Source organism: Lynx canadensis, chromosome B3 (genome assembly GCF_007474595.2).
Source record: "Lynx canadensis isolate LIC74 chromosome B3, mLynCan4.pri.v2, whole genome shotgun sequence".
Taxonomy (NCBI): Eukaryota; Metazoa; Chordata; class Mammalia; order Carnivora; family Felidae; genus Lynx; species Lynx canadensis.
In genome coordinates, this window is record NC_044308.2 from 32,071,536 (window position 1) to 32,138,230 (window position 66,695).

At 52.6% G+C, this 66,695-nt stretch overlaps 2 protein-coding genes across 3 annotated transcripts in view; one reads left to right on the forward strand and one right to left on the reverse strand.

Moving 5' to 3' along the window:
- INSYN1 (inhibitory synaptic factor 1) overlaps window positions 1-5,618 on the forward strand; it is an 11,595-nt gene extending 5,977 nt beyond the window's left edge. The window contains exons 1-2 of one of the 2 annotated variants that reach the window (XM_036064279.1): window positions 4,876-4,943; window positions 5,039-5,618. In XM_036064279.1, coding sequence (XP_035920172.1) covers window positions 5,136-5,591 — 456 coding nt within the window. In that variant the 5' untranslated portion in view covers window positions 4,876-4,943; window positions 5,039-5,135 and the 3' untranslated portion in view covers window positions 5,592-5,618. Of the gene's footprint in view, window positions 1-4,868 lie in introns of those variants that run through there. The other variant, XM_030317749.1, reaches the window with a different exon arrangement.
- Window positions 5,619-27,436: 21,818 nt separating this feature from the next.
- CD276 (CD276 molecule) lies at window positions 27,437-38,226 on the reverse strand. Its single transcript, XM_032593598.1, is given in 13 exon segments — window positions 27,437-27,634; window positions 29,742-29,777; window positions 31,231-31,272; window positions 32,161-32,295; window positions 35,377-35,673; window positions 35,880-35,973; window positions 35,975-36,013; window positions 36,015-36,220; window positions 36,832-37,146; window positions 37,350-37,371; window positions 37,373-37,554; window positions 37,557-37,604; window positions 37,607-38,226. Coding segments are annotated over 13 exon segments (1,665 nt in total). The 5' UTR covers window positions 37,833-38,226; the 3' UTR covers window positions 27,437-27,611.
- Window positions 38,227-66,695: the final 28,469 nt, after the last annotated feature.

The following is a 66,695-nucleotide window of genomic DNA, read 5'->3' on the forward strand; positions in this document are numbered from 1 at the left end:
CTCCCTGGCCAATTAGGCCAAATTGCAGGATGAGAGTCATGAATCACAGTCAACTCTCCCCACCCCCCACTCCACAGCGCCCCCCCCCCCGAAGACAATAAATAACATAATCACAGAATTAAAAAATAATCAGTGGTCATAAATGATGCAGATCCCCAGTTATGTAACCAGCTGCCTGGGGAGCTGGGTGGGAGGGGAGGAGGTAGCAGCTTGTTGAGTGAGGGGAAGGGGCCAGAGGTGAGGGAGATGCTGGTTCTGGGACTCCTGGGTCCTCGGTCCTGGCTCTGGGGCCTTAAGGAACACAGATGTGCTTTCCTTGGAGAGAGGGTTCAGCCAGGGCTGGAGAGAGGGCTGGGGCGGGCAAGATAGGACCATGCAACTCCTTCTCAGAAAAGCAGCCCCAACAGTTTTTATCAGCCTCCTGTCTCAACTCATCCACTCATCCCATGGCTGTATTTGTGAGGAGTGTGCCAACCCCTGTGCCAAGCTAGGGGTGCCATGGCGGGCAAGATGCTCCCAGTCCCACCCCTCATGGGGCTTACTGTCTAGTGGGAAGACATCAATCCTGTAACATACATGTATATGCAATTGCAGCAGTGATAAATATTGGAGAATATTTTAAGGAAAGGTGCGGAGTGCCTTGAGAGCCTATCCTAGGGAACCTGTTCCCCACGGAGGATCAGGGAAAACTCCTGATGGAAGTGAGATGGGGTGAATAGAAAAAGAGGGAGCATTCCAGGTGAGGCCCAGAGGCCGAAGTGGGCTCGGTGGAGTGGGTAGAGCTGGGGAGGCTCGCCTGGCAGGGCGGTGGCTGCCTGCTGGAGAGAAAAGTCCCTGTGGCCAGAGTTGTGGGGTTTGTGTTTGAGACACTCGGGAGTTTGGGGAGCAGGGCGGTGCTGGAAGCAGAGGGGTGACGCGGTCCTGTTGGCTGATTCTGAGATGCCCTGAATGCAGCGCGCAGCAGGAGCTGGGCAGGAAGCTGCCTGCGGATGGGTGCGGCTGTTCAGGTGAGGTTGCTGAGGCTATGAGCAGGACCGAGGTTGGGGGCGCCCTTGGGACGGGGCCTGGAACCCCCAGCCGGTCTGTCACGGCCCTCAGCCCTGCCTTTCTAGTGTTCCTTCTTGCCCGCTCTAGATCAGCTAATTCTTGTTCTTAAGGTGCCAGACCCAGCAGTCAGGACTCCTGACTTGTGGTCTCAGCTCTGCTCCTTCCAGTTTCTGGCCCTCAGTCTCCCCCTCAGCAAGCACAGGGAGAGGGGTGAAGCCGACAGCGACTCCAGTCCTCTGGCTTTGAGGCTCTAGGATTCTGTGATTCTTATGCTGTCATTTCTCTCTCCATTTGCTCTCTCCCCATCTCTTTCCTTCTGTATATATAATTATTTCCCTGTCCTCCAAGACAATCCTAAATTACATGTAGGCAAAATGATTATTGAATCTCAGAGAGAAATCACAGATTTCAAGGCATCCGAAGCAGAGGGGCAGGTAACATGGGGCCTGCCTGTCCTCTGCCCGCCCCACTGGCCCCACGAAATGAGGTATAGGGACAGGTGGTGGGGTTTGTGGACTGACCCAGGCCCTGCATACAGGGTGGGTGCCCTTGGCACATCATTCCTCTTTCTGGTCCTCACTCATGTCATTCATCAAGTGGGTGTGCCTGTCCCTAGTGGTCTGGGCCAGCTTTGCCTTTGAGTTTCATTACCGTTTGGCGTCTAGACCCTCTTCTGCTCCTGCTCTGTCCGGAGACAGAGCAGGGAACATAGGTGCCACCCATGTACTGGGGTTTGGAATACCCAATAGGTCCCATTATTCTGCCACAAGCATTGGAAATGTCCCCATCAGAATGCCATTCTGTGGGTGAAGAAGTGACTCCCATCAGCTCTTGGGCCTGGTGCCAGGGGCCTGGTTCTACCTTTTCACCCACTGGTGCACAGTGGAGATTGATAGTCTTTGTTGTTCTACCTGCTTTCTGGGCATCGTGTCATTAACTACTCCCAACAGCCCTGTCAAGTAGGTACTACTAGAATTCCCTTTTATGACGACACAGGCACAGAGACGCCGGGTCATTTGGCCAAGGTCACACAGCCACTCGGTGGTTGCACCTAGCTAGGTCTGACTCCAGAGTCCAGGTTCGCAAGTGCTTGGCTGTGCTGATTCTACAGTTTAAATCACGTTCCATTAAACCCCCATCACCTTGGTGAGGAGAGGATTGTCCGTCCCATTTTTGTAGAGGAGGAAACAGACATGGGGAGAGAAAATCACCTGCTTCAAGTTCCTTAGCCAAGATGTGGCCGACTTGGGATTTGAACCCAAGCCTCCCTCTGTCCTGTCCCTCCACATCCCAGGATGGAACCAGAGAAGGGCGTTCTAATGGAGAAGGGGAAGGGCCTGAATGCGAAGGCTGCCTGAGCAGGTGGCCAGCCAGAAGTTCTTGGGTGGGAAGGAGTATGTCCAAGCCTGACAGCTTTAGGGCCCCTGCCCTGTGCACCCTGGGTCTTCCTCACAGGCATTAGGAGCCCAGCTTCTGGGTTTGGCCTGGCCTCAGCCAACCCTGTGTGGTCACACCCAGTCATTTAATGGCATTTCTACTAGCTGTGTCCCCATGCTTCCACAGCAGAAGGCTCAGGCTGAACTTGATCAGGAGAGCCTAATTTGCCCCAGACACTCAGGGCCTCCCCTGAGACTGGCAATGCTCCCAGGTGCTATGTCCTTACCAGCTTAAATCCCCAGAGCCCTCGTCCAGTGGTTCTCAAAGTATGCCCCTGGATTAGCAGCACCCAGAAGCGTGTTGGATGTGCACCTTGTCGAGCCCCACCCGGGTCCTACTGAATCAGAAACTCCGGCGTGCATCAACCCACTCCGGTTTGAGGGCCCCTGCTCTGGGCCAGGACTCCCACCCCTCAGGTGGGGCTTGGGTTGAACAGGGGCTTCTGGGGAAGATGAGCTTCTCTGAGGTAGGGGGAGTCACTCGGGGGTGGGGGACACAAGAAGGGACTGCCGGATTGGAGGGTGGGGCCCCACCCTCCCCACATTTCTTGCCCAAGCCCAGACATCACAGTAGCACCTCACGGTGGTGAGCAGTCTTGCAGGGGAGCGGCAGGAGAGGGTGGGAATCTCGGCTCCCCCCTGTTACTGGTGCCTCGGGTGCAATTTCTGGAAGCTCAGGAGGTGATGATCTCATGGGTGGAAAGCCTAACGCTCAGTTGGTGCTCAGAGATGGGAGATGATGTCACTTTTATCACCAGTGCCCCACAGAGCCCCTTTACTGCCCTTCTCACCGTTCCTCAATGAGGGCCCTGGTGAGGATGGCAGCGCTGGAGTCATTGTATTCAAATGGTGGCAAATGAGGTTTGAGATCCAGAGAGGTTGTGTGACTTGCCCAAAGACACACAGAGCAATGTCTAAGCTGAATCTAGAACCCGAGTGTCTTGACTCCCCCAGTTCTGCAGGCTCCAGCCAAACGATCCCACCACCCCTGGGGCCTGGGGCCTGGGGCCATGGGGAGTGGGTACCCCTAGGCATGGACACCCCAAAACAGCTTCTCAGTCATCCCTGTAAACCCAGAGTCGTAGAATCTCAGAGATGGAAGGAACCTTGGAAATAAAGCATTCGCCCAACCTCCCCATTTACAGATCAAGAAACTGAGACCTCAGAGGGAAAATGACTGATCAGGTCACCCACGTAGGACCCTCTGACTCCTAAGCAAGTAAACTTCTCACTGACCCATACACCTCCTGGCCCACTGTTTATGCCCTTGCTTTTGTCTTGCATTTGGGGGCATCCCCCACCCCCACCCCTCACCAGACACCTAGCACATCACTGGACAGCAGTCATCCTCATACAAGTTTGTTGGACTAGGGGCTTCCTTAGTTAATTCATTACCTCACTGCTCTGACCCCAGGGAAAGAACACCAGAGAGGCACCGGGAGCTTGGGGACGCACTGTGTATGTTTTGTCCTTGGGTCTCTTGGTCCCTCTGCTTTGCTATTGTTGTTGTTTTGCTGTTTTTGTTTTTGGTCTGAATCGTTTCCCCCTTCCCTTACTCTGCCCATTCTGGACCCTTTCTGATGGGGTCTCCCTTTTCCCCCTTCACTGTCTTCATCCCTGATTTCTGCACTGACAGGGTCTAGGCGAGGAGTCCTGAGGCAGGGCACCTCTATAGAGGCAGGGTGCTGCTTCATGTGGGATGGGTGGGGTCAGTGGTCTCTGTGACCGAGCTGCCCCCCACCCCCCCCCGAGTGCATGTGATGAGCGGCCCTGGACCCAGGATGAAGGGTTTTCTTATTCTTTCCCCAACGAGCCAGGGTTGATCTCCACTCATCAGGGGCCAGGAAAGGGAAGGAAGGAGGAGGCTCCGGGGTACGTGGGGGTATGGTGATGGAGACTCATGGGGGACAGTCACTGACCCGGCACAGGCTGGTCCAGGATGCTTTGGGAAACCTGGGCAGAGTCTTCCTCATGGTCACCCCGTATCATTTCCTCTCCAACTCATCCATCATGTGGTCTGCTCATCTCTCCACCGAGTGGCCTGGCTGGAGTGTCAGCTTCTGTAAATGGCCGCCTCTCAATCAAAGGAAGATGGAACTCTGAGCACCAGAACAGCAGCTGGCTTGGGGGGAGAGGGGTGTGTGCGTGGATGGGGTGTGTGTCTGGAAGGAGGGACTGAGGACTAGAAAATAGGAGAATGGCCCAGACAGGCTCTCCTCACCCTCGTCCAACGTGGGCCCTCACTGGGGCAAACGAACCTGTGACCTCAAGCCCAGTCACCATCCTCTGGGGTCATCAGCCAGGCATCTAGCAGGGGGGGACAGGGGCACGCTCACACCCGCGTGATGCTAGGCCCCCCTCACTCGTCTCTCCTTCCATGGCCAGGTGGTGAGCCAGATCGATAAGCTAACCTCAGACTTCGACTTTGAACTGGAGCCAGACGACTGGACCACGGCCACTGTGAGCAGCACCTCCAGTAGTGACAAGGCGGGCGTGGGCGGCCCCTTCGACCTGGGTCACCTAGACTTCATGACAGCTGACATCCTTTCGGACAGCTGGGAGTTCTGCTCCTTCCTGGATGTATCTACCCCCTCGGACTCCGTGGACGGCCCAGAGTCGACCCGGCCAGGGGCTGGCCCCGACTACCGGCTCATGAATGGTGGCGTGCCCATCCCCAATGGGCCACGAGTGGAGACCCCGGACTCCTCCAGTGAGGAGGCCTTCAGTGCTGGCCCCACAAAGGGCCAGCTGCCCCAGCGGACCCCAGGCACACGGGAGAGGGTGCGGTTCAGCGACAAAGTACTCTACCACGCTCTGTGCTGTGACGATGAGGAAGGGGACGGTGAGGAGGAGGTGGCAGAGGAGGAGGTGGGCCTGTCCCCAGAGCCTCCCCGTACAGAGGCCCACGTGGGCCCCCTCAAGCCCTCCCCGGCTCCCTACAAGCCAAGACGCTCTCCAGTGACCAGCCGCCGCTCAGGCCCCACCTTGGCCCCTGAGCAGACCCGAAGGGTCACAAGGAACAGCAGCACCCAAACAGTGTCAGACAAAAGCACGCAGACGTTGCTGCCCTACACGGCTGCCAGACAGAAAGCCAAGGGGAAAAACTAGGGGCTGGGGAGGGGGCTGGGGGGCAGTGGGCACATAGAGCTATAAATATATATATATATATACATATATATATATTTAAACAAACGCAGTCATAATAAAATTTTAAAATGCTAAGGATCCAACCCCGAAGGCCCCAGAGCTTTCACGGAGCTCATCTTAGACACAAAGATGCCTACTCACCATCTAGGTCCCAGGAGGTGCGGCCGGAACCACCCTCCCTTCCTTCTCATTGCAGGGCTCCCGAAAGGGGCGTCCAAAAGCATGTAAATTAGGTGGGACTCCTCTTCCAGGCCCCCCGAGCACGGTGGTGGAGTCTGGCTGCTGGCCTGGGCCCTGTCCCAGAGGGGATCCATCGACAGGTGGCAGGCTCACAAGGAGCAGTGTCCAAGGCCAAGGGCTAACCGTAGGTCTGACTGCAGGATGGAGGGCCTCGGGGTGGCATCACTCCACACACACCTCCCCCCATACTTTCCACTCCGAAGCTTGTGCCTCTCCTTCCCAAAGGCAGACTTACCCGGGGAGATACACAACCCCACCCCACTCCCCTTCCATCTCAGGGTTCCCCAGGACACAGAGAAGGAGCAAGCTATTCCCATGGGGCAGGCCTCCCTGCTGGGAAGCTGGGCTTCCCCAGACCCTAGAGGACCACACTAGATTCGGAAGGGGTTTGTTTGGAGGGACTAGACCACCCCCATCCTTCCAACTCCTATCTTCAGCTTTGTCCTCTAGGGCAAAGCCAGCCAGCCCCAGAGTTGGCCCTGTGCAGAAACTGAGGTCCACGTGAGAGGGCAGCCAGTGGCCACTGTGGGGCTGTGAAAGGGCTAAAGGCAGGCTCCTGAGCTCCTTCTCTAGGCAGGCAGACCCAGAGAGGAATCCCATGGCCTTACTCTGCCCCTGCTTCCTCACACAAGGACCCCGAACCCACCCTCGCAGGTCTTGAATGACACCAACAGAGACAAGCTGGGAGCCTGCAGGTAACAAGGCTTCATCTGGGGTGGGGGGCCGACCCAGGCACAGCATCTGGATATCCTGGAGATCATAATCATAATCATTGCTCACACTTATTGGGCAGGCCTCTGGGCCACTCCTATGCTAAGTATGTTTTATAGTATTATCTCATGTAATCTTCGCAACAACCTCATGTGATAGGAACTGTTCCTTAGCCCCATTTTTCAGATGAAAAGGCTGAGGTTCAGGGATGTTAACTCACTGGCCCGAGGTCACAGAGCCCGTGCCGCCCTGCCTCCCATGAGTGTGTGGTTCCCAGGCTATAGCTGGCTTTGCTGTCTAGCAGCCGTGTGACCTTGGGCGAGCCCATTTGCCTCTCTGAGCCTCTCCACCTCATCTACAAAATGGGTCTAATAATCTTCACCTACCTCACCGGCTGCTGTGGGGCCTCAACAAGATGGGAAACGTGAAAGTCCTTGGGAAGCGCCGTGGCCCTGGATAGGCACTGTGGTCAGTGTGACCCCAACCTGGATTCCAGCGTTTTCCAAGGATGAGGAGCTTTGAGGGGGGTGTGGGAAAGAAGTCACAGTCGCGGGAGCTGTCCGTGGGTCACTGCTCTGCTTCGTCCTCCACATCAGCACGATACACCGCCGTGCGCTCAGAACAGGGAGGTGTCGGGGGCGTCACTGTAAGGACATCAGTCCTCGTTGGGGGGGGGGGCGGTCTGCTGCACGTTTCCATTAAAGCAGATTTACAGCCCACCGGGACCCATTGGAAGGGTCTCTGCTCCTCACAGGGGTACCTAGGAGGGCCTGACCAGCAGCCGGGTAGTACCATTGTCTCTGCCCGAGGGGAGACAGAGAGATTGTGCAGGCCACCTGGAGCGGAGGCCAGGGATGCTATCTGGACGGCCCATCCTGATACGGGCCGGGTCGAGGATGTGTGGGCTGCAGTGTGGGGATCGTGGACTGAGGTCAGAGTCCTAAAGAGCTAGCCACGGTGCGGCCTCCGGGGTGGAAATCCGGGGGTAAGGTGGGCCGTGCTACGTCTGCCCCGGGCCAGGCCTGAGAGCCAGGGGTCTGAGCCCTTCTGTCTCCGGCAGTGCGGTGATAGGATGTGGCTGGGAGCACGAATGCCAGGGGCTGCCCTGAGGAAGGGGCCCGCTGGGTTCTGCCCTATGTGACCAGGAGGAGGGGGCAGTGAGGGAGTGCCCGGCACCCCTAGCTCTGAGGGGAGACATTCACTTCTTTTTTTATATATATATGAAACCAACTTTATTGAGGTGTAATTTATCAGCTTTTTTGAGGCACCATAGCTGCATATCTTTAACGTGTACAATTGGATGAATTTGAATGTACGTACGCACCCGTGGACCCATTACCATAACCAAGGTAGTGAACATATTTATCACGGCAGAATTTTTTTTTTTTAGTTTAAATCCAAGTTTGTTAACATTTAGTGTAGTAATGATTTCAGGAATAGGGTTTAGTGGCTCATCGCTTCCATATAACACCCAGTGCTCATCCCAACCAGTGCCCTCCTGAATGCCCCACGCCCCTTTGGCCCGTCCCCCCGCCCAACACCCCGCCAGCAACCTTCGGTTAGTTCTCTGTATTTAAGAGGGAAGACATCCATTTCTACCTCCTAGACTTGTCCTGTCTCTGCAATGGCAAGATTGTTTCTAGACTTACAGCCTCTCATCTTTACAACAGTCAGGGGAAAGAAACCTACAGAATGGTCCCCATTTCACTGAGGAAGAAACTGAGGCCCAGAGCCAGAGATCTCTGAGAGAGCCCTGGGTAAGGCTCTGTCCTCTCCCGGCAGCCCCCCCCACACACACACACACCCACTCTGGCTCTGTGATCACATGTGGTCATGGCTGACATCTGTCGGCTGTTCCCCGGTCCACCACTTGGGCACTTGCCTCAAATGAGCCAAAGGGGCCAGGGGGTCCTGGAAGAGGGAAATGGGTATAGGTTCTGGACCAAAAAAGTAATGGACTCCTCTTGTAATTACACCACACCCAGTGTGGGCCTCCCTGACAGTGGCGCGGGATGCCCGTGGCTTGCTTACGACCTGAAACGCAGAGTGTGGCCACACAGGGAAGGAGCTGGGGCCGTCAGAGCTGTTGAACCATGGAATGCACCACTGCTGAGTAGTGAGCTCCCTGTCCCTCAGGCAGACACAGTCATCCCTGAGACCTTCCTCCAGACCTGCCCGCGCCTCCACGGACAGCCCCTCACTGCCCTTCACCCCCACCTCCAAACCTCTGCTAGGTCCTGGGTATCCTCACCCACCCTGTCTATCAGATCCTCCTGTTTCCAGAAAATCATTTCACTGACCAGCTACTGCGTGCTCAGGCTTGTGCTGAACCTTGCTGGGGCAGAGGGGGAGGGAGGTGGGCACTTGTGGCAGAGAGAGGTCATAACGTAATAAACAGCTCACGTTCACTGAGCATGTACTATGCACCGGGCGGTGTCCTAAGCATACGCCTCCTCTCATTTATTCCCCACAGCAAATACGAGATCAGCAATTTTAGTCATGCCTGTTTTCCAGGTGAGGACAAGGCTCTGAGAAGCTAACTCGCCGAAGGGCACGGGGTGAGTCATGGCACCAGGATTTGACCCCAAATTCAATGAGCTGGCACTCAAACATCTGCTGCAGCCAAAGTCGGTGGTGGAGCCATGGTCTCGTCTCTGAGGGTGAGGGAGGGGCCAGGGGTCTGAGAGTCAGGTGGCCCGGTGGGGAGGGGGAGGTGTTGAGAGCAGGAAACCTGTGCACGACATCCAGTCTTTGGAGAGCTTGGCGGTTGTTGACGCAAATGCCGTGGCCCTTGACAGAGCTTGGCACCCAATGGATTATGAGTCCGATAAATGTTTGTTCATTGAGTGAATGAGCCCCATTTGCAGAGGGGGCATCCATTGTGGCTTCGTTCAATCAACTTTTATTGTAGACCTCGTGTGTGTCAGGTCTCACGCTGCTTATGCACGGTCACACCCAGCTCCCCTGTGAGGATCTGGTCTGGTATGGCTGGGGACTGGACAAAGTCTAAAAGGAAGGGAGGGAAATTTCCGTGCTGACAATCCAGAGGCGACACTGGGTCCAGACTCTGGTCCCCGGGAGAGGAGCCAGGTGCTGAGGCAGGAGAACAGCTTGATGAGGAGACCACTCTTAAGGAGGTGGGCACATGGCAGGGTCCCCGGTGTCTGAGAATCAAGAGACACCACTGTCTCCATTTTAAAGGCAATGGACAGATGATCTAGTCTGCACCAGTGATCTGATGGGACCACGGGCAGAAAGGAGAGAAAACGATTCAGAGACCCAAGCGCCACCCCCCACCCTTGGAGGCAGAGCGAGGCCAAGTTGATAGAGGGGGAAATGGTGGGGAGGAAGCTGGGATTTCAAGGCAGCCCCAGCCTTACCCGCCTCCCCCTCCTGAGTTCCCTTCCTCCCTGCCAACCCCTCCCTCTCCCATTGTCCAGCTGTGACTTGGGTAAGAAAACTGACGGTTATTGACTACCTCGTATACGCCAGGCACTATGCCGCCTCTTTGAACTAACGGTAAATGACAGGTTTAGTAATGCCCAGCACATAATAAGTTGCTCCATAATTATTTATCGAATAAATGAACGAAACGCAATCTTCATTTTATAGGTGAGGGTGCTAATGAATGAACAAGGAACATGTTCCGAGTTGCACGGTCAAAAATTGGTGGAGCCGGGGATTTGATGTGGCTGGTATTATTTGCACGATATAAGAGCTACTGTTCAGAGTATCTACCACGTGGTGTGCTAAACACCGTAAATTATCTCCCCTGCTCCATTGACAACACCCCTCCAGGTAACTGGAACTATCACCAGTTTACAAATGAGAAAACTGAGACCCAGAGAGGTATAGTATCCTGTCCCAGATAACCAGCTCCTAAGTACAGAAACGAGATGTGGATGGAGACTTCACACTTCCCCCGTGCTTCGGGGGGCCTGGAACCCCTGCAGGTTGAGACATTGCCAGAGCACAGATTTCCCCCCCCCACCCCCCACCCCACCCCCGGCACAACTCACCAGGGCTCACCAGAGCTCAGGCCCCGCCTCCTTCCGCTCAGTCCCCTCAGGCTTCTGGGAGCAAGAGGCAGGACTCCTAGAACCTACCCCCACTTCCCTGTGGGTCTGGGGCACTGCCCCAGCAGAAAACAGCCCCAGGTCTCGAGTAACCTTTCCTCTTCTCATCTCCCCTGCAGAGCCTGGAAGACGAGACCCTCAGCCCTTTCTGGTCTGGGCTGAACTGGCATTTGTTAGGGGCTAGAGTATGTAGGAAAGGCTTCTGGGAGGAGGAGGGACTTGAAATGGAATGCATTTGCAGTGGAGTAGAACTTGGGCAGCTGGAAGAGGGGGCAAGGGGCATTTGGGGCCGGGGAACTTTGCAAAGATGGCTGGGCGGTCATTCAGTGGACAGCAGAAAGAGGCCTCGCTACAGCACAGGGTACCAACCCTGGCACCATTTCAGAAAGATGGGAGCATCTGCTCAGAGCCACTGCATCCTCTGGGCTGTGGGATAAGGAATCCGGCTTTCCCGTCTAGTCTGAGACTGGGAGAATAGATTTAAGACAGCTGGGTAATGCATTACCCAGTAGAGGCTATGGTGATAGGGACCCACTTTAATGCACAGATAAGAACAGCGCATGATTAGCGCATTGGTGAGTAAAATAGATATGCCAAAGCCCTTGAAAGTCATTGTGCCTTGACAGGTTAAACATCCCTCCTGCAGTGCATTTTCATTAAACCTTCCTCTCCCATCAGGACAGGGGTTGGGACACTGGGGCCACATTTGCTCCCTTCTACATGAACTAGCCGAGATCCTGATGAGACCTGACTCTGCCCACCTGCCTGCCCTGAAAGCCAACTACACAGAGGAACACAGCCGCTGTCAACACCTACCTCTCCCACTTTACCCGTCCCCAGCCATGCCAACCAAGGAGACAGAGGTGGGTGACCTCAGGCCAATGCTGTCCACGCCCAGGCACCAAGCCTGACCGGATCTGACTCCCTGCCAGGAACACTCAAGCTCACACACCTGCCTGAGGCTCTCAGTTCCCCATTCAGGCTGCTCTCTCTCCTATCACTGCTGGAACGGGCAGAGGGCAGGAGCTCCCCGCCATGGGCAACCACACGGTGGTGGGACCCAGCAGGGCACACTTCCCGTCACCTGCCATCTTAGAAGTGCCACGGAACTCCAGTCTCCAGGAACCAACTCACCTACCGTTTACTCTGCCCCACCTATCCTCCACCCTCAAGAAGGCAACACAGGGCAGGGATCACTACAGGCCACAGCGTGTAGAGGAACAGTGGGAAAAGGCCTGGGGACCCTGATTTTTGTGGGGATTCTCTATGGTCAGCAGTAGGGCCTTCCTAGGAGACTTCTGTAGGGATGGAGAATTTTCCCTGATCCAAGCAGTATACTGATTGTGGGAAGGGTTCCAAAGGAGGTTGTAATTTTGGAGACGTAGCGAAGGGAAGAAGTTCACTGGTGGCCCGGGAGTGCAAGGGACAGGACAGAACTCTGGTACCTGCTCACAGATAGCAGTCTGCTCATAGTACCATCCCCCGCCGCTTGGCCCCCAAGACTGACCACTCCCTCCGGGGACAATGTTGGGAGTAGGTGTATTTGCCCCAGAGACCCAGGGTGACAGTAGAGAGTTACCAAAAGACAAGAGAGGATGAGTCCCAGGCGAAGATGTTTGGGTACAGCCTGTGATCCCAGAGGCATGGGGCAGGGTGGGGGGGGGGGGACAGGAGGTGTCTAGGAGAGGAGCCAGGAGCATGAGCTAAGAGATCAGCCTGGTGAGGAGACGGCTTTAGGACAAGGCCCAGGGGTACCCAGCCTGATACTCCTTCCCCAAGCGGTTCACTGCAGTGCCCCCAGTGCCCAAGAATGAGGCGTCATGCCTCTCAGCATTGACTTCACCCCAAATCTGGTGTAGGCAAGAGGAGGCATCTTTCAGGGTGAGCCCTAGCCACGGAATACATTCTTGCCCACTCAGCAAATGGGTTCCTACCTTTCTCAAAAGGAAAGCCCCGTTCAGGCCCTTCCCTCTGGCTTCCTCATAGAAGGGTTTCTTGGGCTCAGGCTTTGGCGGGGAGCTGATCAGGGAAGCTGCAGGAGGTCCTCCTGCCCCAGAGGGAGCACTCTGAGAACTTCTCTAGCCCAGAGATCCCCGCCTCCAGCCAATTTTCCTGGGCATTTCTCTTCCTCTCATGCAGAGGTTGCACATTGGTGGCCTGCACACCTGTTTTGCTCCCCACACATTGTTTTGTTTTGTTTTAAGTGGACTTTACATAAAAATCAGATTTCAGTTTTTTGGGGGAGAAAAATCCCCTCAATTTTGCTATAAAAAAAATTGTCTTAAAAAAAGATCTGACATGGGGCGTCTGGGTGGCTCAGTCGGTTGAGCGTCCGACTTCGGCTCGGGTCATGATCTCGCGGTCTGTGGGTTCGAGCCCCGCGTCGGGCTCTGTGCTGACAGCTCGGAGCCTGGAGCCTGTTTCAGATTCTGTGTCTCCCTCTTTCTCTGACTCTCCCCTGTTCATGCTCTCTCTCTCTCTGTCTCAAAAATAAATGTTAAAAAAAAAAAAAAGATCTGACAATATTGGGCTGGTATCCCACATGGAAACAGCAGAAACGGAGCAGCCAGGACCCCCTCCAGGTGGGACGGGCGCTCACCAGTCCCCACAGAACCCCACCTCCGGGCTACCTCCCCTGGAGGCCCTCAGTCATTTGCCTTGGTCCCTTTAGGTATGCAAGTCTGATAACCCTGCTGCTCCCACCTGCCCTCAGTCCCATTTTTTTTTTTTTAGTGTTTATTTATTAGAGCGAGAGAGAGCACGCACAGGGAAAGGCAGAGAGAGAAGGTGAAACAAAATCCCACACAGGCCCGTACTGTCCAACAAGGGGCTCGATCTCCCGAACACTGAGATCATGACCTGAGCCAGAATCAAGAGTAGGGCGCTCAACCAACTGAGCCACCCGGGCGCCCCGATTTCATACTTCTTAATAAAGGAATCTTCAAATCGAATAGGTCTTGTAGCTGTTCCATCAATCCACTTGGAGCACCAGTTACAAAGCTGCCCTACTCTGACTTGCAGCTTCCTGCCACCTCTATGCCTCGCCGGTGGGCACCAGTGAGGACTGGGCTGGGCTGGGCTTGCCCTGCTTACCTGGTCTCCTCAGACCACTTCTCACTAAGACCGCACCTGGGTGTGGCTGTGGCAGGGCCTGGGGTCTGAGCTCTCTCCGAGAGGCCCAGCAGAGGACACCCACTCCAGGTCGTCCCTCTGTGCTCCCCCACCCCCACCCCTTCCCGGTTATCAGGGAGCTACGGGTTTGTAATGAGAGCTTCCTTCCTTATGGAAAAAGCAGCTTAGTGTTCTTAAAACTCACTTTGCTCTCTTCCCCAACCCCTTTCTGCTCCTGTTCCTCCTCGGTTCATCAGGTACAAAGCAAGCATTGTCCAGTCATCCTGCATGAGGAAGCTGACACTTCTCCACTTTTTAAAGACATGAGCTTGAGGCCACGGACACAGCAATAGAGAACATCTGTATTGAATGAACCGTCCTCTCATCGGAGTGCCCCAGTGACCAGTGGCATGCCTAGGATAATTGGACGAGATAAGGACTCAGCGGCTGGACAGGCTTAGTCTACACTCGGAGTTAGGGCTCAGGAAAAGGCCAAGGATAGGACGCAGTCTAGTGTAAAGGTAGGGTTTAGTCTATGATCAGAGGCCAGGGTCAGGGTGTGACCAGGGTCAGGACTCAGCTTGTGATCAGGGTCCAGGGTCAGAATGTTACCAGGGTCCCAGGTCAGTGTGTGACTAGGGCCAGGGCTCAGTGTGTGACCAGAGTTGGGACTCAGTACATGACCAGGTCAGGACTCAGTCTGTTCTCTCTGACTCAGCTCCCCAATCTCTAGTATAAGCCACTCTTTACATACAAAATGCAAAATAGCTTGTCACCGTCCTGCTTTAAAAGCTCTTTTGAGGGGCACCTGAGTGGCTCAGTCTGTTAAGCATCCGACTCTTGATTTCGGCTCAGGTCATGATCTCACGGTTTGTGAGATCAAGTTCAACGTCAGGCTATGCACTGACAGTAAGGAGTCTGCTTGGGATTCTCTCTCTGCCTCTCTCCCCACCCCTACCCCGCTCTCATGTGCGTGCACACACGTGTGCTCTCTCTCTCTCTCTCGCTCTCTCTCTAAATAAATAAACTTCAAAAAAATTGTAAAGGGGTGCCTGGGTGGCTCAGTCGGTTAAGTGTCCAACTTCAGTTCAGGTCATGATCTCGCGGTTCGTGGCTCTGAGCCTCGTGTCGGGCTCACTGCTGTCAGTGTAGAGCCCACTTTGGATCCTCTGTCTCCCTCTCTCTCCGCCCCTCCCTCTCCCTCTCTTTCTCTCTCAAAAATAAATAAACATTTTTTTTAAATTAAAATAAAGCAAAAGCTCTTATGAAAAGAAGGAGGAAGAGAAAGAAAAGAAAGAGAAGAAGAAAACTTCAGTGGTTCCTTGGTGGCCTTTAGGACTACAACGAGCATTACCCGGACTCAGCCGGTCTCAGCTTCCATTCAAGGCAATGAGCTGCTTTCAAGGCAACGAAACAGGCTTCAAGTGCCTGTTTCCCTCATGCCTTTGTGCTTTTCGGGACCGTTTCCCTCATGGACTGACCCCGCTTCTCCTTGGTCCTGTATAGCAGTTAGAACTCGGGCTCTGCAGTCAAGCAAAGCTGGGTTCAGACCCTGCCTTTGGCGCTTGCTTGCTGTGGGACTTTGGGCAAATAGCTTAGCTGCATGGGATTACAGAGGACAGTTAAACAACACCCGCGCGTGGGCCGGGGTGAGGCTTTCAGAGTACGCCCACAGACAGGTTTTAAGGCATATTACTCATTGTAATCATCCATTATTCCCCGCCGGCTGACATGTTTGATCAACACTCAGCATCCCATTCCTGCCCCCTCCTAGTGGCCTTGCTGGCCGTCTGTGACTGGAAAGCTAAAAACGACACTTCCCAGGCCCCCTTGCAGCTGAGACTCTGTGTGTGAGCTAGGTTCCAGCAATTAGAGGCACTTTGGCAAGACTCGGAAGGCAGATTTGGAGGCTGTCGATGGCTGCTCTGGGCTGTTTTCGGCCAGCAGCCCATTTGTGGAAACGCAGGAGCATTTCAGCATTGAATCTTCAAAGTCAAGGGTGCGGAAAGGCAGCAGCACGATCTCTGATCCCCGGGCCTGGTTATGGCAGCATCGAACCCACTGATTCCAATGATTCCTCCCCCCCTTCCCCCGTATTCTTTTGTCACCATAACTGATGACCACAATTTAGAGGCTTAACACAACACAGATTTACTCTCTAATGGCTTTGGAGGTTGGAAGTCCAAAATCAATCTCACTGAGCTAAACTCAAGGTCAGCAGTCCTGTGTTCCTTCTGGAGGCCCTAGTGGAGAATCCATTTCCTTGCCTTTTCCAGTTTCTAGAGGCTATTGGCATTCCTTGGCTTATGGCCCCTTCTTCTGTCTTCAAGTCAGTTTCTGCTTTTGTCATCCCATCTCCTTTTTTGTTTTCTCCCTCTTCGGATTCTGCTTCCTGCCTCCTTCTTATAAGAACCTTGTGATTATATTGGGCTCTCCTGGATAATCCAGGGTGCTCTTTCCATCTCAAGATTCTTCACTTAATAACAACCGGCAAGTCTCCCTTGTCATATAAAATAACATTCACAGCTTCCGGGAACCTGGTGGGATATTCAGCCCACCGCAATGCCTTTCTGACCGTGTCCCAGCTGGTTAGTTCTGTGGTGTTCTGGGAGGCATTCTTGGAGACCCAGCCTCAAGCCTGCTCCTTCAGCCCTTCCAACAATTTCGTAAACACCCAGGACCCTGCATTCAACCTCTTTCTGCTTAAAATCCAGTGCCTCTGTTTCCTGCACCCAACCATGACTAAAATTCCAAGTAACCTCCAAGACTCAGTTCAAATGTCACCATCTTTGGGGAGCCTTCCCCAATTCTTCCAGGACTTCTTCCTCCTTCCTCTGGACCCCACGCCTCTTCCTACTTCAAGTTTGTATAAATGTTATCTCCCCTAGTGAATCATGGCCACTCCATCCAACCATAGCCTGGGATCTCACATAAAGGAAGGCTGCGCAAAGAAACGAACCAGAGGCCACTGGCTGAGAGCCACTTCCGGAGCATCAGCCTTGGATGCGGGTAGAGGCAGGCATGCCCTGGGAAGGACAGGGATCAGCCAGGGTGGGGCCAGGCTGCCTGGACAGCCAGCAACGCAAGGGGGAAAGCCAGGGATGGGAACACGATCTCAACCCCACAAGCCCGTGAGGCTCAGAGGAAAAGCAAAAGGTATTTTCAGACATCGAAGAAGCAAATCGGTAGGCGGACACATGTGAAGCAGTACATTCTTCAGCTCTAGAGCTGCTGCCCAGTCTGGGCCTTTGTGGCCCTGAGTCCAGAAATGCAGAAATGATGACATGGGACAGGAGGATAAGGCCTTGATACCCAGAAGAGTGTGGAGGGTCAAATCGAGGAAAGATACCAGTGAGCAGAGGACCCGTCTCCCTTCACTGGGGTGCAGAAGAAGCAACAGGCCAAATGATGTCCCCAGTCCATGGCAGGCCCTGACTCTACCTTGCCTGGGACGGGACAAGCAGTCTGTCCCCAGAACCCAAAAGGGGACATCCGTGCCTGGGTGTAAATGGAGCAAGAAAATGGTCCTTAAAGTATCAAATCAAATTCTGTGTGCCAGCACAGATGAGGTAAGTGTGACGATAGGGCAAGAGAGGAGGAACCGCCACCTGCCAGAAGGCCACCTCCACTGGCAGGCAAGAACTAAAGAGCCTGAACCGGAAAACCCAAAGTTTCTGCCCTGCGTGCGGCTGTTGTGCGCTGTGACATCGGGCAGCGCCTTCCCCCGCCCCCGCAGGGTCATGCATATCTATAGTGGGAGCCGTAGACTCTGTGCTGAAGGACTCTGTGAACAAGGAAAACCAGAAAGAGCTGTGCCAGGCAAGGGGTCAGGAAGGGCAGAGGGGTGGGAGATGCAGGCCCTGGGCCATGGCAGGAAAGAGGCTCCGGCCGGGCAGGGAGGCCTGGAAGGCCTGAGGTGTCGCTAATGAGGTCCCGACAGACGGAGCTGGGCGTGAGTGAGCTTAAGGAACCAGCCCTCCTCCATCCCGGCACTCAGCACACTTCAAATTAATAATTAAAATGCTTCCTGTCAGATTCCAGCCTGACACATAATTAGAGCAGCTCCAGGCTTTAGGCGATGGTGATGAAAACAGTTCTTGTTAGAAAGAGACTTTTCCAGGCATGAACAGGATAAGGATAGAACCCTTCTCTTCAAATTTCTCCATCAGGGCCTCCCCTCCATTCCAGACAGATATGGACAGAGGCTTTCCTTTTAGCTTGAGGACAGGTGGGGGCGTGGGGAGGGGCAATCCGTGTCTCCATCTGTACCGGAGGAGGTAGGACAAGGTGCCACCCTAGCTGACATGAGGGTGCGGCACAGGGATTTGTGCAAGAAGGTGAGCAGGTGGGGGCTCCTTGGGGTTTCGAAGGCCGGTCAGACAAATCTGGAGGCCAGCTGCCGAATCCCATCCCCAACATGAACACCCAAAGTGTTGATATCATATCTTTCCCCCACAGGGCTGCTGGGAAGTCGCTGAGCTCAGCTACTTACTATTCAGGGGCCAAGGCGCCCCTGGCCCCACCCCACCAGCCCATGGCATCCATCATTTCCTTCTAGAGCACAGCCTTCCCCCACTCCTACCAACAAAGTGGGGCATAGAACCAAGAGTGCTAGCTTGTGGGCCAGCAAAGTGGGGCATAGAATCAAGAGTGCTAGCTTGTGGGCTTCTCAGACCCCCCAGGAGCAGAGGTCAGAGGTGCTGTCCATGGTTCCAGAGAAACTCAGTTTTCAGGCTCCTCTCTTGTCAGTTCTCCCAAGAGCCTCTGCCAGTCTCCTCCCTCCCTTGAACCATGCCCCCAGATGCCAGATGCCAGTCCCTGTGCCCTGTGAAACTGTCACAGCTCCACACCTGCCACCAGGCCAGGCCCCCCAGAGAGGGAAGGGATCCCACTGCTTAGCTCATTGAAGGAGAACCCTTTACCTTGATGGGCCTGCCCTCGGGAGTTTGGGACTTGGAGCTCATGCCAAAGCTACCTATGAGCAAAAGAAAATCATTTTAAAGCAATGTTGTGCTACTTCATTGACGTTGCCTTCATAAATATTTCAAAGGTGTTTATTAGGAAAACTACAGGAGTGGAGAGGAGGCTGCTGAGGCCCGGCTGCTGAGAGATGCCCCGAAAGGTCTCAGCTACCACTGCCACCACCACCAGTGAAACATGTACTCCTTCTGAGGGGCTGGCCTGTGGGGGCTGCAAAGAGAAGGCCACTCTGTTGGGCAGCCGACCCCTTGCAGGGGGCAGCTGCTCAGAAGCCATGCTCCTATCCTCAGATTGAACCCCATAGGGCTATATAACAGAGTCCTATGGACACAGCACTGAGCTGGGGGCAGGGGCCTCCTGGGTTTTCCTCTGAGCTTTGCTGCTAGTTGCTGGGCAATTGCTCCCCTCCTCTGAGCTCAACAGTACAATGGAGAAAGGCTGAGGGTCCCTTCCTGGGCAGGCTGACATACCCAGATTGTGGATGCTGTCCTTTGCTCTCCTCCGCCAACACCCCCACCCCCCCCCTCGCCAGCCAAGGCCGAGTCGGACCAGGAGCGGCGGGGCCAGAGCAGGTGCACAGGGCCAGACTACCCCCCTTCCCCGGAGCAAGTCTCGGCTTGCCTCACCCCCTCCAGGGGGCAGGGTCTGGGGAGGGGGTAAGAATGGTATCTACCTGCTGCCCCACCATCCCTCTCGTGGGGGTGGACAGGAATGGAGGCACCATGGCTGCCTCCGATGCAACTCTCTCCTCAGAAAGAGCTTCTTTCTCTTCCCCAGGCCAAAGCCAACAAGCCAATTAAACCCCGAGAAAGCAGGATCGATCAGCAGGCCAAAGGATTACATTGATCCACAATACTGGTACCCAGGGGGCCGTGGCTGCTTCTCCCTTGCACCTGGGGTTCCTTCAACTGCCATCTTCCGCTGAGCAATGAGCAATCCTCCCCGCCCCTGTCTCCATCCTCCCCCACCCCACCCCCACCCTGTCTGACTGTCTGTCCCGTCTCTTTTGGTCTCAAGTCATAACTGTCTCCTTTATCTACACTGAGCCTAATGCCATCGGCGCCGACTTCTCCTTTCACACTGTGTAAGTGCAGGTGAGGTGGCCCCGTGAAGCCCCTGTCCTTTGGGTGATCTGTCCCCATCCCAGTCAACCAGGGAAGGAGGGTGTTCCTCTCCACCCCATTTTACAGATATAGCCTACAAGGACACAGAGCATTTAGTACCCAGCTCCCCAAGGGTTAGCGGGTAGTGTTTTCTACACAGAACATGGGAGTGGGCGAAGGGAGCTTAGGGAACCTTCTCTGGTAAATAAAAAAAAAAAAAAGAAAGAAAGAAAGAAGAAAATGACTTGCAATTACCATATCAATTGTTTCTGGGTAAATAGGTACTTCTAAGAGATTTTTAAAATAGATTATTCCCTTAAATAGGTTAAGCACTCTTTGGCAGCCTCATTTACATTACTCATTTGCTGGGAAATTCTTTTTTCAGGGACAGTGCAGAAGTAAACTTCAGCCTCAGTCCTTTCCCTTCGGAGATCGGATTAAGGTGGTCTGGGCGCTTCCTGGCCTGCAAAGCACAGGGTCTGCTCTGTGCCCAGGGCTGGGTGGGGGAATCCAGACCTGCTCTGGGGAGGAGGTAAACTCCCAGAGAATGGTGAAGGAGCCAGTGAAACACTGAGGTGCCGTCAGAGATGGGGAGGTGGGGGAGATCTGCATAGGAGGGAGGGGAGAGAGGGCAGATCCCCTGGGAATGGGGGCAGGGAGTGGGGATCTTGAGCAAACGCTCGTAAATAGGATTGAATGTGGTGCATGCAACTTCTGGCACTCTATCAATCATCTCTGTCCCCTTCTCCCTCATCACCCATCACCCATTCTGTCTTCCACACAGAGCAGAACGCACTCACTCCTCTCTCAGCACTGCAGAGGCCATTCCACAGATGCCCTGGGTCTGGAATCCCTGGCTGCCAGCATTCTCTTGTGCTGACCCAGATCCTCCCAGCTGCAGCGGGCCGGCGGACACCCGGAAGGGCAGCATGGATAGAGACGCCAAGGAAATCAGCACCCCAGCCATGTCACCCAGGCCCTTAGCATGGTCACCCAAGGAGGCTGAGCCCCATCTTGCAACCGGGGCCCCTTCGGGTTCCTGGAAGGTTCTCTGAAGGTGTCATCAGTGAGCACATGGACTTCAAAGCAATTATGCAAGCTATAGGGAAAAAAAAAATCGTGCATTCATTCATTAGCAGCAAATTACACTTGATTATCTTAGCGAATAAGGCAAAATGTCAGGTCAGCGACTGGCAGAGACGCATGTTGGTCATTCCTCCAACACCCTAAGAATGGGGGTCACATTCTGCAGGAACCATTTTGGAGAGAACACCTAGAAATGAGAGCAGGAAGGGAGCAGAGTAGGGTGCAGACCAGGCCCCCCGGAGAGCCCAATGGCCCGGGGAATTAGGGGACCAGGTAGGCAAACTTGGGAAGGACTGGAGGCCAGACACCCCACAAGAGGGTGGTGGGGGGCAGTGGTAGAGGAAGGACGCTAGATCTGGCTGGTCTGCAGTATAGCGGAGGCTTGGGATATCCTGGTGCAGAAGCAAGTCTGAGACACGAAGGGAAGGAAGCTGGAAGAGTACGAGGCTGCTTCCTTGAGCCTGGCACAGGCGTGCAGGGAGCGGGACAGATGGTCCTTCCCTCTGTGGAGAACGCGGTGCTCAAGGGAGGGAGGGAGCCAGAACCAGCCACGTGGCTGTGCACATCTGGAGGCCTGGGGGCGGCCAGAGATGGGGGGTGGGGGGGAGAAAGGGAGGCAGTGGGAGGAGGAGAGGGGAGGGGCCCTGTTTCCTACACTGAGCTGAAGGGTCTGAGCCATCATCCATGGCACCCCATCCTCCCTCATCCCCCCTCTTCCCCCAGAGCCTGGGTGCCTGGTCTGAGAGCAAGAACTCAGGATTCCTCCTCTCCCCTGGGTCCCACAACACAGGGCCCCCTTTCTTCATGCACATAGGATCACAGATTCCCTCAACCTTCTTTGCACCTGTATCTTCTGCACTTCCTGTAGTGAGGAAAAAATGCCCCATGGTCTGATACAGTGATCACTGAGAACAGTTGGCTTGTGTCAGGTGCCTTGTCTCAAAGGTCTCTGCCCTGGATTGTCCCTCTGAGCCCTGTTTTGCATTAACTTGTACGCTTGTGAGCCTCTGGGTCACACGTATCAAATATTTAGCAGTGATCTCAACCAGTGGCATCAGAACTTCTAGGAATGGAGCCAAGGCAGCAGTCTCTTAAGTGATTCTAATGGGCAGCCAGGGTTCAGAACTACTGGACTAATGCAATCTGGAGTTGTATCACCAGGAGCATAGTACTCAGGATCAAGGAGGTGAGAGAACGATCTATTATGAGCCGAAACATTATCAGGCCAGGGCCTCACTCTGAAAGGACCATGATGAAACATGGCCAGGGGAGGGCAGTGGGGGTGGAGAAATCATACCCGCCAAGGAAAGTTGAGGAGAAGAGGATGTTTTGCTGCTCAGACACTGGGGAAAGGCTGGGAACAAAGGTCGGAGACCCTCTGTCTCTGAGGGCTGGGATGTATCTACCCCGTGAGATCCTGTGTTTTTTGTGTTCTGATGAGCACCATCTCATTAGTGGTGAAATAGTCACCATAACTTCCTGGAGGTAGGGGAGCCAAACGGCAGGTTATGAACATCCTCAGACACAAAGTGCAAAAGACTTAACTTGCCCTGAGGCATCCGCATCCGGTGAAGTGTTGATAAATATCCCCCTATCCATTACCCAGGTGTTCTGGGTACAGGATGTAGGAGGCAGCCTAGCCCGAGCACGCACTCAGACCTCCACGCTGTTCCCACCCCATTCAGCGGAAGGCAGACACACTCACTTCCAGAACTGGAGTCCCAGGACCATGAAGACAGAGGCAGCGGGCTGCCACAAGGCAGATGCTGAAGGGGAAGGCGGTTGGTCCAAAGTGGGTTGGGGAGGAAGAGATGACCACAGACCCCCCACCTACTCCTGGGTGGGGCTCCATCCCTGAGGTTCCTTTAAGCCCATCTGGGAATTCCCAGCACCCTTCCTGCCCTATCTAGAATCCATTCTGCTAGTGGCCCTGAGTGCTCTTTGCCTGCTCATTCTTGCTGCCACAGGGACTGGTGAAACAGGCTGTCAAAACACTCAGCAACTATACCAACATTTAAAAGACACAGGCCTGTGTCCCTGAGATCTCTCCCCAGAAGTGCTCCCATACTACAGAAACTCAAGCACAAATTTGTAGTATTTGTATCCAAACTACAGGAACGGGCAAAATATATTCTAGAACAGCAGTACTATGAGATACTTACGTACCCATTCAAAAAGAATGAGGGATGTCTTTGCAAGAAGCTAGACACAAAATAGTACGCACTGTAGGATTCTATTCACATGAGGTTCAAGGACAAGCAAAATCAACCCATGGTGAAAGCAGCTCGAATAGCTGCAGTTGGGGCCATTTGGTGGGAAGGGGCACAAGGTAACTTTCTAGATTCTGAAAGTGTTTTATATCTGGATCTGGGTACCTTACCTGGGTAAATGTGGAAAAATCCATGGGGCCATACATTGAGGACCAGCATCTTTTAAACACTAGACGCATGTAACACCTCAATATAGAAAGTAAAGAAAAAGAAGAACTGTGTGGGGAGAATGGGAATGAAAACAGGAAACATAGCAGGACAATCCAGACGGTTTCGGATGTAGAGAAGTGTTAGCCTAGGGAAAAGTCTAGAAGGATAGCAAGCCCTTAATAATGCTTCCCTCTGAGTGGGGGGACTGGAGGTGAAGACAACTCTACATTTCATTGTTAAATAAGGAAATTTAACCAAGTAAATCTGAAGATCTAATTGGCTTTCTTAAATGATTTGGGCCCTCTAACCAGTAGAGGGAAGCTCCCCGGAGTTGTACAAAATGGGGGGGTTTTTACAGGAGGGTGGGGCAAGGAAGTTTTTGGGAAAAGGATGTTCCAGGCAAGGCTGCTTTCTCTGGGCAGGGTAGAGCAACGGGAAAAGCAAGGGGTCTTACCATGCAGATGACCTCATCTTCCTTTGGGGGACGGAGAGGGCCCACGTGGGCAGATTCATTGACGACCATCAAGAAATCCCCACTAAGACTATATTTCTGGGGGAGGTCGAAAGTGCAGTTAGATTGTGTATTCAGTCCTGGTTTAGGGACTTGGCCTAAGTGATGCGATGTCAAGCCTGTGGCATTTTGTTTTTGTTTGTTTGCTTGCTTATTTGTTTAACACAACATGGTTCGCATTTCAACTGCTTAATCGGCTGCTCCCCCCTGTCCCCCTGCCCCAGTGCAGCACATTACTTCATGGCTCCTTTGGTTCCTGCTTCCCTGGGAAACCCCTGCCCTTGGAGGCCTGGGATTCTGCTACTTGGGGCAGACTTTGGCTTCATGTCTCAGTTTAAGACTTGGGCTTTGCAGAAGGACCTCTGGACACTGCCCAGTTCGGAAGCTGCCAGGGTCTCTGCTCATTGGCCTGCATACTCAACGACGGCCTCCTGGGACAAGCCACGTCAGGTCCTCCCCGTGAACAGACCCCTGGAAGGCATGGCTCCTGCCTGTGAGCAGAAGCAGAATGCTCTGAAAGAGGCGACAATCAGGTAGAGAAAGGCAGGATGACTCAGGGCCCCCCCAGCCATGCTATTTTCACCGCCTACCTGGTATCCTCTGAGTGATCAGATCCACTAAGTGGTCTTCACAGCCATGGTTACAAATGCTCCTGGAGGTGAATTCCGGTCACACCTCGAGCCAGGCAAATGAACCCTTGCTCTGTCCCCTCTTTAATATGGATGTGACACCTGCAGGCTACAGCTTGTCGCACTGTGAAAATTATTTCTCCATTAAAATGCAGAAGTTGGAGCTTTGCCCAGGAAGGCAGCTAAAAATACTGCTCTCTGGGGGCACTTGTCACACGGGACTTAGTGGCCACCTTCCTCACCCCTCAGCCCCCAGGAACGCCCCACCCCTGTTGGCTCCCTCCTGCAAGCACTTGATCCAGTGTCTGAGGCTTATCCTGCCCCTGTCAGAAAGAAAAAGCACTGGTTACCATGCCTATTTCACAGATGGGCAAACTGAGGTCACTGTGCCCCGTCTGCAAAATCGCCTAGGGAGTGAGAGCCTGCAGCCCCGGCCGCGGGGGAAGGAAAATAACCCCTCACATGCACCCAGCGCTTTATAGTGTGCCGTGTCTTCTCACCCACTGTCTTGTCCAACTTTCAGAGAGATCCCGTGAAACAACTACCATCGTCCCCGCCTTGCAGGTAGCATTTAGCCTAGTGAGGTGAGCAACACATTTGAGGATGCAAGGGGTAATAAGGGGCAAAGGCAGAGCCCCGGTATGAGTCTTTTGATTCTAAACCATACCCGAGAACCAGAAGTGGGAGGTGCTCACCTCAAACGAGGTGACCGGTCTCAATGCTGGGGCCTCGGACTTTATAATAGGTGCCCTGGTTGGTGAAGAATGCCACATGCATTTCAGGGGAGGGCTCAGCACCCTACTCCATAGATAAGGAAATTAAGGTCCAGAGGTATGAAGGTCTTTGTCACAAGTCAGTAGTAGAGCTGGAAACAGAAGTCAAGTCCTGACCTCCAGCCCAGGTTCCTCCGGCTGCCCCAGGGGCTGTGGAGCTCTAAGAATGACTGGCTGGCCAGGTGCTCAGACCCTGTCACCCAGGGGCAGATGGGCACAGTACACCCTGCAGGGTCCCACATCCCAAAGGAACTCGGTCCTCTGGAAACCTGTTTGCTGCCTCTCTTCTCAGTCTTTGGAGGTGGAAGATGGTGAAATCCTCAGGCCTATTTTTCATACAAGAAAAGTAAGGTCCAGAGAAGGTAAATTTCCTGCTCAGAGTCACAGGGCAGAAGGAGGTCCCGGACCTGGATCTCTGATTCAAGTCTGGTGCCCATTCCACGGGGTCAGCCAACAACAGCAGGCAGAGCTCCTTCCCTGGCATCAGCTTCTTACCACATTTCAGCCTCCACATCTGTAAAATGGGGGCACTAGAAGTGGCCCTTAAGAAGCCCAAGAGCTGAGTCTTTGGAGACAAAGAAATTAGGTGATGCTTCCAGAAGTGGGAGGCGTCCCATACACTGACCGAAAGCTTGGTTTTCTGGACAGCAAACTTCACCTTACCAAGAAGGAAACTGAGGCCAGGGAGGGGCTGCATGGCCACAGAGATCCAGCGGTTTAAGGACGGCGAGAGGGAGGAGATACAGGCATCCCACTCTGGCCTCAAATGTCCGGGAGGGAATCCTTCCTGCCAAGTACTGCGCCCAACCTGCTTCCACACACTTCTCGGAGAAAAAGCTTTCTACAAAGCCGTTTATTTTTCCCAAAATACACCCCCAGTTAACAAAATTCCTCAGAGTCCCACATTTAAATTAGACATGCCACCTCTTCCGTTCCTGGGGAAGGAAGAAATGTCAGCGGGAGGACATCAGAAGTTTTCCGGAGGCTGGAGGCCAGCAAAGGACAAGCCAGGAGATGTCTTCCCAGCCCCAGAATAGCACCGTGGTTGGGGCGGGGGGGGGGGGGGGGGGAGAGGGGAAGAGCTGTGTCCCTGCGGCCCTCCTGCCCCATCCCCAGGCTTCACTTAGGCTTCTGCTCTTCGGGGTCTGGAGTGCCATGGCCACCTGCCCACCTGCTCACGCCTGAAAAGACTTTGGAAACCATCAGATTCTCAGGTCTAGCAAGAGGCTCTGCCCCTCTCTCCAGGTTTCTGCCTGCAGCCCCTGCTCTGGGTAAGGATTAGGGAGGGGGTGGGAGTGAGGTATCCAGGAAGCTGTGGGCACAGAAAAGGGGTACAGTAGAGAGCAGGGCAGGAGCCCCCGCACGAGCCGCAGGCTGTAGCAGGCGGTTGCAGGTTTCCTGACAGTTCCCAGCTGAAGGGCAAGCTCCTTAGAGAAGGGGCCTGTCCTCTCACGCTGGGTCCCAGGTACCTAACACAGTGCTGACACCCCACGGATGCTCAGTGACTGTTACTAGAATGGATGAACAAAAGGAAAGGAGGGGAAAACAGCGGGATAGAAGCTGACCCCCAGGGGGCCCACGCGGACACCCGGAGACCCAGTGTGACCAGCACATGCTTCCCGTGGAGGGGGAGCTCACGGGGCACAGCCCACGGCACCACGGAAGAGACTGGGCTAAGGGAGGTCCGAACGTGTCCCAGCACGTGACCCAGCACATGCGCCTGTGTGCCTCCACAGGCCCGGGGGAAGGGCGCTGTCCTCAGTCAGCGAGGGAGGGAAAGGCCGATGCTGGGGCCAGAGGAGGGGCGGGCAGGAGGGGAGCCGCCTCTGGACTCGAGGAGATGCTGAAGGCTCAGGGTCCCTGTCCGAGCAGACGGGCTCACAGGTGGGTGGAAGAAAAGGCTGAGAAATGATAACTAGTATATCAGGGCCCCTGGAGAACCAAGGCCGGGGGTGACTGTGTATCCTGTCTTTGGAGAAAGAAGGCAGAGCATCAGTCTGAATACTGAGTCCTTTGGAGACATAAAGGCAGCCAGATGGTCCGCGCAGCATATCCGTTGGAGAAATAAGGTGGCGGGGTGGTCTCTGTGTCATGTCCATAAGAAATAGGACAGTAGGATGATTTACGTATCATGTCACTGGAGAAATAAGGCAGCAGGATGACTTGGGAGTCACGTCCATCGGAGAAATAAGGCTGCAGGGTGGTCTCTCTGTCCTTTGGAGAGTGAGCAGGACCTGCCAGAGTGGGAGGCATCTGTCGGAGGCAGGGCTCACCCCGAGGCCCCAGTGCAGCCAGAGGTGGGAGCCCCCAGGCAGGGGCTGCAGCCCCCTGGTGCTCGCCGTCAGGCTATTTCTTGTCCATCATCTACATTTCACGATGGAAAGAAAAAGCAGGGGAAAAGGCATTAAGTGCAGAAGTTCTGCTCTCGGGCCAGGCACATGGTCACACACTTTTGGGTGCGGAATGTGTCTGGCGGTGGCCGCCACAGTCTGACTAGCAGGTCCCTGTGCTACGCACTGCCCTGGAGGCCCAGACCGACCCCAACACGGGAGCTGAGCATCAGACGGACCATGAAGTGCCTGAAGGAGGCTGCCTAATCTTCCCCAGTCCACCCGCCCCACACCCTTCCCATCCACTGTCCCCTCTCCCTGGCACACGTGTCCCCTCCCACCACCACCTTCCTTTCTCTCCCCCTCCGTCATACCCTCCCCTCCACTAGCAAGAAATCCTTCCCAGCTCCCCCTCCCACACGGAGCTCCCCAAGAGCAGTGCTGTGGGGAACCTCCCTCCCTCTGACTCTTGTCTCTACATGGGGGGCACCCAGTAGACTCACACCCTTGGCCTCGCCCCACTCCCCGACCTGAATGGGGAGCTTAGAAGGAGGACCAGGGCATGTGTGACCCTTCCGCTCCCACCCTTTGGGCTCCGTGTGTCCCAGGGAAGTAGTCTTCCCTTCCGGATACTGCCTCTGGGTTCACCCAGCGTGATCAGAGACTGGGGGGCCAGGCTGCCACACTCAGAGCAGGACCGGGCCATTCTGCAGCTCTCTTCCGGAACAAGGCTGACATTTTCATCTCCAACTGCTCGATCCTTCTATGCCTCATTTGGTTCAGAACAACAGAGAGGCAGATCACTTATCTCCATCCTTCTGTACCTCAGCACAGGCCTCCATTACTGCCATGGAACATTCTACAGCATTTAAAAGACTTGCTTGACAGAGCACTTCTGCATTTGTCACCCTGCCTAATCCTATCACAACCATCTGTAAGTGAGGGGCTCATTCTGCAGATGAGGAAACTTCCTGGAAGGTCAGAGGCGGAGACTAGACCCAAGGTCTCCCCTCCCAACCCAGGGGCATCTACCTTCTGCACAAGGCTGCCTTCCTAAACACCTCTTACTGCCTTTCGTGCAAGTCTGAGTCTATGGCCCTCGTGTACACGTATTTTGTGCAGGTTTCAGAGGGCCCCATTGCCCCCTGCCTCTGGAAGTTTCCAGGGTCTATGTCCTTCCCCTCTCCCCTAAATGCAGGGGTGAGCCTCCAGGAGCTCAGTGAAAGTTTATTTCCTGACAGGGACACCAAGGAACCCTTAAGAAGATTTAAGTTTCCTTTAACTGTTAGCAGCCAACTTGGACTTTTAGGCGGAAGCCATTCAGATCTACAGCGATACTGCACCAAGGAACGTTCTGGTCACAAGACACACACACAGATACACGGGTATCTCCACACAAACACACGTACTCAGATGTCGCTGTTGGTTACTTTCAGTAAGGATGAATCTCAAACTTACTTCTAACCAACCCCTTCTCGATGTAACTGCTGATGCCGTATAACATGAATAACGATGATTGTTCACATTGATTAACCACCTACCATGTAACAGGAACATGGCTGCCTGGCTGAAAACCGTATTTCCTAGCCTCTCTTGCGCTAGGTAGGCGTCGTGTGACTAGGCTCTGATCGATGGATGTGAACTGGAGTAACAGGAGCTATTTCTAGTCAAGCCCTAGGGGAAAAAACCTTCCTCCCTTTCCTCTTTCCCCTTCCGGAAGGGAGGGGCGCGGGGCCACAGGAGCTGGAGCAGCCTCGGAACCGGGGTGGAAACTCCGCGCGGAAGGAGGCAGACACCAATAAATGGAACCTGGCTCCAGGACATCAGTGGCCTTACGATCACCTAATGCTTAGACTGTTACAGGAGAGAGAAATAAATTCGTGTCGTTGTGATGCCTCTGTCATATCTGCAACCTATTAGAGCAGCCAGGACCTCGGTTACTCTGCCTGCTGCCGTTGCACCAGCGGGGAGTCAAGGCTGCTCCCCCAGGGAGGGAGCCTCAGGTCACCAGGTGGTGAAAAGGTGATCACCACCCCCACCACCAACCCTCCCTCCTGGGGGAGGGAGGACCCTCCCCCAGCCTCCTACACACAGATGTGCAAACACACAGACACATGTTCTCAAGCACCACGTGTCTTTACCTTCTTTGCTTTCCGAGTGTTTCAGAGGCCGCAGGGCTGCAAAAAAGGAAGGGGCACATGGTGAGGGGGAACCACGGGAAGGGGAGGGGGACGGGGTCCCGCAAGAGGGACGAGAGCCGGGGAAGAAGGCGGGCCTGGATGACTGGGAGAAGCTGGGAGGATGAGGGCCACATCCCAGCACCAGGGGAGGGTCTTAGGCCACTGTCCCGAGCCCTGGCTCTGCTCTGTAGCCTGTCACTCCTGTCTGGGCCTCCGTTTTCTCCATCTATACAATGGGAACAGCTACCCTGCCCTCCAGTGAGCTGGAGACGTGGAAGGACACCAAGTTTGCCCTGCAAATAAGGGCCAAGTAAGAAGCTACAGGAGGCTGCAGACGATCCCAGGTGGGCCTGGGGTCATGCAGACCTGACACTGAACAAATCTCTAGGCCACCCTCTTCTCCCCACCCCTCCCTCTCTCAACTACATCTGCCTCTGAGCAAGAAAAATGAGGCCTGATCCCAGGGCTGTCTCCACACCAAAGGCAGAAAATTAATTGGCATAATTTGCGGCAGTCCCCAGGTGTCTGTCTCCTGCTCTTCCTTCCTCGGGGGTGGGGAGGGGACCGGTGTCAACTGGCACCAGCCCAAATGATTCAGCGGGAACCCGCCTCTCCCAGCCAGGAGCCCCAGAAGGGAGGGCGGTGAGGCCTGCGGGGGCCACGAAACACCAGTGCCTGGGCACCGGCCCCAAGCTGGGCTCCAGGTCTGTGTCCCCAAAGCCCCATCCCCTTTGCAGACCACCTATGTATCTGGTCACTTGAAAGAGCTTCAGAACAGCCCTCTGGTGCCATCAAGGCAGGGTCGGGATAACACTTCACAGATGGGAAACTGAAGCCCAGAGCAGCAAAGCACTTTGCCCGAGGTCGCACAGCCTCTAACCAGAATGGGACTGTCTTAAACTGTTTGCCGACTAACATGACTCCAAGATATCGAGAGCACTTACCAGGCACCAGGCATGGCACTAGGCCCTTTACATACGTTATCTCATTTAATTAACCCACACAACCTATGAAGGGAGGCAGTCATTAGGAGGAAACCAAGACTCAAAGATGAAGAAACGGAGGCCCGGAGAAGCAAAGTGACTTGCTCAAGGCCACTCAGCCTACAGGCTGGAGCTGGAACTTCAACCCAGGATGCCCTTCCCTTGAGTCCTCACTCTGCTGCTAGGAAGCCACCAGACCCCACGGCGCAGGGCCACTCAGAGGGGACCTGGCCCTGGTAGAAAGGCAAGGCAGGCAGGAAAGATGCAGCAGCCCCTGGGAGGGAGTCTAGGGAAATCCAGATCCAGGCCTAACGCTAAGCAAAGACCAGACTCACCTGGGTAGGAGGCCACAGTCCACGAGACACTTCAGCAAACCTCAAGTGAATGTGGCTCCTCCAGGTCCTAGAGTCCTCATCCTGTCCCTGTGTCCTCTCAGCCAATAAGGCCAGCTCTAAGCTCAGACTCACCTGTTTTGGATCCTTCTCCATCCCCGTCCTGGTCCTCAGCACCTGGAAGACAAGGACTCAGCGAACAAGAGACCTTCGCCACCCACTGTCACTACTGCACTTCCCCATCTGAGAGCGCCCACCACTCACCCAGCCAAGCACCTTCCTCTCACCCCTCCACCCACCCACCCACCCACCCCATCACTCCCCCATCCGCTCACTCGCCAAGCCCGTCCACCACCACCCTCCTGTCTGTCCCTCCTCCTCCACATCTGCACCCTCCCTCCCAATGCCCAGCCAGCTCCCACCTCTCGCCGTCTACGTTCACGGTCGCCCCTGGAAGCCTGTGCGTACCCACGTGCCACCAGCCGGCACCAAAACGCCACTCACCGGTGTGTGCTCACCTCCCACCATGCACCCGAGTGGTCATACTTACCGGCCAAGCTCAAACCACCTATCTACCAATGCCAACTCACCACCTGCCGGTCACCAAAGTCAACCCACACTGACCCCAGCCTAGCTAATGGCAGCTGCTTCAGACTCTGCCCGCCAGGAGGCAGACACACCCTCGCACAGTGAGACCCGAAGCCATGCAGCATTCACGCACGTGTCACTAAACTTTCACGCTCTACACCCACACCGCCACTCGCGGACACGCTCATATGACCTCCACCCTCACCATCGCACTTGAGCCCCACAAGTCCCCACCACTCTCTTCCAGTCCCACTCACACCCACGCTCAGCCTGCTGTATTCCCACCCTGAGAGGCAGGCTTGCACCTGTTCACACCCACAAGCCATATTCAGCCTCAAGGTCGCACGCGTGCAGTCCGACCCCATGGGCACACTCATGCTCATTCTGTCACTAGGAAGCAACCCGTTTGTTGATGTCACAGACACACCCACATGCCCAAAGACACGTGTGTTCATGCACACACTCTCTCTCGCTCACCTGCATTCTCCTCCTCACAGCTCTGCTTGATCTTTCTCCAGCACACGAAGGCCAGGGCCACCAGCAGGGCGACAAGGCAGACAGAGAGCCCCACAGTCACCCACAGGGCCTCGGGAGGGAATGTCATGGGCTGCCCTGGGAGGGGAAGTGTGGAGAATGGGAAGAGACGGTCACGCCCAGCACCCATGGCCCTGAGCACAGCACACCCCGGGGCCACAAGGTATGAAGGGAGCTCCCACCCTTGCTGGGCTCCAGCACTATGAAGAGACCTCATTTCAGTCCCCACGCCCCTTCCCCACACACTGAGACACATCCAAACCCTGACACAGCCATGGCTGGTGTGCAAATGCTTCAACCCCGGCAGGGTTGAAGAGTCTGAAGTTGATGGTGCTCTAGAACCTTCTACAGCTCCCCACTGACACTTGAATAATGCCTCAACCTTCTGGAGGACCTCTATCACGTGGCTACCGCTTACCCTCCCCCAGCCTTCCTTTCCAATTCCACTCCAGGAACCTCTGCTCCAGCCGAGCTGGTGTCCTGACCATTCTCTGCACAGACAACTGGTTCCTTCCAGCCTCCACACCACTGCTGTCAGGTTCCCCTACCTTAAAAAGTGCTGCCAAACTCTCACCTAGTTTAAGATTCCCCTCCTCAGGAGGACCCTCCCTGACTGTTCCAACCCCACCTGGTGATACGCCCCATCCTACAGATCAGGAGTCGGCAAATCATGGTCTGCGAGCCAGATCTGGCCTGTGGTCTGTGTTTGTACAGGCTGTGGGCTAATAATAGTTTTTGTATTTGCAAAGGGTTACAAAAAAAGAAACAGGAGGCGCAGAAGGGGAAGGAAAAGCAGCAGCAGCAGCAGCAACAGAGATTGTACGTGGCCCACAAAGCCTAAAATATTTACTATCCAGCCCTTTACAGAAAGTGTTGGGGGAGCCCTGCACATAGATGGGGGTGGGAACTGAGGGTGCCCAGTGAGGGTTCTGGGTTTACCCAAGAGGAGGAGACTTGCCAGGGGAATGTTTCTGGGAAGCGTGGGGGCCCTCCTGTGAGCTATCTCGCAGCAGAGGGAAGGGCTTGAGGCGCCCGCACCTGGGTCAGCCCCAGCAGCTGTTCTGAGCACGCCAGCCATCCGCCCAGGCCCTGGGCCCGTGCTGGGTCCTGGGCAGAAGCCTTGGGGACACCAAATCTAACAAAAGACAGAGCTGCTTTCCTCTGGTCTCTGGAGACCTGAGCGCCCAGGGGCATCGGCAGTCTTGGGGGGGCCAGCTGGTTCTGCAGAAGTCACCGTCATTGCAAAGAGCCGTGCCAGGAGGACCTTCAGCGAGCAGAGGCCCTGGCAGGGACACAGGCATGTGCAGCAGATGTTCCCTTCGGCCGGCATGGCTGGCAGAGCTGACACTCAGGACATTGCAAGCAAAGGGACACATCACCCAGGAGAGCAGGAGAGGGCAGCAGCTGACATGCAGGGCCAGGAAGGCTAGTCCACGAAGCCTGGGAAGGAAACCCCTGGGGATCCTCAGCGGGGCTCCTGTAGCAAAGGAGGGCACAGAGCCACAGAAATACCAAGGAGGGGGGAGGACCCCTTTCTACGTTCACCCCCTGACTGGTGTCAGTGCCTAGAACACAGGTCAGACATGCCCTCACTCAAACCGTAAAGAGCAGGGCTCAGACCTGGGTGTTGAGGTTCCATTTCCAGCGCTTGCTCCATAAAGCCCCCTCCATGCACAGCACATTCGACTTCACTAACCTCCAGCAGGTGTGGGAGAGACCAGGCTGGAGGACTGACAGCCTGAATCCCAGAATGTTTTACAAGGCACAAAGCTGCCTGAAGTGAAATACAGGCCAAGGGCTCCAAAGTAGGCCAGACCTGCTCTTACAAAACCAGGAGGCTGGGTGGTGGGGAGAAGAGAAAATTAGGCTGAGAGGCTAAAGGTTGGATTCTGGTCCTGGCTCATCTGCTCACCGAAGGATGCTGGAGTCAAGGGCCACGGACCCCATGGATGAGTTTAGAGGGGCCATGCACCCTCTAAACGTCAATGCAAACTATTGTGTTTATCATGTATCCAATTTTCAAAGAGGTGCCTGACCCCCCCAAATAGAGCCACTTTGCCGGTCTGTAGACTTGGGAAAGTTCTCTCTCCTCGCTGGGCTTTGGTTTCCTCATCTCTGAAATAAAAGCACTCTCAATGTTACCTACTAAAGTTTAAAATAAAGGTTTTTTTTCCCCCTCCTAGGTGGGCTAAGCATTCTCCCTACAGTTCCACTTACACCCATAGACCCTTTCTGCACAGCGTGGCAAATATCCAGTTCAGCCCAGTGTGCCAATTATCACAAAGTCCACCAATCCTTCAAGACCCTCTCAACTCCTGCCTGTCCCTGGAGACCTCTCCTGACTGCTCCAGCCCATTCTGACTCCTGACTCCTTTCTCAGAAAGCTTCACTTTCTTCGTTGACCTCACTCTACCTGGTATTTCTTATCCTCTCTGGAAACACACCAGGCAAGGGAAAGTCATGGAAGGGAAAAGAGGACAACTAGACAGACAGAACCTGCTATCCTGACACCAGAGTATGTGGGGAGGCCCCCTCTTCACACCCCGAGACACAAGGAGCACCCACTGATGTGGACCCTACAGGAAGGGAGGGTGTTTGGGCTCGGACCCCAAACAAAACCCCAACCAGATAGAGGGAATCCCCAAGAGGGCGGCATCAATCTGGTGTTTGACCACATGGGGGCAGCAGAGATCTCCGCCCCACCCACAACTGCTGCCTGGGTTGAGAGCTCCCGTGTGCAAGAGCTGCCACCGATGGGGTGTGGGGGACTGACCACCTGGACAGGCCCAGCTGTCCCTCAGGGCCTCAGATCACAGCAACACCTTCCCATCGCCCTGCCTCGCCGTGCCTTGTGTCTGCTCTGGAGCTCCCACTCACACCTCCAGATTCCAGGCAGCTACGCCCTCCCCCGTGTAAGAAGCACAAGTACCACCTAAGGCGTTCTTAGGAGGGCGAATATTACAAATGGCTTTTATCAGCTCGTTAAAGAAAGTCCCCTAAGGACTTCTTGGTGAAGAATTTGAGACAGCTGAAATGTACGAGAATGTTTTTAAAAAGGCTTCTGTCCACCCAAACCTACCTAAATTGCAGCTCTCAATCTAGAAAAAAAGGCAGCGGCTCCCTCCGTCCTCCCCATCTGTTCATCTGCCCACTACCTACCTGTGATGGTGACGGAGCCATGAGCGTCCTGCTGCAGCACAGGGTTGCGCACCAGGCAACTGTAGGTGCCATTGGCGCCCAGCACCACCCTCAGGACACTCCGCACGTCGAATAAGCCCTGCTCATTGGCCATCTGCGACGTGGTCACGTTGCCGGTCAGGGGCGCACCCTGCCCGTCCTGCCAGAACACCTCGGCCTCCGGGTAGCCCCGGTAGCTGGAGCACGTGATGGTCACCATGTCCCCGGGCCGCAGGTCCTTGTTGGGCTCCAGGGTCATGCTGGGCTTCGAGTAAGGAGCTGGAGTGGGGCAGAGGGCAGAGGGCAGAGGTCGAGGTAAGGCAAGGATGGGGATGGGGGTCCGCGGTGCAGGATAGGGCACCTGGAGGAACAGGGGTCATTAATGGGGCTTGAGTTATGTATGGGGTTCCTGATGGCACAAGAGGTAAGGGGCGGCGGGAAGTGAGGCGTGCATCCAGGGGAGGGCGCCCCCTCCCGGCGCTCACCCGCCACCTGCAGGCTGACTGCAGCGCTGCCGAAGTCCCGGATGCTCACAAAGCAGGTGAAGCTGCCCTCATCAGCCACCCGCACTCGCTGCAGCCATCAGGGACGCGTTGCCCTGCGCCAGCAGGTCGGGGAAAGAGCGCGGTGCGGTTGGCATAGGCGCTGCCCTGGTCCCGGCCCTCGGAGAAGCTGTGCACCAGCTGTTTGGTGTCCGTCAGCTGCCAGATGAGGTTGAGCTGCGCCAGGCTGAAGCCGGGCTCGGGTGAGAAGGAGCAGCGCAGGGTGGCATCGGTGCCCACCAGGGCCACCACGGGGTCTTCGGGGACCTGGACCTCCACGGCGCCTGGGGGCGAGGTTGGGTAGGCGGTAAGGAGGGGCGGGGACAAGCCGGGGTACCAGCCCACAGCCTCACAGATCTCCTCCTCTACTTAACTCCCAGTCCTGTTCCATCTTCCCAGTTTCTCTCCAGACCCAAAAGCAGATTGAGTTTCCAGATTCCCAGACGTGGAGTCACCCTAATCTTATGACAAGAATCACAGCAGCTTGGCCTTGGCCTGATAATGCCTGTCCCCGGGGGCCAGTCCTAGGGCAGCATCCAACCCTAGCACAATCCCCCTCCCCTGAGATGGATCCGTTTCCCTCTCCTATCCGTACGCTCTCTGCTGAGATCTGAATGCTTCTCCATCCTTTCCAGAGGTTTCCTGAGCCTTGGAGTCAGGAAACCCGGAGAGCGGTAGAAGGCCTGTGGTCGTTGTCCTCACCCCCCACCACCAACGTGAGTTTCCCCGCCTCCCCATCCTGTTTATCTTTCCTGTTATCATTACAAGAATGCCACTGTTCTGGGAGACTGAAGACAGGGAGCGAGATTCAAATCCTGCAGCCCCTGCTGATAGGACCCAAACCTCCTGCCCTCACGGGAGATTTAAGCAACGAACCCAAAACCAAACCAAAAACCTGTGGGGCTTCTCTGGGGCGTGATGGTGACGGAGCCATGAGCGTCCTGCTGCAGCACAGGGTTGCGCACCAGGCAACTGTAGGTGCCATTGGCGCCCAGCACCACCCTCAGGACACTCCGCACGTCGAATAAGCCCTGCTCATTGGCCATCTGCGACGTGGTCACGTTGCCGGTCAGGGGCGCACCCTGCCCGTCCTGCCAGAACACCTCGGCCTCCGGGTAGCCCCGGTAGCTGGAGCACGTGATGGTCACCATGTCCCCGGGCCGCAGGTCCTTGTTGGGCTCCAGGGTCATGCTGGGCTTCGAGTAAGGAGCTGGAGTGGGGCAGAGGGCAGAGGCAGAGGTCGAGGTAAGGCAAGGATGGGGATGGGGGTCCGCGGTGCAGGATAGGGCACCTGGAGGAACAGGGGTCATTAATGGGGCTTGATTATGTATGGGGTTCCTGATGGCAAAGAGGTAAGGGGCGGCGGGAAGTGAGGCGTGCATCCAGGGGAGGGCGCCCCCTCCCGGCGCTCACCCGCCACCTGCAGGCTGACTGCAAGCGCTGCCGAAGTCCCGGATGCTCACAAAGCAGGTGAAGCTGCCCTCATCAGCCACCCGCACTCGCTGCAGCCTAGGGACGCGTTTGCCCTGCGCCAGCAGGTCGGGGAAGAGCGCGGTGCGGTTGGCCTAGGCGCTGCCCTGGTCCCGGCCCTCGGAGAAGCTGTGCACCAGCTGTTTGTGTCCGTCAGCTGCCAGATGAGGTTGAGCTGCGCCAGGCTGAAGCCGGGCTGGGTGAGAAGGAGCAGCGCAGGGTGGCATCGGTGCCCACCAAGGCCACCACGGGGTCTTCGGGGACCTGGACCTCCAGTGCCCTGGGGCAGTGGGGTGGGCAATGAGGAAGGGTGTGGGACACTGGGAGCCTCCCTAGCTCTCCTCCAGCTTCCATGTTAACCCCAGGCCAGTCCAACCCTCCTTTAAGGCCTGAGACCCAAGTAACTTTATTATCTGTGGTCCCCATTCAGTCAGCGAGACTATATAGTAAGCACCTACTATTTGTCAAACATAAGGGTTAGAAATGCAACAGAGAAGAAGACCAAGGTCACACCCTTACAGAGCTTACCTTTTAATGGGAGAGAGGGTCAAACTAAGACAAGTTCTCATTAGCGTGGGATTAGGAGTAGGAAAGCCGCAGGTCCTTGTTGCACTCCTTGTGGCTCATCCATACCCGAAGAATTAGAGGTGGTAGCTTTTCAAAATTTGACACGTACTTTATACCTGTCTGAGCTAGCCGCATTTTCTCATAAGTATATATTATATTTATTAATCAGAAAGGAGAGTGTATATCAAATGTTAATAGTGGTTTTCTCTCGGTTGAGTGTCTGACTTCAGCTCAGGTCATGATCTCGCGGTTTGTGGGTTCGAGCCCTGCCTTGGGCTCGGTGCTGACAGCTTGGAGCCTGGAGCCTGCTTCAGATTCTGAGTCTCCTTCTCTCTCCGCCCCTCCCCCACTTGTGCTTTGTCTCTCTCTGTCTCTTAAAAAATAAATGTAAAAAAAAATTTTTTTTAAACAGTGGTCTTCTCTGGATGAGAAAGGATAACAAGTACTTTTTCATTGTTTTTTTTTTCCTAAAAAAACACGATTAGCTTTTATACTAGAAAGAAAGAATGCCCATACCTTTCAAGGTGGTGGTGAGTCACATTCTCACTAAAAGGATATTAAGTTGAGATTTAAAGGGAATGAAAAAGAGCTTGATATACAAAAAGCTAGTGTCAGGGCGTCTGGGTGACTTGGCCAATTGGGCATCCGACCCTTGAAGTCGGCTCAGGTCATGATCTCACGGTTCGTGGCTTCAAGCCCCAAGTCTGGCTCTGGGCTCGCAGTGTGGAGCCTGCTTGGGATCTTCTGTTTCCCTCTCTCTCTGTCCTTCCCCTGCGCATGACCTCTCTCTCTCTCCCTCTCTCTCAAAAATAAATACATGAACATTAAAAAAAAAAAAAAGAGCTATTGCAAGTGTGTTCCAGCTAGACAGAACAGTGGGCACGGAGGCTCTGAGGCAAGTTCAGCTCCCTATGTGAAAATATCAGGTAGCTGTCCGGTGTGGCAGGAGAGTCTGGATGGGAGAGCTTTGTAAGACCAGTAAAGAATTTAGGTTTGCTACATGTAATGGGAAGTCACGGGGTGGCAGGGAAGGTGTTAATCAGCATAATCTGCTATAATAATGCTTACAACTCACTCTGGCTCCTCTGTGGAGAACGGACTATTTCAGTGGTCCTTGTGAGACGGACACCAGCGAAGCAGGCCACGCTCAAAAAGTGTGAGGATCAAGGAGTCATGCCCCAAAGCTGACTGGGATATAGCACCCATTAAGGTTTCTTGCATTTAGAAAATAACACTTTACGGTTGGTATTTTTATTGCGAATTATACACAGGGCGAGGGGATCATAATCTTTGCAGTGTGTAGAGACCTCTCAAGGTCTTAACCTGGCCCTGGATCTCTTGCTGCAATCCCAGCCCCAGGCCAGCTCTCCAACTGGTGCCCCGTGGAAGGGGCATTTGGGGATGAAACCTGAGGAATCACCAGATAAAGCTCTTTCTCTAAAGAAATCAGAGCCGCCGGGACCCCAGAGTTGTTTCCTCTTTATGACCAGCAGGTGGCACGAGACACTCAGCTTTGTCTTCCCCTATGGCGGAAGGAGGCAGTCTCTCCCTGTGCCAGCGGCTAAGGATTTCAAATCTGAGGATGTGGTTATTAAAAGTAAAGCCATTGTTGAATGCTGACTCTGTGCCAAGAGCCGTGTGGGAAGATTTACATCATTTATTCAACGTGGTGACTGAGCACCTACCGTGTGGCTGCACCAATCCCGGCCCTGGGGATAGACCTTGCTCTTTGAGCAGAGCAGGCAATAAGCAGGTAAACCTATAACATGTCAGGTGGAGGAAAAGGCTGGGAAGAAGCATGCCGCAGTTGAGGACAGGGAGAGATGATGTGCTATTTCACACAAGGTAGCCAAGAAAGCTTTGCAGAGGAGGTGACATAGGAGCAAAGACCTGAACAAAATAAAGGATCAAGTCGTGCAAATGTCTGGGGACAGAAAATTCAGCCAGAGGGAACAGTACATGCAAAGGCCCTCAGGAGGGAACGAACACACACTGCGTGCTCAAGAAACACGTTAGTGCTCACCATCACCGGTTTACAGAAAAGGAGACAGGCCAACAAACGCAAAGTAAGTTGCCTGTGAATCCAGGGATGGAAAGGCGTGCGGCCAGGGCACAGGGGAGATTGGGAGGACGTTCGCCAAAACCCTCCCCATCCCTGCTAGACAGAGGCTTAAAAGAAGCCCTGGTGGGTGGGGCGCCCTCCCCCCATCCGGTCCCCACTCTGCTCCCCTCACCTGTGACGCAGACCCACAGCACTGCCAGGGCTGTGGCCAAACGCACACGCACACCCACACCCGCGCTGGCCCCAGCGACACAGCATCTTCCTGAGAGGCAGCTGACAGCTGGGCTCTCCGTAGTGGAAGGCGCCCCTGCCTGCGAGGTAAGAGGAAGTGAGGTCTTTGTCTCAACCAACGGTCCTCCCAGGCCCTCCCTCACCTCACGCCCCCTGGACCTGGAAGCTCCTGGAAGGCTTCGATTGCCCATTGGCAGGTCCTCCCTCCACACCCTACAAGGCTCCCCACTTGAGGGATTTTTTGAGAGATGCTGGCAAGAGGGCACTCACTGAGTCACTGGGGAGGCTAGACCAGGGCACATGGGGGCAGCTGGGACCCACCGTCTCAGAACTAAGATGTTGGTATGAACTATCAGGAAGACAGGCAAGGTGGCAAGTAGAGGCAAGGCTGGCCGGCCCAGGGCAAGAATGTGCACAAATCAGTTTGGCTCAGTTTGGCTCTAGACAACAGCTGGTGGGGAGAGTAAGGGCTGAGGCTGGAGCCAGACATAGAGATAAGCTGAAAGTTTTGAAATTTATCCTGAAGGCAACTGGGAGCCACTGAAGGTTCTGGAACAGGAGAAAGGATATGGTCAGAGCTGTGCTCCATAAAATGACGTGATAGCATGTACAGGATAAATGAGAAGTAGATAAAACAGGTCTGGTGTGAAAACAACAGCAGTGGAGGACGTGGGGAGGAGAGGAAGGGAGCCGGAAGGGAGCCGTCAGAGCGGCCACAGTTTGAGCCCGGTGAGAGGCCGAGACGGTCGCTGAGACAGAACATGGAGGCACTCACGTATGGTGTGTGAAGTTCGCAATGTTTGTGCGAGAAAACTTCAGGGGAGAGTTATAGGAGGCAGCTGGTGAAGCACGGGGGCCCAAGAGAGAGCATATTTGCTAGTTTGGCGCTCTTTACTGAGTTACTGCGACCAACGGAAATGGAAGAGGCCAGGCTGGGGTGGACCCCCAGAGGCTGAAGTCAGGACTGAGTGCGAGGTCATGTGTGTGGTACAGGTGAGACCTGAGCCAGAGACGCCCAGACCTCCCTGGGCCCAGCGTGCTCCCAATCCTGGCTGCCCCCCCACGGTGTCTGACTTGGGCAGGCCGTACCCACCTCTACCCTGTCCCACAGCTGCTGCCTGATTGTTCATGCCACGTCCCATCGAGCCACATAACGAGTGTGGATTCGGTCTATCCAACACTGTTCAACAGGAACACAAACGATTTCACATTCTCACAACCACCCAGGGAGAGGGGGGAGTTGACTCGGTCCCATTTTGCAAGAGAAAAAAAATAAAAATAAAGCCCATACAAGTGAGGGGACTTTGTTAGTGTGATATAATTTGCCAGTGGAGCACAGATGAGGAGGGTCCGGGTGCCCAGCCTCCTGCCACACCTTTCTGCCTCTCCCAAGGAGCAAATCTCACCCACAGCTGTCAGCATCATGCGGGTCACAAGGGACCTGGCCTCAGGCCTTCCAGTCCCAGCCAAGCACCTCCCCCCCCCCACTCTTCCCCCCAACAACACCAGGCAGCTGGGCTGAGGGAGGTCCCTCAGCCAAACCGGGTGCATCCTGCCCCCCCCCCCCACCCAGCTGTCCACAGCGGGGAAGCCCTGAGCAGCCACTTCCTTCCCAGACGCTTCCGGTCCAAACCTGGCAGCCTCAAGCCTCGCCGCCTGCTGAGTCAGCAGCCTTCTCGCTCATTCATAAGGCACACCTTGGCGGGCACCACATCCTGCTGACAAGGGCAACCACTGGCCACAGGAAAAGCTAGCAGGCCAGCGGCCTCCCGCACTGCTCCCCACCCCCACCCCCAAGGAAGAACCAGGGACTAAGGATTAAGAAGCTTCCAGATGCCAAGGCTCCCTTCCTCTCTTTCACCCCCAGACAAAACCAAGGCCTATCTGTTCTTCCCAGGCCAGCTCTCCCTCTCTGTTTATGCCTGCCACTCCCACCCTGACTCATGGGGTCAGCACTCCTCTGACCCACCTGTGCCCTTCCTCACTGGCCCTGCTATCTCTGCTCTGCCCCCACCAACCTCATTGTCTACGATGTCTGCTCTCAGGACCTAAGACAGGAATCTGCTCACATCCTTGCCCATGCTCAAGAACCTTTCATGGCTCCCCACTTACCACTGAAATAAAGCCACTTTGCTCTGCCTGGCACTCAACACCTTTCTTATGAAGTCTCCAGTCATTAAGCCAGGGTCTCTTGGGAATGCCTGCCATTCCTGGGTAGGGGAGGTCAGGGAGCACCTCTTTCCTAATCAGACCTATCAGAGCTCTCCAAGGGCCAAGCTGTCCTTCACTCCAGAGGGAGAATGAGAGGCTTTCCAGGGGTGGGCATTGGGCTTGCCCACCTTGATTACCTTCCTAGATTCTGAACCCAGGGAAGTTCCCACCCTCATGGTTTACCCTCGGGAAAAGCCTGACGACAGTCTAAAACCAAGATGACCTGAGAATTCCACAGCACCAAGAGGCTCCTACCCCAACAGCTGGGCCCCTAGGGGCTGAGGGCCTGAGGGAGAAATGCATCTCTGAGACAAGGTGCCACACAGGGAATGGGGGCTTGGCCTGGGAACAGAAAGCCAATCACCGCCCATTGGGAGAGACGGCTGCCCCTGTCTCAGAGCCTCATGGAGACGCACAGATCGCATGCTGCATTTGCACAGCCCTGCCCACCTTCTCTACAAAGGGGAATTCTCATCCCCTGGCAGGACGGGCCCTGGAGTCAGCATGCGCCACCCCTCCCCATGAGTCACCAGCCAGCCCTCCCTCCTCTTCCTTCATCCCAGTCTCAGCCCAGTGTGGGAACTCCAAGGAGCCCTGCCAGGAAAGAACACAGAGTGCCTTGGCTTTCCTGGAGAAGCAGGACTGAGGGGACCAGCCCACCCTTGGCCTGACAGTACAGCAAGTTCATCCAACCCCAGCTGAGGTGTGGCCACAGGGAAGCTCCCAAGAGAGGACCCAAGATATGCCCCCATTAAGCCAAAACCAAAAACAAGATAACCCAAACCTAGGGATGCTCAAGAGGAACTCCTTGCCCCCACTATGACCACCCCTACTCTCTTAACCCCCTGCCTCCTCCCAATCTCTGCAGGGGCCACTTAGACAATGCTTCCCACCAAGAGGGCAAGAAGAGTCAAACCGCATAACTAGTGTCAATCTGTGCTAACCAGCATAGCACAGAGGCAGAGCTTCTGAAAACAGCAGTTTAGCACCTGGATCAAGCTATGCCTGAAGCACACCTAGACTGCCCAGATACTTGGGTCAATCTTTTTTTTTTTTTTTTTTTTTTTTTTTTTACTCAAGCTAGTTTCAGCTAAGTTTTTATTACCTGCAGTTGAAGGACTCCTTGAATATACACTCATTTGTATATTCAGTAGTGCATTTAATCACTCACTGAGTACCTGGTAGGCAGGCCTACCAGATCTGGGGACAGAGAGATGACCAAGCTGTGTCTGTCCTCAAGGAGCCTGCATTCCAATAGGGAAATGCATGTAAATCACTGCATTTCAATATAGTATATTATTTAAGACACTGTAAGAACTACTTGGAAGCACCTCAGAGACGTAATAACCCTAAAGGTGAGTCCTGAAAAATGACGAGCAGCTCCCCAGGTAGACAGGCTGGGAAGGGTAGCTCCTCCCCAGCCCCAAGTGACCTGTCCTCCTGGCACTGCCTATGTGCCCAGATCCCTTTGAAATAGTAGGAAATGAGTTCCAAGTTCGGCGTTCTGCTCTCAGCTCTGACACTGCTGTGCAGTTTTTAACAGATGACTTCCCCTATCTAAATTCAGTATTCCTACGTATAAAAGAGATGCTTTGCTGGCACCGCCCGGGGGGCTCAGTTGGCAGAGCATCCAATTCTTGACTTCAGCTCAGGTCATGATCTCGCGGTTCGTGGGATTGAGCCCCATGTCGGGCTCTGCGCGGACAGCACAGAGCCTGCTTGGGATTCTCTCTCCCTCTCCCTATGCCCCTTACCACACGCTCTCTCTCTCTCTCTCTCTCTCTCTCTCTTAAAAGGAATAAATAACCTTAAAAACAAAGTACGACAAATGCTTTGCTGGACCCTCGTGGAACTTGATCAGTACGTTAAACTTGCATGTACCGTATCCTTGAGGTATAGCCAGTTTAGTTAACTACCACGCAGGTCACATTGAAATGTACAAAATGACTGCAGTGGAAACCACCAGTTTCCCCCTATACCTACTCTCCTTCTCTGTAGAATTTTGAATTAGGCACGTGGCCACTCAGCTAAAGACTACAGAGCCCAGCCTGCCTTGCAGGGGAAACGTGTGTCTGTATGACCATCTTCCGGCTAACAGGGTAAGAGAGGAACTGATGTGTGCAACGTCTGGGTCATACCCTTAAACAGAGGGCGCATACCCTCTCTTTTCTCCTCCCCTTTCCCACTAGCTGAAACAGCTGGGGTGGCCATCTGAGGCCACGCTGCCAAAGGCAACGCTCTGGGGACTTCAGAACAGCAAGACGCAAGGGCCCCGGAGGGGCTGCAGTATCAGCCCTGGACATACCCGGACTGTCACATGGGTGAGAATAAGCATCTACTCTAGCGTCACTGTTATTTTGGGTCTTTCTTAACAGCATCTGAAGTGACTAATTTAAGGAGCCATCCCTCCCCTCCTTTCCATCCTTCTCTCCCAGCTCTTCCCACCCCATGAAAATTGCCACTGCTCAGAGCAGCAAAAGGAAACCACATCTAAAATAGGTGTTTCAAAATACGAACTGGACACTGTGTCATTTCAGTCACTTAATGATGCCTGGGCCCAGCTCAGGAGATATTTCAAGGGTAGATGTGACCTGGCTTGGGGATTGTTTGTATGGGAAGGAGGGGCTGAACGAGGCAAGGACATCCTGAAGGCTTGAACAAATGGGCACATGTACGCACCCATCGTAAGATGGGGAGACCTGGAAATGAAGCATGTTTAAGAGGAAGCTTCCCACCGGGCTTGAGCTACAGGTCATCCGTGCCAAATGTCACATGGACTCCTGGACACACAGAGCTGGAACTCAGAACAGGACAGGGAGATATCCACGCGCTCATAGGGATGGGAGCCAAAGTTGGGATCACTGAAGAAGATTTTGGAAAGAGAACAGGTCCCCCAACAAATTCTGGAGAAACTGCAGAAGTTAATGGTCAGGTATCAGAACAGGGAACCTCTCTCTGGCCACCCTCATGACTCATTTGCCCCCTCCAGTGATGGGCACCCACTACCTCCCAAAGAAGTCCGCTGGTTTGGGGGCAGCTGTCACTGGTAGAAAGCTCTGCCCTATCCTGAGCCCAAATCTGTCTCCCATACAGTCCTCCTTTGACCTTGTAGAACAAGTCTGCCTCCTCCCTGCAAGTTTTAGATCTTCTTCTCCCTTGACGAGCTCACACTGGGCAGCCATGCAATATTATTCACCAATATGACCCAAAATGACAGAGGCCAAGTTGTGGCCAATGACTGGAAGCCATTTAGTCACATTGCTGCTGATTCTCATCTCTGCTATCCTCTTCTGACGGACTTGGGGAAGGGGTGGAACTTTATGGGATGTTTCATTCGGGTTCCCGTTACATTTCAGCCAGCTAAGCTGAGTCCATCACTCCAACTGCCACGATCTTCTCTTTCAAATTGTGGCAAAATGTAAGGAACGTGAGATTTACCAGTTTGACCATTTTGAATGTACAGTTGGGTGGTGTGAACTACAGTCACAGTGTTGTGTAACCATCGTGATCTTTTCAAGTACTGTTTTGACAGTTCCTGGTACGCAGAAAGCAATCGATAATTTTTTGGTGGATGAGAACAAGAAAAATGAACGTCACCCCCCCAAAATTGCTCTCTTCTCCGTGCTTTGTTTCTCGTGTCATCAAGGTCCTCAGGAAGAGGACAGGAACAGGAAGACCCCGCAGCACTAAGTTCTGTCCCTGGATCAACGTCCATCCGCTATTCAGGGCTTTGAGATTAGGAGTCTTCCTACCCAGCTGCCCATCACATGTCCTATCCGCAAGGTGTCACTACTTCTGGCAGAGGACCGGTCAAATGCGGAGAACCAGGAAAAAAAAAAAAAAAGGCTCATTTGAAGAAGATGTACTCTTCTTCAAGTGCTCGATTAATGACTGGTTCCAGGATTTTGTCAGGGGTGAAGGACACGACCACCAATCTGTTGTTCCCATAATTGGCCTTCTCTCCCCTAAAACTGGCCGTCTGCTCATCTCGGGCATCCTGGCATTCACTTCTCCATTCATGCAACAAACATGAAGAAGTACTATGGGGGTGGAGGGTCCAGCAGTTCCCTGGAGGGGTGGGGAGGTTCCGAGGAGGAGACATTTCAGCAGTCTGGCAGCTTGAGCAAAGAGTGGGCCCCCACAGCACCGTCTAGAAGACAGGGGCTCTGAGGAATGGCTGCCAGGAGATGGGGCAGGGGAGGTGGTCGGGGGGTGGTTAAGGATTGATTCTGTACGCTGTGGGAAACCGTAGAAGGCTATGACCCCCACCCCCTCTGTCTACTCCAGTTGTCCTGAAATCTCCCGGACAGCTTCTCAGCTACCTTATCTCCAAGTTCACTCAGCACCAGGTCGGACAATCACAGGGGCCAGAAGATAAATCCATGTGAAGCAGATTATCACCTCCCCACCTGGCCTGAACACCTTCTTCACAGCTTCTGCAACTTCCTTCTTTGACAAAGAAACAAAATAGATACTGAGCAGACCTTCTCTGCCTTCAGTAGTCAGTCTTGATACTCTTTGTCACTTTCCTCCGCATCCTTCATTCTAGAGTGCTTCTCTCTTGTTCTACACTGGCTCCTTCTAATAACAAGGCTCCCCTGTCCTGCAGGGAACCTAGTCCATGTGGTGCTGGTGGGACTGACCCCCAGCGTGGGGCCTCAGCGGGTGTCCAGAACGGACTCATTGGAGAACCCTCAGTGATTGGCTCTGGAACAGGCCTATGAGCCAAACCACACCCCATCAGACTTCCCAGAGCTGTTCTGCTGGAGCTAGTGGAAAAGACTCTTTCTGTAAAGGTCCAGATAGTAAATATTTTAGGCTTTGCAGGCCATCTGATATCTGTCACAACTACTCAACTCTGCCATTGTACAGGGAAACAGTCATAGACAATGTATATGAATGAGCAGAGCTGTGTTCCAACAGAACTTTATTTATGGACACCCAGATTTGAATTGCATGTAATTTTCATGAATCACATGATTTTTTTTTTTCAACCATGACAAATGTAAAAACCATTCTTAGCTGTGGGCTATACAAAACAAGCAGCAGAAGATTTGGCCCACGGGCTGCAGTTTGTAGGAACTGGATTACAGATCCACTAGCTCCAGTCTCAAAGACGCCCAGCTAGCAGCAAAAATGGGAAACAGTGGGGAACTGGTACATTAATCATGGTGCATCTACGTAAGGGAATAGCACATAGCTTTTGAAAAGAATGTGTACTAATATGGAAATAATTCCACGGCATATATCATGTCAATAAGGTATACTGTCAACTGTGTGATCTCATTTCTATATTAACAAATGGTCCCATGGTCCTCTCTCTCTGTGTCAATATCACCTATGTTTCAGTACAGGTCCTTCCTTCTCCAGCACTGAACCTCCTGGGGTTGGCTCCTAGGCCTTCTCCTCAAATCTCTCTACTATTTTTTCCTAGATGACTTCATCCACTCCCGTGGCTTTAAATATCATTTATATGCTGGCAACTTCCAGATTTTCTTCTCCAAGCCCACACCTCTCTCTCTGAGCTCCAACTGTCCCCTCAGCATCTCTGTGCCAGTGACTCACTTTTAACCTGTCCTTCTTCAAACTGTTGATGTACCCCTCAAACCTGTTCCTCCCCAGCTCTTCCCACATGGGAAAGGCACCACTCTCCACTCTCTGCTCAAGCCAGAAACCTGAGTTTCTCTCACCTCGACAATCCATCACCAAGAACAACCATTCCTAACCCCAAAATATATTTTAGGGGTCGGCAAACTATGGCCTGAGCACCGGATCCAGCCCACTGCCTGGTCGGTCAGCTCACCAGTTAAGAAAGGGTTTACTTTCTTACGTGGTTGGAAATCAAAAGAATATCTCATGAGACACGGAAATCACACAAAATTCAAATTCCAGCGTCTGTAAATAAAGTTGCATTGGAACATAGCCACATTTCATTTACGTATTGTCTGTGGCTGCTTTTGCACTACAAACAGCGGAACAGAGCAGTTGCAATAGTCACAAAGCCTAAAATATTTACTTTCTGGTCCTTTGCAGAAAAAAAGTCTGCTGACTTTTCTGATAGTTTCACTCCTGTTTCTCTCCACCTGTGCGGTTCTCTCTGGTCTGCCAAGTCGTCATCATCTCTTGCCTGGATGACCACAAAAGCTTTTTCACTGGTCCCTCTACTTTCTCTCTCGTCTCCCCACCCAGTTGTATATTCCAGTCTTGACTCTACACAGCAAACAGAATAACTGCTATAAAGACATAAATTGCATCAGGCCAACACGTTCAATATTTAATCAGCTCCTCCATGGCCCACAGAACCCTACCCGGTCCGGCCTTGCTCACCTCCCCAGCCTCACCTCCTCCCACCTGCCCCTCGCCACAGTGGCCTCTTCTACGTCCTATAACATGCATGACATAGGTAACATCTCTATCCTGAGAGTCACCTTGGCAGAAAAGCCAGGCAGAGATCTGCCACTCCAAGGAAATCCCTGTTACTCACTGCACAGCTTTCTTTTCCTCATGTCATACTAGAACCTCCCTGAGAAGAAACAGCATCTGCTCTATTGCCTATTGTATCCTTAATTCTAGCAAAGTCCCGGCACATAATGAGTGCTCAGTGCCTTGTTGAATAAATGAAGGAGTGCGTGTGTGTTTAGATAGATAGTAAGAGATGGATGTTTGTATGTGGGAAAAGGGTCTGGAAGTGTGATAGTGAACCCAACTCCGGGGCATGGGAATGAGGGTAAGCGTCTATGTGCACTTCTTGATATACTTCTGTAACTTTGACAATGAGCATGTAATTCCTTTGCAATTAACAAAAAGAAAACAGCAACTTCAAAGATTTGTATAGATTTTAGACCAGGTTCCATCACTCACTCCCTAGGGCAAACCCATGTCTCTCCAGGTCTTTATCTCCTCAGTCCTCAAAGGAAGGTCCCACCACCATCCCGTGCTATAAGCTTGATCACAGGTTGAGCTGCTGTAGTCAGAAGAGACTTCATGGAAGAAGTGAGCCCTGGTGTTTAAGGAGATGCCTCTGGAGTCAGAGATACAGGTTTAAATCCAGACTCCACTTCCTAGTCATGAGACTTTCAGAAGACATCCTCTCTGAGGCTCATTTATAAAATAAAGATTATAAATTACCTTCTAGGCTGATTATAGGACAGCCTGCGAATGGCCCCCCTGTTGACCTTCCCTTTTCCTGATAACCTGAGTCAGTTTGGGCCTTTTGTGTTGTTAAATGGAATCGTGAGGCCACCTTGTCTGCCCCAGGATACAGTTTGGGCTTAGGAGCAGGCAGCTCCCGGTTCAAATTCTGACTCAAAAGTTTTGCTAAACACATGATCAAGTATAAATGACTTAACCTCTTTGAGACTTGGTTCCACATCTCTAAAACAGGAGTCACAATCCCTACCCCACAAGGGCTGCTATGAGAATAAAATAAGACAATATACAGAAAGGACTTGGGAAAGCACCCAGCACCTACAAACAGCAGTAATAATTGTTATTCCTGTCACGATTATTGCCATAGGCATAGGGATAAGGCCTCCTGGACCCCCTGCACTGAGCATCACCCCCGCTCCCCAGCCAGGAGCTCCTCTGTTGGATTATACATCAGGTCCCTGAGACCATTACTCCTTCTATGACCCCCTTTCCACCAAGAATCCCACCTGCACCCCAGCTCCAAAGCAGCAGACTCACAATCTGGTCCCATCTCTGTGGCTCATCCCTAGCGGTTCTCTCCCCCTTCCTCCTCCCAAATACAAGATCGCAGCACCAAGCATCATGGGCTCCAGCCCCTACTGCCCCTGCTGCTACCATATCCCCCAGTACTGGGCACAAACTCCAGTGTCCCCTGAGGGAAGGCCCAGTCCCTGGGAGGCCATGTTGACTTTAGGGTAACCTGGGAGCCCAGAGATAGTATCTCTTCCTACTCCCGGGATCCCAATAAAAAATGCTTCTCATTCCCCACTCCTAGTGGGTTTCCCTCTGATACTCTCCCTATGCCTCAGGAAGGCCAGATGCCCAAAGGAATTAGGGGCGTGGAGGAGGCATCCATTCTCTGGACCACAAAGAGAATGAGAGGGAGAGTGGGAGCAGCTGGCAGGGAACACGAGTCAGAACTGGAGAGTGGAGGAAGGGCTCTGGAGGCACGAGAGTACTGAGGACTAGGCCTCTGGAGAAGCAAGCACTCTCAGCAATGGCCCCGGCTAGGATACCCAGGTCAGGCCTGCTCTCTCCCCAGCCTCCCGAATGAGTCCCCTCTGCCTTGCTGTCGGGACCTTTAGCACGTCTTGCCAGACTCCAGAAGGAGGGGTAAAGCCTTTCCCTGCCTCCAGAGTGGCAGAAAGAACCTGTTCTAGGGACAGACAGCATTGCAGCTCCAGCATGTGCTAGCTGTGTGTCCTTGGACATGTGACTTCCCCTCTCTGGGCCTTGGCTTGCCCATGTATACAATACAGCTAATGATACCCTACTCCACAGGACTGATATGATTCAATGAGATGATATCTACTAAACATCCAGAACAAACCTCCCCCCACCCCAAACCTGAAAACTCCATGTTCCTATCTGGAACTTCATACTGCAGGGGTGGCAAAACCAGGATGTGGCAGCCAAGGGTTGCATAAAAGCACATGTGCCCTCTCCCAAATGTTTGATCCGCTTGAGACCAAAGGAAATCTCAAGGATCACATCCACCAGTTCCCACCCTCTTATTTCCCCTAAGCCCAGACTATGCTTCCCCATTTGCTAGTGAACCTCCCTGTCACTCCTGGCCTGGGGTGTGGAAAAAAGACAGCAATGAAAAGTGGACACCCCCACCCAGAGGATAAGCTCATGGGCAGTGACATCATCCTGCCTGCCCTTCTTCCTCCTCCCTTGACCCCATGACTCAGGTCCACAGCCTCAGGTCCCATGTGGTCATAATCCTGGAGGCTGCATGGATTTGGATCATTTTCTTCACATTTAAAACCCCACATGTCCAACCAAGAACCAGCCAGCAGCAGGCCAGAGACTTGTTCTACAACACTGTCTAAGAATCTCTTTGGGTGCTGTGGAATCACAGCTCTGTGATCACCCTGACAATCGGACCCCAAACGGTACTGCCCAGCTCACTGTCAAGGCCAAATCCTGCCCCAAAGAATGAAGATTTATAACTCCAGACAAGACAAGACAGACTACAGGTGAAGGGTGGAGGAATTCTCCCAGGAAGGCTTTGAAGTCACCCTCACCAGAGTAAGGACACAGCCTCCTCAGAAGGGACAACATTTCCAAAAATGTCCTTTCCACAAACATTCAAGCACCCAACCTGGCTGTCAGGCATCGGAGCATCTCCAACATTCAGCCAACCTGCCTCCATTGGGTACCTGGTCAGACTGCAGAGGGCCAGGAACAGGACAGAAAAACAGGTCCCCAAATCCCAGCACTCATGCCCACCATCAGGCTTGCATTAACACAGGCTTCTCACCTCTAACAAGCCAAGCCCCGCAATGGTCTGAGTTCTTGCAGCATAGGAGTCTGGAGTAAATTGGAAAGCTCACTGAAGGGAGGCAGGAGAAACCACTACTGATGTCACTGAAGAGAGGAAGAACTCCAAACATCAGTCATGGGACCAATAAAAGCATTGCTGAGGCCACTTGGTGCAAAGCTCACTCCTTCAAAAGTCCCCTTGCCCTACAACCCCTTAGCTCAAAAACCCACGTTCGCAGCCCTGACCCAAAGTCAAGAAGAAAAATTTCACTGATGCCAGACGTGTCCTAATGTCAGACTATGATGTATGTAATATGAGACAGAAAGGGTTCCGTGCGCTCGATAGTTAAACATAAGTGTTAGTGCTAAAGCTTGAGAACTCCAGATATCAGGGAAATATACTCACCCCAAAATATTCCCATCCCCAAATGAGCTGGAAATATGAGCCATCACTCATAGCCTACAGCCCCAGAGCCCTCCACCCCTCCCTGCCACTCAGATGGGCCCAACCCATCAGACAAGTTTCGACTACAATTTCAAGTTCAGACTTTAATTTCCCTCAGCCCCCAAAACTACAAGGAAGGCTGCACAGCATCAGATTTCCTGGGGATTTCTGGGAGGCCAGAGGGAATGAGAGGAAGTCAAACTAAATGAGTAACTCTCTTAAAGACAGAACAGCTTCATTACTTTCTAATACAGAAGCTAACTTCTAAAGACATGCGTGTAAAAAAAGGACCTGGGGCCTTAATTTAATGATGAAATTGACTCATTACAATTATCCACATCCAATTTGAAGGTAAATAGTTTTTCTCAATTAAGTCAAACAAACCCTCTCCCTCTTCCCCCAATGTTTTCTGCTTTACTATTTTGCCTAACGTTTTCTTTCCCTCAGCGATAGATCCATCCATATCTGAGTCATCTGTCACGCATTTCTCATTAGGGAAGGTCTGGCTTAGAAATAAATCCCCTTTTCTGGCAGTTCACTGCCTTAGGCCACCAAACCTGCCAACTCCCTCCCTAAACAGCAACCGAGGGCCTTGGAATCTCCTTGGGAGATTCAACCCCCTCTCCTCTAGTGTGTCCCCACCCCGGTCCCCACCTTCCCGCCACCGAGTTCCCCATCTCCTCTCCGTCCCACCTCTCCCACCATCTCCTGGACACTTCCCGAGCCCAAATTGCCCGCCCCATCCCTGCTCCCTCGTGTTCGCCTCCCACCCCAACACCTATTCAACCTTTCACCCTGGTCAGCTGTCCCTACCGGTTCTCGGAATCTGTCCCCCTTGCTCCCGCTGCTGCCCGTGAAAGTCCTCTACTCGGTCCTTCAGGGCCAAGCAGAGTGGGGCTCCCTTCTCCACCCCTCCCCTCCCCGGCAGCTCTCCCTCCTCGGGGGATGGGACTCGGTGTTTTCTTCTACAGGCCCGGGAGACCCCGCTTCCCTCCTAACTCCGGCTGGCTTCCCTGAGCCTTCCAGAATCAACACAGTGACAGATCTGTCCCCACGCCCCTGCAAGCCCAGGGCCTCCGGTAATCACAAGCACCCACCAGCCTCCTCCAGGGCCTCCCGGGTGAGGGCAGGTCCCTCAGTGCCCCAGCCCCCTCGGCGGCGAGGTTGGGGCGGGGTTGGATTCCGGCGGCCCCCGCGCGTCGGGGGCCCAGAGCCGGGCTGCGCCGCGGACCCGAGGAGATGGCCGGGTGCGGGCGCCCGGCGAGGGAAGGCACGGCACGCGGTTCGGCGGCCCCGCACCGCTCGGCCGCAGACAAAGGCCGCCCCCGCCCGCACGGGCCCCGCGCCACGCAAGCACTCACCGCCCGCGCCGGCTCTCGGGACGCGGGGACGCGGGGACGCGGGGACGGGGTGGGGGGGGGACCGGGAACGCGGCAGAGCGCTGTCGAGTATCCGCCGCCGCGAGGCCGGGCCGGAGTTCGGGGGGGGGGCGGCGCGCGAGGGGGGGGCGGGCTGGAGGAAGCCGCGGGCCCGGAAAGGCAGCCCGGGTGTGCCCCAGAGGCGGGATTGGCCCCGCGGCGGCGGGCCGGCAGAGGCCTGAGCCCTGAGCCCGCCCGCTGGGCAGGGCATCGGCCCGGACCCCGCCCCAGACCCCAGTCCGTACCCTGGAGTCGGGCCAGGGGGCGCTGGTTTGATCGTGCCCATCCCCACCCCCCCCCCCCCGCCCTGTTCCCACACTCCCAAGATCCAACGTGTGGTTTCTGCGAGAGGGGACAGGTGACTGCCCGCTGACTACCCCCACCCTCCAGCCTGCTGGCGGCAGAGCCAGAACCCGGATCCCGCTGGCCGACCCCAGCCCCGTGTTCTCCCTATGCCCCGGGTTGGTACTGCGGCCTGGAAAGGGTTAACTCGACTGCGAGGAATTAAGAGCTGCAGGGAGCTCTCTATAAATACAGTGTCGTGGGCGCCTGAGCCAACCGCAGGGTAATTTCCACTGGGCTGGTTTTCCTCTTTTCCTCCCTCCCACCCATAGCCACCCGACCAGCCCTGCCCCCAGCCCCAGGCCAGGCTCCAACAGGGGGAGCAGCTCTGACACCCCCACCCCCAACACTTTGCCTGGGCTCTGTCCTTACAGGACCCAGCTCCAGCGTGGGAGGAGATGGGGGGGGGGGGTCAGGCCCTTGCCTTGGCGCATCCTGTCCCTGCACCTGTTCTCTGACCTGTTCTTCATCAGTTACAGACAGTAACACCTACAGTGTAGCCAGGTTTCTTTGGGCCAGAGTCTAGTCTACTAGCTTTCCTTGCTGGGCCTCTTTAGATCCTCACAGCAGCCCCACCAGGAGTAGATAATATTATCCCTGTTTTACAGATGAGAAACCTGAGGCTGGATGAAAGGACTCTAACATTGTGCTTTTGCCAGGCCCACCATCAAGTGGCAGCAGCAAAAGGGGAAAGGGCTCAGGAAATATAAATGAATACATACGTGTCTCTGTGTGTCAGCCACTGTTTTAAGTTCATTTACCATTTTATCTCATTTACTCTTCACGACTCAGTGAGGTGCATACCGCCATTATTATTGTCATTGTTACAAATAAAGAAATTAAGACACAAACAGATTAATAACTTACTAGAGGATAAGACTGTTAAGTGGAAAAACAGGATTTGTCTCCTTAAGTTTAAGTGCTGAATGCAAACTTAATTCTGTGTGTGTGTGTCTGTGTGTGTGTGTCAGTGGTGCATGGATATGTGTGTTTGTGAGCAATTCTGTATTGGAGTCTATGTGCACTTGTGTTTCTTAATATAAACTTGATAGCCAGTGTGTCTGTGTAACTGCTTCTAGGGATGCGGGCAGAGAGCAGGCATTCAAGACCTGGCCATCTGGTCCAGGGTCCTTGGAGGTCATCAGCCTCCCCGCCAACCCATGCTGCTCCCCCTGCCCTGTCAGGGCATGTCCAGCCTGGGCCTGGCCTCATAGATATCAGGATGAGCAGCCCCCACCAAGCCCCACAATTTGGGGAGAAACATCCAAGGAACAGGTGTTGTCCCTAGGCTGAGAGCCAGGATCCCTGCAGCAGGACCCTGGAGGTGGCATTTGAATGAATCTAGAAGGTACTCTCCTTCCCTCTACCAAGATTCAACCCTGTGCCTTGTGCCCTGCAGGGGCGACACAGGTCCTGTCCCGGAGAACTCATAATTTGCAGACATAGGACTCAGCCATGATGGACAGTGAAGGAATAGCACAGGGCAATGTATATTGGCATGGAGCAAGGGGAAGACTTTTACCTTAATTGTTTGAGAGTTCAGGTCAAATGGGAAGGAAATGAATATTGCCTCTCATTACTGGAAGCAGTGGCTTGAGAGGATGCTGATCCCCCTGAAAGGGTAAACAGCTAGGGCAGGGAATAGACAGTGTCTGCAGGACAGGCTCAGCTGAGACTCAGACACCTGGCCTTGACACAAACAGCCAGAGTGGCCATCCCAGTATACAGCAATCTCCTCAGTGCAGAGAGAATGTTTATTCTATGCCTACTCAAAAATACATCATTTCCCAGACTCCCTTGCAGCTAGGAGTAGCCACGTGACCCATTGCAGCCAATGAGATGGAAGTGAAACTCACTGGTTGGGGCTTGGGGAAAAACTTGTTAAAGGAACAGGCTTCTACTATGGAAAACAGCATGGTGGTTCCTCAAGAAACTAAAAATAGAATCACTGTGGGATCCAACAATCTCACTTCTGGGTATAAACCCAAAAGAATTGAAAGCAAGGTCTCAAAGAGATATTTGTATAACCATAGCAGCATTATTCACAATAACCAAAAATTAGAAACAACTCAAGTTGTTTGAGTGGATAAATGAATAAATGAGTGGATAAATAAAATGTGGCCATATGTATAATGGAAAATTATTCAGCCTTGGCAAGGAAGGAAATTCTGATACAAACCACAATGTGGATGAACCTTGAGGACATTATACTAAGCCAACTAAGCCAGTCACAAGAAGACAGGGGCACCTGGGTGGCTCAGTCAGCTAAGCTTCAGACTTTGGCTCAGGTAAAGATCTCACAGTTTGTGGTTCAAGCCCCCCTTTGGGCTCTGTGCTGACAGCTCAGAGCCTGGAGCCTGCTTTGGATTTTCTCTCTCTCTCTCTCTCTCTCTCTCTCTCTCTCTCTGCCCCTCCACTGTTTGTGTTCTCTCTCTTTCAAAAATAAATAAACAAACAAAAAAGACAAATACTGTATGATTCCACTTACATGAAATATCCACCCAATGTAGTCAAATTCATAGAAACAGAGAGTAGAAGGGTGGCTGCCAAGAGCTGGGGGAGGAGGGGATGGGGAGTTACTGTTTAGCGGATACAGAGTTTCAGTTTTACAAGATGAAAAGAGTTCTGGAGATTAGTTGCACAATAATGTGAATGTACATTACACTACTGAACTGTTGCACTTAGAAATGGTTAAGATGATAAGTTTTCTCTCCTGTATATTTTACCACAATTAAATGTATATATTTTAAGTTTATTTTGAGAAAGAGAGCACGCATGTGCACAGGGGAGAAGCAGAGAGAGAGAGAGGAGAAAGAGAAGCCCAAGCAAGGCTCTTCACCGTCAACACAGAGCCTGACTCGGGGCTCCCTCTCATGAACCGTGAGGTCATGACCTGAGCCTAAATCAAGAGTTGAACACTTAACTGACTCGACTGAACCACCCAGGTGCCCTACAATTAATTTTTTTAATGTTTATTTATTTATTTTTGAGAGAGAGAGAGAGAGAGAGAGGAGAGAGAGAGAGTGCACGCGCCCATGAGTAGGCGAGGAGCAGAGAGAGAGAGGGAGAGACAGAGAATCCCAAGTACACTCTGCACTATCAGCACACAGCCCGACGTAGGGCTCAAACCCATGAACCATGAGATCATGACATGAGCCTAAATCAAGACTGGGACGCTGAACCGACTGAGCCACACAGGCGCCCCCCACAATTAAATATTTTAAAAAATAATAAAAAGGAGCAGGCTCAGCTGGCATGTGCTTCTGCCTTTTGCCTTGTGTTCTTCTTTTTCTTTGTGCCTAAAGTGCAGACACAAAACCATTTGTAAAGCAGCCATCTTGCAACTATGAGGACAAAAGCTAAGGGTGGCTGAGGAGAAAGCCAGAAAAAGTCTGGTTCCTGAAGGCATTGCGGAGCTGTCACCCCAGGCTGGATTGCCTCCAGCCTTTGGCCTGCCCCCATTGCTCGTTCAGGATTGACTGAGCGATGAATGGTGACCCTCAACAGTCCTGTACTCCCCAGGCTTTCTGTAAGGACCATCATTCCGGCGAAGGGACGGGGTGATCTGACCCTCTTCTTACTTTCCTCAGAACAGAAATTCTGAGTTGCTGGTAAAATTCAGAGACAACTTCCTTTTGCCTCCTTTAACGTACAAAGGGACAAGAATTTTCCTCGTCTATTTCAATCCACTTTTAAATCAAGCAAACTGGATTCCTTAACCCAGCATTAATTAAGGTAGGGGCTTTTTGGCTCCTTGGAGCAGCCTAGCAGCCCATCTTTCAGAAAGCAGCTCAGGGACATTGGCATGCCTCACCTAAGAACAATACCCAGAACTATTCATTTCCATAAGAAAGAAAAATCCAGTTTAGGCAATGCTGGGGACTGAGGGCCCCATTGGGGCATTTTTTCAAAGTTCTCTGTGAAGCTTACCAGTATCTTGGCCTTGGCCTCCCCCCTGCTCAGGCTGCACATTACCTCCAGAATTGTTTGCATTTTCAGGCCTCACGTCCCTGATGTTTTGGCAAAGGCTACCACCCTACCCAGCCCCACCCATCATTTAGGGCTGAAAGGGCTGCCATCTGGAGCCAGCCAGCCAGCCAGCCCAGACTGTCTAAGGCAACCAGGTTTCCCCTAAATGACTGGATCCAGTATCGGGTTGAAGATGGTCACAGCTCTCCTGCTTTCTGCTCTCTATTCCTGGCTTTGAGTGTTGGAGTAGATTTCAGGTGTCTAGATCCAAATCCAGCTGGAAGCATCTGGCCAGCAAAATAACAGGAGCAGCCTGCAAAAAAGCATGGAACTGATCCTTCAAGATTATCCACCCCCACCCCCACCCCCCCATCCAGCATACACACCGCAAAATAACAGCACATCTTCTAACCAAGCTTGTGTAACCAGCTTGTGCCCCCGTCTGACCCGCGGTCCCCTCTTCTTTCCTGATCACCATCTCCAGTGTTTGTCCTCCTCCCCTAACCCTGGTGGAGCCATTCAGCCTCCTCCCCCTCTCCTCTTCCTTCTCCATCCCAGGCTTACAGCGCTCCCATTACCAGGAATCCATCTTGGAGCCTGTTCTGCTGCTGGAGGGTCGGGGAGGTTCTCTGAACGGCAGGGCTGGAATGGAGTTAAGAAACAAAGCAACAAGAGTAAAAGGGCACTGTGGTGCCAGGAGACGTTTTCCGTAACATTTGGGAGTTGTGTTTGTTTGTTTGTTTGTTTTTTCTTCTGCCAGGTTTTTTTGTTTGTTTTTGTTTTTGAGAGAGAACGAGAGAGAGAGAGAGCAGGGGAGGGGCAGAGAGAGAGGGAGAGAGAGAGTCCCAAGCAGGTTCTGCTCTGTCAGCACAGAGCCCCCATGCGACGTGCGGCTCAAACTCTCGAACTGCGAAGGCATGACCTGAGCCCAAGCCAAGAGTTGGTTGCTCAACCGACTGAGCCACCCAGGCGCCCCCATCTGCCGGCTTTTCCTGCCAATCCCTCATTTCTGAGGCAGGACGACAGTCAAACCCAGCCCCTTTCTCTTGCTGGCTTCCCCCCCGCCGCTCTCCCTCTCATCTGGAGATACGTGTTATGTGATGGAAGTGGCCCCTCTTGGACCATGCCTTGGCTGTGGCTGGGTGGCCACTCAGGTCACTGATCCTGGGGAAAAGCCCAGTCCGAGGCAAGCAGGCTGTATGAGGTGCAGTGTCCCCAGTCAGCCCTCAGACAGCGTCCCTCCCACCCAGCTTCTGCCACCAGAAGTGGGCTCTCCCCCTGGCCCAGTCCCCAAGGACACTCACTTCATCAGATGTGGGGATTATTTCTTATTGGCCTAACTGCTTTTTCCACTTTTGTGGTTAGCAGTTGTTAATGAATACAATCTTGCGATTGTTTTCTTAAAACAGGATTTTCAGCACAATAACATATTTGGCATCTCTTCTTTCCTCGTTTCCCACGATGAGATCATCACAAATATAACTTCTAAAGAAATCTCTACAACCAGACTTTCAGAGGAAACCCGACACCTCCACAGACAAACCCGTGCAGGGCCTTGGCTTTCCAAACCGGGCGTTTAGCCGCAGCACTGACTTTATCCACTCAGGAAGATGCGTGGCCACCTCTGAGGAATGACCCCAACCACCCCTGGGGGGGTCTCCACTCACCCTAGAAACTCCCTGGTCAGCCCTTCACCATTCTGTTGGGGGCAGCATTGCTGTCAAAATGTGGTCTCACTTTATCATCCTTCACACCCTCCGTGCCTCCGTAAATACTCGCACAGCTCAGTTCCCTCAGTGTCCCTCAGGGAAAAGGAGTCTATCAGAGGTAGGCCTCTCAAGCCGGACAAATCCACTTAACTTCCCTCTGTCCTTCAAGAAGCACGTGCCCAGCTGCCCCGTGTTCTCTGCATGGCCCACGTAATTTCGATGAGACTTCCTCAAGGCCGGACCCCAGCTCATTCCCCTCCAGGCTCCTCAGCCAGGCTCCCCTCCCCCACCCCCACCCCTTCTCATGTTGTAGTTGAAAGAAAGCTTGAACTCTGGAGCGAATGCCTTAACCCAGGCTAGGAGGAACGGGGTGCAGACAGGACAGTAGGCTGGAAACCAGGACACCAGGGCCCCCCTCCCAGCCCTGCTGAGGACTGTGACCAGGCTAAATGGGTTAGCTGTTCTGGGTCTCTGCCTCATTTTCCTCTGAAAGGGTCTTGCCCAGTCCCCTCCAGGGTGTGCTGAGTCACCTGATCGTTTCTCACTGAGAGCACCTGAAGGATGTCCCCCGGGGACCCTGAAGCCGGCAGGACTGATGAAACAGGCTAGCACTTGTCCAAGCCGTCTGCAAAGTCAGGAAGGGACTCACAGATGGCCTCCAGCTTCACCACGCTTTTGCAAGTTCTCCCCACTGTGGTTGACAACCGCGCTTGCTACACTGAGCCCCTTCCTGGTGATACGTCGAAATGCACGCGAAGGGGCATCCATCCTCCCTCCACCCTGGGTCTCCAAGGATGCTCCTCGATGCCAGCTTTGGGGTTGGAGGAGGAAGTGGGAGGGCTGGGGAGGAGGAAACAGTGTGGGCTGGGGCTGCGAAGGTTAGGCAAGGGTACCAGGAGGAGATGGGCTTCTAGACGACTTTGAAGAATGGGAAGAATTTGACAAGTGAATCACACCAGGGGCTGTCCGGGTCTGGCACTGGTCTCCCACTGCACAGGGTGGGAAGACCCTGATCTGACTACCCCAGGGGTGTGCCTCATGGATCTGAGACCAAGAAAGGGGTCAGGTGGTGGAGGCGGAAGGGGAAAGCCACCCTTGAGGACAGCAGAGCTAGAAGAGGAGAAAGAACAACTGGGCCCACGTGCTCTGCCTGCCCCTGGTGCTGTGGGTGAGACTGGGTGCTCTACGGAGGCCGGCCCCTCGTGTGTCCTCTCACCTACTTGAGGACATTACTCCAGTCACCCTCCCTCTCTTGCATCATCCGTCTTTTCACTCTCTCCCCTGATTTATTCACTCTCTTTCTTGAAGAACTTCTACTTCTAGAACATTCCCGTCCCTTGCTTTTCATCTCCCTTCACTGGTTGTTCCTTCTAATATCCTGGGCTGGGTCGTTCTCTTCCCCTTGACCCCTTTGTGATGGGGAACACCAGGACTTAGTACCCAGAACTCTTTTCTTTGGCTCTATGCCCACTCCCTTCATCCTCTCATCTTCCAATCGCTTTAAATATTATCTATGCGATGGTAACTCTCAAATTTAAATCCCTAGCTTGGAATGTGCCCTTGAATTCTGTGTATCTGTCTGCCTTCTCAACATCTCCACTTGTCTCCAACAAGCTTATAATTTCTACTCACCCCCACCCCTCATTAAGGAAATAAAATAAAATACCCCCCCCCCAAAAAAAAACACCTTTTCTCCTGCAGCTTCCCCATCTCAGGTAACGACAACTCTGTTCTTCCGGTAGCTCAGGCCAAAAGTCTTGCAGTCATCCTTGATTTTTCTTCCTTGCAAATCCCGTATTGGCAATCCTACTGTATCTACTTTCGAAATACATTCAGAACCAGATGACCCTTTTCCATCTCCACTGCTACCACCCTGGTGCAAGCCATCTTTGTCACGTGCAATAGTATCCTACTCGGTCTCTTTGCTTCCTTTTCTGTCTGTAGTTTACTTTCTACACAACACCTAGATGGTCCTTTCAAATATGGGTAAATTTTGATTCCTCCCAGATTTCTCCAAGGTACAAGCTGAGTCCTTATGTTGGCTCACAAAGTCCTACGTGACCTGACCCTCTGCTCTTCGTATGATCCCATCTGCCACTCTCCTTGCTTCCTCTCCATGCTCCCTTCCTTGTTGTTCTTTGAATACACCAGGCACATTTGCCTCAGGACCTCTGCATTTGCTATTCCCCCTGACTGGGACACTCTTCCTCCAGGTGTCCACACAGCAACTTCCTTTACTTTTTTCCATATCTCTGTTCAGATGTTACCTTAACATGGCAGGCTTCCCTGACCACCCTATATAAAGTGATAGGCACCTAGCCCCCATCCCCAGTCATCTCCAACTCTTTTATTCTGCCTGATTTTCCCCCTTAAAACCTATTAACCTTCTGACTATGTTACTCGCTTATGCATTTATTTTCTGTATCCCTCCATGGAATATAATTTCCGTAAGAATCAGGACTTTCTTTTGTTCATGCTGTATATTCCACCTAGAATACTGCCTGGCACATAGTAGGTATTCAATCAAAGTTTGCCGAATAAGTGGATGGGTGAATGGAAGGACCAGTAGTTGAGGAGCACACAGATGAAATAAGGTTGCAGTGCTTTTTTTCAAGATATGAGAGGCCTGAGCTTATGTGCTCATGGTAAGGTACCAAGAAAGAAAGAAGACAAGTTGCACAGGGAGAAGGGGTAGGATATATGGTACATAAAGATTTCTGAGAAAGCAGAAAGGGACAGGATTCAGAGCCTGGGGGGAGGCATCCCTTCCTGGGGCTGGAGGGAAGGAGGCGACAATGGAGTAATAAGGATGAGAGATGGGAAATCAATGTGGCCCTCAGTTTTCCCCCACAGAACATTTGCTGAGTGCTTGAGTGGCACAGGAAGCTGGGGGCATGGTGGCCGGGGCGAGAGGGTGTGGAATAACAAACTGAAATTTCCCACAGGCTCACAGTGCTTAGGACACAAAGTCCTGCTAGAGAAAGGGGGAGGTTGTCAAATATACAGCTCTCGCTTGTGATATTTGCCAAATTTTGAAGCTGTGTTGGTTGGAGGCTAAAGAGCTAAGTTCAAACCTCTGAAAGGCATCAAGGAATTTCCCACAGTGTCTTATAGCCAAAGAGGTAGAAACTAACCAAACTATATCGTGACTGTCCCCTTACCGTATCTGCCTAATGAAATAAGGGTAAAACCTATTGGGGGAAAATATCATCTTCTTCAGCTTCAATTCATGTATATACAATCTCCAGTGGACAATAAAGAATTATAAGGCATGTGAAAAGGCAGGAAAATGTGATCACACATCCTCAGGACAAAAAATAATAATAGGAGAAGATCTACAGATGACCCGGATTTTGTGGTTAGCAGACAAGAAACTTTTTTATTTTATTTTATTTTATTTTATTTTATTTCATTTTATTTTATAGATAAGACATTTTAAATAACCATTACAAATATGTCAAAGAGGAAAATGGAAAGTTTGAAAAAAAATTGTTAAAAAAGAATACTTTCAATGGAGAATTGTAACCTATAAAAATACCAAGTGGAGGGGCGCCTGGGTGGCGCAGTCGGTTAAGCGTCCGACTTCAGCCAGGTCACGAGAGTCAGCCAGGTCCGTGAGTTCGAGCCCCGCGTCGGGCTCTGGGCTGATGGCTCAGAGCCTGGAGCCTGTTTCCGATTCTGTGTCTCCCTCTCTCTCTGCCCCTCCCCCGTTCATGCTCTGTCTCTCTCTGTCCCAAAAATAAATTAAAAAAAAAAATACCAAGTGGACTTTCTGAAACTACAAAATATAATATCTGTAATTACAAATTCACTGGTTGGGTTTATCAGCAATAGACAGGTGTAGTGAACTCAAATATCAATACAAATTATCCAAACTGAAGCCCACAGAGAAACAAGAATGAAAAGAAGAGAGCACAAGAGACATGTGGGACACAATCAAAAGCTCAAACATATGTGCAATTAGAATCTTAAAGGATAGAGAGAATGAAACAGAAGTAAAATTCAGGGGATGCCTGGGTGGCTCAGTCGGTTGAGCTTCCAACTCCTGATTTTGGCTCAGGTCATGATCCCAGGGTTGTGGGATTGAGCCCATGTCGGGCTCTGCACTGAGTGTGGAGCCTGCTTAAGATTCTCTTTTCCTTTCTCTGCTCCTCTCCTTTGCTCACGCTCTCTCTTTCACTAAACAAAGTTTAAAAAAAAAAAAGAAGTAAATTGGAAGATAGAAAGATCAAGAACTTTCCAAAACTGACAAAGGATATCAATGTACAGATTTAAGACACTTGTTGAAACCCAAGTAGAATAAATACCAAAAAAAAAAAAAGAAAAAAAAGCCACATCTAAGCACTTAATGGTCAAATAGCTGAAAAGCAAAGCAAAGTAGCAAATCTTAAAAGCATCCAGAGAATGAAGCAACAGTAAGATTTGATAATTTTGCACCAAAACTATAGAAACTAGAAGGAAATGGAATGACAAGTTTAAGGGGCTAAAAGAAAAAAAAAAATACAGGAACCACAAAAGACCCCAAACAGCCAAAGCAATCCTAAAAAAGAAAAACAAAACTGGAGGCATCATGATTCCAGACTTCAAGGTATACTACAAAGCTGTAGTCATCAAGACAGTATGGTACTGGCACAAAAACAGACACATAGATCAATGGAACAGAATAGAAAATCCAGGACCCACAACTATACGGTCAACTAATCTTTGACAAAGCAGGAAAGAATATCCGATGGAGAAAAGATAGTCTCTTCAACAAATGGTGTTGGGAAAACCGGACAGAGACATGCAGAAGAATGAAAGTGGATCACTTTCTTACACCATACACAAAAATAAATTCAAAATGGATGAAAGACCTAAATGTGAGACAGGAAGCCATCAGAATCATAGAGAACACCGGCAGCAATCTCTTTGACCTTGGCCAGAGCAACTTCTTACTAGACATGTCGCTGAAGGCAAGGGAAATGAAAACAAACATAAACTATTGGGACTTCATCAAGATAAAAAGCTTCTGCACAGCGAAGGAAACAATAAACAAAATGGAAAGGTAGCCTATAGAATAGAGGAGAGAGATATGTGTAAACAACATATCTGATAAAGGGGATATCCAAACTCTATAAAGAACTTATCAAACTTAGGGCACCTGGGTGGCTCAGCCGGGTAAGCACCCGACTTCAGTTCAGGTCATGATCTTGCAGTCTGTGAGTTCGAGCCCCACATCGGGCTCTGTGCTGATGGCTCAGAGCCTGGAGCCTGCTTCCGCTTCTGTGTCTCCCTCTCTCTCTGCCCCTCCTCCACTCATGCTCTCTCCCTCTCTCTCTCTCTCTCAAAAATAAATAAACATTAAAAGAATAAATTAGAAACATAACATTGATTCTGAAATTTATAGGGAAGACTAGTTCACAGATAATTAAGACAACTTTGAAGAAGAGCAAAGGTTTTTCCTAATACATATTAACACAGTCTACAAAGCCATAGTACTAAAAATAACGTAGAACCAGAATTGAAACAAACAAGTAGGTCAATGGAACAAAAATAGATGTCATGAATTTGAAATTGGTGAAGATGGAATCATAAGTCAGAGGAGAAATAATGAATTTTATAGTTGATAATATTGAGAATATTGGCTTATTTTAAGGATTCAAATAAATTAGTTCTACATAACCTTAAAAAAGGGAACTCTAGATGCATTAAAAATCTAAATGTGGAAAGTATAAGATAGACATAATAGAAGAAAGTATATGATCACATCTTGTGACCTTATTTGTTCCATCAAATATTTCTGGTTTTCCTCCCAGATGCATGGTAGAATTACATTTTCCCGTTTCCTTAAAGTTAGGCGTGGCCATTGTAGCTTGGTCAGTAGATGAAATTTCAGTGAAAGTGACAAGTATTGCTTCTAAGCAGAAGCTTAAGAATCATTGTGCAGTTTACCGTATTTTCTTTCCCTTTGGCCTGATGACAAGCAATGTTAGAGATGGTAGTCACTCCATTAGCCTGCGTCTCTGAGTGGCTGTGATAAGTGGAGCCCCTGTTGACTTGCAGTGACCCAGAAATACTCCTTCGTGGTTTCAAGCCATTAAGATTTTATGGTTGTCCATCACCAAGCCTAATTTAATCTATCCTATCTGATATAGAAAGGGGGGTTCCACCATAACAACATAATCTAAAATATGTGGCAATGGCTTAGGAGCTGGTCACCGGGTGGCAAGGAACCTGTGAGCAGATGTTGGAGAGATAGCATTTTATGTTATGTAGTGGCAGAATATTGGATAAAACTGTCATCTGCCAATAACTTGGAAGGTAGGTCTTATACCTAATAAACTTTAACCCTAGAGGGAAGGAAGAGAGTAGTGAGCATTAGTTTCTGTTGACTGCATTGGAAATAAGCAGAAAGTTATTGGCAAATTTCCAAGCAGGAATGGAAGGAGATTGAGAGGGACCAGAAAATTGGGGTCTTGCACAGTTGGAGAGATAACTGTTTCTCAACTCTCACAAGTAAAGGAAAAAATGCTAAGGGCTTGGAAGGACAAGGCTGATTAAATCTCAGCCTCTTGATGGATCATGTCAAGTCTGTACGTAACTGTTTTATCCATCAATAAAAACCTTTGAAGGATAACGATGTCGCAGGGCGAGGGTTCAACCTAAAGGTGAGGTATCAGTAATTCCTTTAAATTTGACCAAATGGCTCTAAGAGACTAAAACGTGCAGTTCTTCCACAACAGCTGATAAACTCAATACCTTACCAGGCAATTATGTAAAAAGGAAAAGGTGGGGAATAGGTGAGAAAGGAACCTAGCATATCCAAGAATACATCTAGAAAATGGCTGTGGATGAGCTCTGTCACACAGAACCAATTAGAATAAAATAAATAAGAAGGCT